Below are 72,089 nucleotides of genomic sequence, written 5' to 3' on the forward strand. Positions count from 1 at the left end.
AGCGCGCGAGTACGCGACGCGCTTCCATGAACTAAGCCTGCTTGTCCCTCATCTTGTTACCCCTTCCCGCCGAGCCATAGAGAAATTCCTTGGGGGTCTCCCCATGGAAATTCAAGATTCTGTATGGGCCAGAAATCCAGCAACCCTCTCTGACGCCATCGAGTTGGCCGCTGTGCTCAGCGACAACCATGTCAGAGCAGGAACCCTGTTCCTGCGGGGAACTGAGAAGACCAAACCCACCAAAACTGTCCCTGAACCCGCAGAAACCAAGCCAGAACCCTCAAACCGTAACAACCTCAAGCGCAGGCGCAAAGCCTATGCGCTTACCAACCCGCCCATTGTCCAGCAACCCACCTACCAACCTCCAGTTTACGCGCCTAACCCACTGTCAACCTACCCAACGCCTCCTGTAGTCCATAACTATGCCTTAACCAATCCGGCACTCCCTGCCCCGCCAACTAAGAAACCTTACACAGGAAACCACCCCTTTTGCCCAACTTGTAGACTCCACCACCCACCTCAAGTCCCATGTCGACTTTGTAACCGATGTGGCCGCGCTGGTCACCTTGCAGAAAACTGTAGAGTTCTTCCCGCCAATCCAATTGCGCCAACACCACCAGTCTACCCGCAGAACCCACAACCAACCTACCAAAACCCACGACCCAGATCGTGCTTTAACTGCGGTGATCCCAGTCATTTCCGGAACGCGTGCCCGAGACTACAAGTTCAGATTACGCAAGCGAATCCGGTGAACCAGATTTCGAATCAAGTGACGCGCGGCCGAGCTTTTAACATAACCGCGCACCAAGCGCAAGCGAATAATGACGTAGTTAATGGTACATTTTTGCTTAACGGATTTTATGCTTCTGTACTTTTTGATACTAGAGCCGATCGAAGTTTTATTTCTCGCGCGTTTGAGCAGAAGCTTGCGCGACCGCGCAGCGATTTAAAAGAAAATTTTTCAGTTGAATTGGCTAATGGTGAAACTGTTTTAATTAGCTCCGTGATTAAAAATTGCACGCTTAACCTTAACGAAAACGATTTTCTGATCGACCTCATCCCCATGCCTCTTGGAAGCTTTGATGTTATTATTGGTATGGACAGGCTCTCGAAGAATCGCGCCGAAGTTATTTGCGCCAAGAAGTTGATTCGCATTCCTCGAGAAAATGGTGATCTTCACATCTATGGCGAGAAACCCTCCAGTGGTCTTAAGCTTATGTCTTGCGCCGAAGCCCAAAGACTCATGCGGAAGAAGTGTATTGCATTCTTAGCCCATGTGGTTAAACCCGATGAAGGAAAGAAGAAGCTTCGCGATATCCCTGTTGTGCGTGATTTCCCTGAAGTTTTTCCTGATGATCTTCCTGGTATCCCTCCCGCTCGTGAAGTCGAGTTCCGTATTGATCTTGTCCATGTTGCTTCCCCCGTAGCTAAATCTCCTTACCGTCTTGCGCCCGCTGAGATGCAAGAATTGGCAAGTCAACTTCAAGAGTTGACCGCTAAAGGATTCATTCGCCCTAGCTCTTCGCCCTGGGGTGCTCCGGTGTTGTTCGTTAAAAAGAAAGATGGTACGTTTCGCATGTGTATCGATTACCGCGAGTTGAACAAACTCACCATTAAGAACCGGTATCCCTTACCGCGTATTGACGACCTCTTTGATCAACTCCAAGGTGCCTCTTGTTTCTCCAAGATTGATCTCCGCTCTGGCTATCACCAGTTGCGCATCCGCGATGAAGATGTTCCGAAGACTGCTTTTCGAACTCGTTATGGCCACTTTGAATTCTTGGTCATGTCCTTCGGTTTAACCAACGCACCCGCCGTTTTCATGGATCTAATGAATCGGGTGTGTAGGCCCTTCTTGGATAAATTCGTGATTGTGTTTATCGATGACGTTCTGATTTATTCTAAGACCAAGGCCGAGCATGAGCAACATCTTCGGTTGGTGTTGCAAAAGCTTAGAGCCGAGCAGCTCTTTGCCAAGCTCTCCAAGTGTGAATTTTGGTCGGATGAAGTACAGTTTCTTGGCCATGTTGTAAACAAGATGGGTATTCATGTCGACCCATCCAAGATAGAAGCAATCAAGAACTGGATTACGCCATCCACTCCTACCGAGATCCGTTCCTTTCTGGGCTTAGCTGGTTACTACCGGCGATTTATTTCGAACTTCTCAAAGATCGCTTTGCCTTTAACAGCTCTAACGCACAAAGGTAAACCGTATATTTGGGGCTCGAAGCAAGAAGAAGCCTTTCTGACGCTCAAGCGTTTGTTGTGTGAAGCTCCTGTTCTTGCGCTACCTGAGGGTAATGAAGATTTTGTCGTGTATTGCGATGCATCCAACCAAGGTCTCGGTTGTGTTCTTATGCAACGAGGCAAGGTTATCGCTTACGCATCAAGGCAACTCAAGGTTCATGAAAAGAATTATACAACTCACGACCTCGAACTAGGCGCAGTTGTATTCGCCTTGAAGATCTGGAGACACTACCTTTATGGTACTAAGTGTATCCTCTACACCGACCATAAAAGCCTTCAGCATATCTTTGATCAAAAGGAACTCAACATGAGGCAACGCCGATGGAACGAACTCATCAGCGATTATGATTGTGAGATCCGGTATCATCCTGGTAAGGCTAATGTGGTAGCTGATGCGCTCAGCCGAAAACCCAGCCAGCTTAACTGTATTTTGCCGCGCACGCTGCTTCACTTTGCGCCGATTCAGAGCAATCTTGAATCACGCATTCGTGACGCGCAGCGCGCATCCATCAGTAATGATAACCTTCGCGCCGAGTTAGCGTGTGGCGCGGAAGCGCATTTTGTCCCTAATCTGAGTGGAATTCTCTGCTATCTCAATCGCATCTGGATTCCCTTTGATGAGAATCTTCGCGCTGATATCCTGTGTGAAGCGCACAAATCTCGGTATTCCGTTCATCCTGGTGCTGACAAAATGTACAAAGATTTGCGCATTACTTATTGGTGGCCCGGTATGAAAAAGGATATTGCTGTGTTCGTAGCTAAATGCCTGACTTGTTCTAAGGTAAAAGCTGAACATCAACACCCATCTGGTTTGCTCGAACAACCAGAAATTCCTACGTGGAAATGGGAAGGTATAGCGATGGACTTTATTACCAAGTTACCTTTGACAGCAAGCAAACATGATAGCATTTGGGTAATAGTGGATCGTTTGACTAAGTCTGCTCACTTTCTGCCCATTCGTGAAAACTACCGTGTTGAGCAACTCGCGCAGCTTTATGTCAAGGAAATTGTCTGCCGCCATGGTACTCCTTTGAGCATCATATCCGATCGCGATGGCCGTTTTATATCTCGCTTTTGGAAATCTCTCCATTCTGCGCTAGGAACTCGCTTGGACATGAGTACGGCATATCATCCTCAGACTGACGGACAGTCTGAGCGAACTATTCAAACTCTTGAGGATATGCTCCGATCTTGTGTTCTTGATTTTGGAGGTAATTGGGATTCACACCTGCCTTTGATCGAGTTCTCTTATAATAACAGCTATCATTCCAGTATTGGTATGGCCCCATTTGAAGCACTTTACGGTCGTAAGTGCCGCTCCCCGATTTGTTGGAGCGAAGTGGGTGAGGCTCAAATCACAGGACCCGAACTTGTTCAAGAGACAACCGATAAAATCGCCAAGATCCGTGATCATCTGCTGACTGCCAGAAGCCGACAGAAGAGTTACGCAGATCGTAGGCGAAAGCCTCTCGAATTTCAAGTTGGTGATCTTGTTCTCCTCAAAGTGTCGCCCTGGAAGGGTGTTGTCCGCTTTGGGAAGAAAGGTAAGCTTGCACCTCGATATGTTGGACCATTTAAGATTCTCGCGCGTGTGGGAAAAGTTGCCTACAGACTTGACCTGCCGCCCGCGCTCAGTAATGTGCATCCAACGTTCCATGTATCCAATCTCAAGAAGTGTTTAGCCGACGAGAACCTTCACATTCCACTTGATGAAGTTCAAATTGATGAATCTATGCATTTCGTTGAGAAGCCTGTTGAGATTATGGATCGCGAGGTAAAGCAAACCAAGCGCAGTCGTATCCCTATCGTGAAAATTCGCTGGGAGTCCAAGCGCGGAGCCGAGTTTACATGGGAAAGGGAAGATCAAATGAAGATCAAGTACCCGCACCTGTTCTCTGCGCAACCTACTTCGAGATAAATTTCGGGACGAAATTTCTTAAAGTAGGGGAGACTGTGACATCTGCCCGGATCCGACCCGACCCAGGTACCCGTTTCTCCGATCCGATCTCTTTCTTTTATGATTTAATATTTATTTATACTTATACTTTATTTTTAATAATAATAATATATTTTCCTTCCCGCCTCTTCCTCTCTTTTCCTCTCCGCCGTCCCGTCCCTCTTCTTCTCTCTTTCCGCCTTCTTTTCCCTCTTATTGCCGTCCCGCCTCTTTCTCTCTCTTGTCGTCGTTCCGCCCTTACGCCTTGAACCTCCTTTTCTCTTAACTCTTTGCTTGTCCTTTGGTTCTTCCCGCCTAAGGATGTCTGCGCAGCTCCACGCGCCAGACTCCTTACAAGGAAGCCTGCGCGAAGACCAGTTGTTCCTGCGATACGCGAGGCGAACTGTTCTCGCAGCGCGCTAAGAATTGTAGTTCTTCCCGCAGCGCGCTAAAAACGGTAGTTCTTCCCGCGACGCGCTAAGAATTGTAGTTCTTCCCGCAGCGCGCTAAGAACGGTAGTTCTTCCCGCGACGCGCTAAGAATTGTAGTTCTTCTCGCAGCGCACTAAGAATGGTAGTTCTTCCCGCGACGCGCTAAGGATTCTAGTTCTTCCCGCGGCGCGCTGTGGACTGTTCTGTCTGCCTTCGCCCTCGCGCGTGCGCTCGAGCCTTCTCGCGCTAAACCCTTTGAGTTTTCTTCTGTTTAATCTAGCCGTTTACTTTTGTGTTGTCTTATCTCCTGTGTTGTTGACCTGACCTATCTTATGTCTAAAAAGTTACTTTCGGCGCAGCATGCGCACCAACCCCATTGGTTGACAGAAAAAGTGACTGACATTATCTTTTGAGATCTGCTTTTTCCATGCTTGACCAGTACCTTTATCTGACCCGCCCATGCTTTTACTGTTCCCTGTCAGCTTTTCCCTTGTCCCCTGCAGCTGCCATATCTTTTGATATCTTTTGCTTTTGGAATCTTTTGCTTTTTGGAGATCTTTTCCCCTTTTCTAGGGATTGTGTTCCCTAGGGTTTCCCTATAAATAATAATGTTATTTTCTTAACACATCACACTTAATTTAACCTCCTCCTTGCTCTCTCTGCCGCCTCCCTCTCTGCCTCCGTCTTCCTCCCTGTTCTGCCCTGCTTTTCCGGTAATATATATTATATATAATAATTTACTTATTAATTATGCTAACTTATAATCAAGACTTAAAACCAATCATTAAAACAATAATCTTATTTATAGGTTAACTTGTGCTTGTTTAAAGTTGGTTCTTGCTTTATCTTACACCGCATCGTTTATCAAGTGAGTAATCTCGTACCTAATCCCTTTTTATTTTAATGTTTTGGGATGTTCATGTGTTCGTAGAAACTTAGAGTCTTAAACTTGTTTATGAACTTTAGTCGCACAATATCCCATGTGTTGAGGACGTAGACTTGGCTGTTTATTTGTATGTGTGGATCATTAACCGTCTTGTCGGTCTATTCCGCAGTTCTCATGGTACCATTAGATGAACACGGGAGAACAATCGTTTATGATTTTCTCTTTTGTTTACACTTGCACAGTCTTTCTTGTTTGTGAGCTCAATTGTGAGCACTGGCAGTCTATGAATCTTAGAGTTGGTCCCGATCGGATTACACCCTTGTTGAAAACCAGACATACACATGTTGCGCGCAGATTTATTGTTATCTATGTATTGTATTAAACTTGATTTCTCACCAACACGCAAGTGTTTGACGTTTTATTTTAACACATGTTCAGGTTTGCTGTAGCTACATTTGGAGCTTGTGGACACGTAGGACGTTTTTACTTTTGGACCTAGATTTAAAATGTATCAAGACAAGTTATTATTGCTCGAATATTTTGTCTTATAATATATTGATTTATGTTATCTTGTGTTTACGTTGCGCGTGCGCGAATGAATATATTTATTAAATATTGACACCCAATAGTGTCACGAGTAATGAAACAATATGTGGCGCCCCGATGTATAATCCGCCTTTGGTCGGGGTGTTACAACCGGGTTCATTAAGGGTTTGGCAAAGAAGAGAGCTACTAATGCTGTTGATTTGATGCGTCTTCTCCCAAAACTTGGCGACCCGCAGAGTGAGTTACTTTTGCTTCGATCATGTATGAGTATTGCTAAACTTTTCTTCGGTTTGAGAACATGCCAACCTGTACACATGATGGAGGCAGCGGTGTTTTTTGACAAGAGATTGCGTGAGGCGATCGAGGACATTGTAGTTTGTGGAGGTCCTTTCTTTGGAGACCTCCAATGGCGACTTGCTTCCTTACCCATTAAGAATGGGGGTTTGGGGTTGTATTCGGCAGTAGAGGCTTCCTCTTATGCGTTTGTGGCCTCGAGAGCCCAATCGTGGGTGCTTCAGGATCACATTTTGCGAGACAGTGGTATATGTGGGATGGATTCTGATTATTCTTGTGCTCTGGCTTGTCTTCGTGATATGATTCCAAGCTTCGATTTTAGCAGTTTCTCTAACAAAGAGACCGCCCCCTCTAAAGCCCAGCATGCATTGGCGAGCACTCTTTTTAGTAAAATTGTTCACGATATGGAGTCACACTTTAACATGACAAGCAGACAAAAAGCCATTTTTGAGTGTCTACAAGCACCACATGCTCAAGATTTTCTTCTTGCTATCCCTATAGATGGGTTAGGCCAGCATATGTCTCCAGTGGAGTATCGTAGTATCCTTAAGTATCGCCTTATGATTCCTCTATTTCCGGTTGATGAGATATGTCCTGTTTGTCGTAAAGCGTGTTTAGACTCATATGGGGAGCACGCGGTGCACTGTAAAGAGCTCCCGGGGTTCAAGTACCGACACGATCTGGTTAGGGATGTGCTCTTTGATATATTCGGGCGAGCTGGAATTTCTGTTAAGAAAGAAGCACCTGTGAATTTCCTGACTGACTCGTCGGAGGGAAGATCATCTCTTCGACCGACTGACATTTTGGTGTTTGGATGGATAGGAGGGAAACACGTGTGTGTGGATTTAACAGGGGTTTCTCCTTTGGTGGGCTTAGGGAGTAGTGGTTTCGCGGTCGGTCAAGCCGCATTAAAAGCTGCTTTAGGTAAGGTGGCAAAACATGAAAAGGCGTGTCTTGACAACCAACATGTATTTATTCATTTTGCTTTTGACACTTTTGGTTTCCTCACGCCTGAAGCTGTGGAGCTACTTACCCGTGTTCAGCGGGTCATGCATAGTAATGTTATGACTCCAAGATCAGCAAATATAGTTTTTAAAAGATTGGGTTTTGCGATTCAAAAAGGGGTAGCGGCGCAACTTGTTGCCCGCTTGCCTTCTGTTTCGATGTAATCCAATAAACAATTTATAATAATCATTGAGTGTTTATATTGTTATTGGGTCTGGATCAAATATTTAGGTTACAATATCTATGTAATTTATAAAAGTATGCATATTTTCATTTATCTTTGATTTACATGGAAACTTGGCAGCTCTGGGCAAACTACTGATTCAATATAATGTGGGTACAAGACCTTGTAAGGTCTAGCGTACCTATGACCTAGGGTGCCAATGCCATTTTCTCCTTGCCAACTCCCACGCGTCTAGTCATTTTATCTAAAACCTCTAGTGATGACAGATGATGTTAGTATGTTACCTTAGGTGAGGATTACCTTAGTTGCGGGCACACAACACCTTTTGTGAGGACAAGGGATGCTATCCTAGCCTCTTAGGTGAGGATAGGCAATGTTACCCTTAGTGTGGTTAACCTTGATAAACTTAAGTGGTTTTATTTTATCTCATATAAGCTTTAGGTAAAACTACCCATGGTGAGGTACTTCGGTAAGGTAACCTTAGGTGAGGTAAACTTAAGCAGCTGGCTAAGCTTTGTGTATGATAGTAAAGGTACGCCAAAAAGTTTAAATTACAAAAATTGGTTGTTTTACGTATTGATAAATATTAAAATTTGATGCATTAGTATAAGAAATATAAGTTACTACTATAAATATTTTTTTAATACGTTCGGATAAAATAATTGCATTGATGATAACAGCGACTTCATTTTTATAAAACAAAATAATAATAATAATAATAATAATAAGCCTTGATTTTTTTTATAACAACTAGTATTTGTTATATGATGTACACAACAATTATTTTTTTAATTTTGATAGTGGCACTTCACTCACACTAATAATTTAATAATAAAAGAAAACAATAAAATAGTGGGCGTTAGCATGTGATTATCACGTGACCGTGGAAATAGACATTTCAATTTTCCCATTTTACATATACAAACAAAGAAAGATATTTTTTTAATAAAAGTATTTGCACATAATGTAGCAAGTATTAGGAATTCTTAATAAACACCAGTAAATAATATCTTGTTTTACCTGATATAAATATACGTATATATAAAATATGCGTGTATTTTTTATAAGTACTTGTATTTGTATTCTTTTAATCGGTTTATTAGAATCAGTCCCAACTCAAACTGAACTTTATGAATCGTAATCTGAATTATCAATTTAATTCGAATAACCCCAAATTAAATCAAGAGAAAACCCTAATTTAACCATGGTAGAGTTAAATTCAAGAGGAAGATGGTTCCCTCTCTTAACTTTAGTAAAAATATGAACACTTTTATTCTTTTCCAAATAATGCCATGTGTATATGTAATTGTTATCAGCCCCTTTAAAAATAAGTTGTTGAATTATATCAATGTTAACTCCTTCATAAATACACTTGTTAGTTGTCACATTCTTAAGAAAACTGATAACACCAATACTAGTATGACTTGGTACATGAAAGATGCCTCATACCTCAGAAAAGTGTGTTTAATTTAATACAAATCAACTTTAGCCTATCCTTTTTTAATTCTACTTCTGTAATATTTTATAATCATTTCAATCTAAAGAGGGATCATGCCAAATTTTGAAAGAAAGTCAGAAAAGAGATGAGATTTGGGAAAATAATGAAGGTGAAGTCTAAATTTTTTGTAATCTTGGAGCAAAAGTTCAGATTTTTTTTAAACTTTTTTTTTTCAAAAACCGTATTTAGAGACTGTTTTTTATGTTTCCTACCTTTCAAGTCCATATTTTCAAATTCTTAAAAAAATATATTTTTGACAATTATACTCCTGAACCACCACCACCTTGAACCATCACCATCACCATCACCGACGCCGTTGGCCCCACCCCATCACCACCACCGTCACTACCACCATAGCCGCCTCCACCGCCGCTGCACCCATCACCGCCGTCGCCCCCACCCCAGCACCACCACCGCCACACCTCCTTTATCAAAACTCCGATAAAGATGAGGTTCACTGGTTATACATGAGCCGTTACGGCAGTGAACCACTGCCGTAACCATACCTCCTTTATCGAAACTCCGGAAAAGTCATGGGAGGTTCACTGGTTATACTCCGGAAAACAATAACCGTTCGCCACCATCATCTTTACCGGAGAGCCGTTACGACAGTGAAAACAATAAGGTTGAATGCTCGGAAGTTGAGAACGGTTGTGAGCTTACGGCGGGGGTGAGGAGGATGAGGACGGAGAAAGAAAGGAGGTGTGGTGACACCATTGTTTTTCGATGAGTGATGGGTGGTGACGGATGGTGGTGGCGGACGGTGGGTGGGTGGTGGTGGTGGTGGTTTAAGGTGGTGATGGTGGTTCAAATGTATAATTGTCAAAAATATATTTTTTCAAGAATTTGAAAATATGGACTTGAAAGATACATAAAAAAACAGTCTCTCAAGACGGCTTTTGGAAAAAAATTTTTTGAAACAATATGAACTTTTGTTCTAAGATTACACAAAATTTGGACTTTATCTTCATTATTTTCCCAAATCTCGTCTCCTACCTGACTTTCTTTCAAAATTTGGCATGCTCCTTCTTTATTTTTATCTTTTCCCAACACTTCTTGACAGTTCAAATTCTAAAAAAACTTAAAGAAAAAATAACTATTTTGAAAATTCTCTCTTAAAAAAGTGCAATTTTTGGAAATTTTCCTAAAAAAATAAATAAGTGTTTGTTTGGAATAATATTTATGAATAAATGGGACCTGTTGTCATGTAAAAGGTAAAGTAAAGACAAAAGCATCAAGAGCAATCATTTCAAAGAAAGCCATACTAACATCATAGGGACACCTTTTATTTATGTAATTTATTTTTTCATTTTTTACAATATATGTCTCTCTCTCTCCCTCATCTCTCAATACAACAGATGATATTGGAATTGGTAAAAAGAAAACGAAAAAAATAAATAACAAAAAAAAATGTAACAAAGGAAAAACCAAAATCATCACCTACTTCTAAGTTCTAACACTACATCATACAACCAAACAAAATCCCAAAAATTTTTTATTTAACCTTAAGAGTTGAAAACCCCACTCTGGTCTTGGTCAAACCAATTTTGAGGGACAAAATAGTCATTTCATTTCATGTTCATCAATCCATCCAAAAACATTTCTTGGCACCGGCATTCCTCACTACAAAATGCTTTCTCACCCCTGCAAACATGCAATAATGTTTTATTCACATAACATAAACATAAATAAGCTTAAATATCAAGAATCCATAAAGATCAAAATTTTATTATGGGGTGCTTAGGATATTTTTTTTAACTCCTTACGACTTATAACTTTATGAAAAGTTAAAAAAAGATGTTTGAGATTACCTATTATATAAAACGATAAGATGATAAATTAGAAAATTGTAATTTATTAAAGAGGTAAAAATATAAGGAATCCGAAACACCCCGTAATCAAAAATAAAAATTAAAATCATGGTATTATTAAGTTATTAACCTGTACATAAAAATATCATCTCCATCGCCAAGACTCTTCTTACAAGTCTGACAAATGCTCACAAAACTATCCAAACCTGGTGACCCGACCCGAATACCACAGCAGCTATTCACAACACAATTATCATAAATATGGGTCGTCTTCGGGTTAGGCCCATGAGAGATCACACGAGTATACTCTTCAGAGCTCTCCATCTCCTTCAAAGACAACGGCCCAGTAAACAATCCGGGCGACCCGAACCCGGTCGGAGTCGGGTTACCCGAAAACTGAGAATTCTGGGTCTTGATCCCAAAATCCCCGTTTTCAAACGGGTCAGATGGGATTTGGATCTTTAACCGTGACCCGAATAATATCTTCCGGGTTGGAGTACTTGGCTTATTACAAATATTGCCATTAGGGTTTTCTTGAACAAGAATCAATGCAATCCCTGAAGAGTCAAGATAACCCGGGTTGCGTTGACTTTGGTCAACGGCCTTCATGGGTTTTTCCGGGTTTCGGGTAAATCGAAATGGGTTGGCGCCAAAACTGCTGATTTGTTTGTGGGTGTCGAGAATTGAAGTGGGTGAGAGGTTAAAGAATCTTGGAGAGCCAAGAAATGATGAAATGGATCGGGTCGGGTTGGATGTCGTCCGGGTTGAAGGTTGGTGTTGGTGATCTGGCATGATTGGTGATTGCTTGGTTACAGCTCTTGATCTGTTCCTCAGCATCTTAAGTTCAGATCTATGTTGACGATATTATTTTTGAGTCGACGAGTGATGAAAAAAAAGTTTAAAATGAGTTTGATAAAAAAAAAATCAAGAAAAACAAGAAGTTATTCGGATTAAAACCCAAGTGTTGGTAACGAAATTAATATTAGATTTTCTAAGGTTCAATCTTCCCATTTGATTTGTGCTAGCATGAAACTAAGGAAAAAAAGAAAAAAGAGGGTTTTTTTTTCATTTGGTTGTGATGTTTGGGTGCTTTTAAAAACAGGATAAGCAAGAGAGAGAGAGAGAGAGAGAGAGGAAAATTATTTTTTAATTAATTTTTAATATTTATGATCAATGAATGCTATTAAAATGTGTACTGGTTTTTAAATTTAATCTAAATCCTTTTCAGGGTAAAACGACAAACAACTTCATAGAGGGGACTGTGTACTTGCAAAAACTAACTTTTATTGTTGTAAATAAAGTTGATTAAATCATAAGAGGATTCTTATTCAACTCCTTATTCTATATGAGTGGTGTTTTTATAATTTTTAAAATGATTTACGGTATTGTGAGTGAATAGTTTTTATATTTCAGAAAAGTATTGATTTTTCTGTATATTTGAGAAGTTACTGTTCACCCCCAATAATTTTTTAATATATTTTGAAAGTGGTTATGAGTGAATGAAAGAGAAAAAGTAATGATAAAAGATATAAAAAGTATTATTTAATTGAAATAGAGAGAGAGAAAATGTAGTGAGTTTTAGTGTAATTTTTGGTTTAGGGATAGAAGATGGGATAGGAATGCTCTAAGTTATTTATATCTTTTACTATGAAAAAAAAGAGACATTTTCTTAAAGGTCAACTAATCATTCAAATGAGTTCGTGGCTAAATTATTATACTAAGATATACTCATTTTTTTATATAGGAAAAACTCTCACCTAAAGTTAACCCTGTGAATATTCGTCCGATGGCACGATAGTGTTGTGAGATAAACTTCGTTTAGTTCAACGGTTAAACTAGTCAACGTCGCATTCTCGCCTAGTCTTCCATCATCATCTGGTGCCGTCAAAACTAAATGATGGGGCAAAAATCAACTATGTATCACATGAAACACCAAGCCTCTTTCTTACCACTCCACCACCAGCTTATTGACGAAAAAAATGTTGGATAATTGAGATAAATGGACTTATTTTAGGTTTACAAGTTTAATCTGGGTTGGTAAATGAAGCTCGAGTACAAGCTTGTTTATTAAACAAGCTTTAACTTGGTTTAACTTCGCTTAAACTTGAATTGAGTTAAAGTTTAAAGGAGTCATGTAACTTACGAATAGATCTACTTATTTACGGTGTAACTAGAAGTTAATTACATTTGAGTAAATTGCATGAATCGTTATCTAGTAAGTTGAAATTTCAATGACTATATAAACAAACTATACAGACGAGCAATTTATTCTTTAAAATAAGTAATTATGTTTCTAGTTTCTACTATTGAATAAGAATTTTATTTTCGTAGGCATGAACGAGGAGTGTATATTTATTTACACCCCAAAAATCAATCTTAATACTTTAGAACCGAAATAATAATACTGATCTAATGGAGAAAACGTATTATGGTCCCAAGTGGCAATTATAAATCAACTAAATTTGCAAAAGTCCAAGTATTGATGACATGCCACATTTCGCCTCATGCCATGTGTACCAATTAATTTTTTGATCTTAAATAAGTGTTTTTGGGCTGTAAGTAAATAATTAATACGTAATAATTATGTTTCAAATAGTTACTAATAATTATTTATTTGAATTTATTAGCAAAATACAATGTGGGTGAAAGTTAGTCTCAAAACATAGGATTAGGATGAGGGGTGTGGGGCTTCAACGGGGGCGCTAGAGCCCCTTCGCTCGCGCCCCCAGGCGCTAATACCACACCACCGGGGCGCTAGCGGGGCACGAGCACGAAAAATCATGCAGGCGTGAGTGGAATAGCGACAGAAGAGAGAGTAAAGTGGCATAGGGGAGTGTGCAAAGAGCCGTTGGACATATACAAAGAGCCGTTGGGCTCTTATTTAATTAAAAAAAAACGTTTTTTCATCTATAAAATACCCCATTTCACCCATATCAATCACCACAACTTCAAAATAAAACCCAAAATCAACCCATATTCCCAGCTTTTTTTTTAAAAAATGGCTGGAAATTGGTACCCAAACCTAGATTCAGATTATATTGACGACGATTTATGGTCGTCACCGCACCAACCGATGTTTTATTCGGAGCCGCAAGAATCATCCGGCTTTCAACCATCCAACACACAACCATCTCCTAACTTTGTTGTTCCGGAGACACAAGAATCACACGGTGAAGCTACGGGACCAAAAAGACGCGTCCACCGGAAAAAACAACTTGCAACGGACGGGTCGGGACCGGCTTCGACTCCGAGGACGAAACGGAAAACCACTCCGTGGTCATCGGATGAGAAGGAAGCCTTGTGTCGGGCTTGGATAGTCATTTCTGAGGATTGGCGTTGCGGTAATTGTTTTAACGTTTTTAAAAATGATTTTTAATAAAAAAGTTAAATAAAAAAGTTAAATGGAAATCTAATTTATTTATTCATTTTGCAGCCGACTACCAAAAGAGCAAGATTTTTTGGACAAAGGTTAGGGAGACGTTCTATACGCTCGTTGGGAGTACAGAGCGGAACGCCGATATGATTTCGGGTCGGTGGTCCGAAATCAGAAAATTTGTCGGCTTGTTTACTAATCTTTTCAACAGGAACAGCGGTCGTATGAGACCAAGTGGCAGTGATGATTTGGCGGTTTACAATTTCACGGTCGAAGAGTGGAAGCAGGAGTGTTTGCGGAGCTATGGGACGGTGAAGACGTGGGACGATTTAAAGTTGTGGGAGAGGTTGAAAAGGTGTTCCAAGTGGGTTGAGCTGGTGGCGCCGGACGTTGATGCGGAAGTACGGCCGAAACGGACTAAAACTAGTTCGTCTGGAGCGTATAGCACTTCAATCGGGTCGGATTGCCGCGTTGGATTCGACCTAAACATTGCGGAGGAGGAAACGTCTTCACCGCCGAGGAGGCGGCCATTGGGAAGGGACGCCAATGGGAAAAAACCGGCTGAGGGGGAAGCCGTAAACATCGCCAATCTTGTTGAATCCCTCAATAAATTCAACAAAACCATGGAGGTGGTCTCTAATGACAAAAAGGAAAAAAGTCGAATGAGAGATTTGGACTTCCTTACTAGAGACTTCAGTAACCTAAATCCGGTCGATCAAATGCTAATGGAAAAGCAAAAGGAACGTATCCGAAAGAGGTTGATCGAAGAAGACCAAGCCGAAGAATAAGAATAATGTTTTTTTTAGTACTTTAATTTTTATTTTATTTTTAGATATTAATGTGTTTTTTTTATTAATGTGTGTTTTTTTTAATAATTTATGAGTTTTTTTTAATATTACGTTGTTTGAATATATTTATAAAAAAATAAAAAAAAAATTCGCTGGAGCCCCTCCACACCAGGGCCTGGGGCTCTAACGGGGGCTCCAACACCCCCCTTATCCAGTTTCTCTCTCTGCCACACGTCATAATACTATTGGCTGGAGCCCCCACTAAAGCCCCCATTAGAGCCCCCCACACCCCTCAGCCTTAGAGTGAGCATGCAAGTGCAATAATCGAATCCATTCAATATGGTGTAGTGGTATGGAGTTTGGGTTTCTTAATGGAGACTCAAGTTCAATTCCCACTTATAACACTTTGCGGGATATGGGTGGCTCAATGAAGGAAGACTGAGATCTTTGTGATTTTCAGTTTGATCCTGAGCGCATCCGGGTTTTACCACAAGTGGGCCTTCGGGCGGTGGGTTTTCTCCGGAACTGGAGATAACTTGGAGGCCTTTTAGGGCTCTGTACGGCTGGGTTGGGCCAGCTGGCGTTGGCCTTTTGCCATTAGGTCACCCCGTACGGAGTACCTAGGCATTCTATGTTTGTTGGCCGTTCAAAAAAAAAACGTGCAATAATCGAAAATAAATTCTTTTATTATGAATAGAAGTGCGAACAAGCCAAGACAAACTTTGTTCGGATCGTTTAATTTAATAGAGCTCGAGTTTGGCTCACCTTGTTTTTAGCTTTCTATCTAAACCTCTAACTCAACTCGTGACTTGTTTTAAGTTGAGATATTGATATGTGTTTTATTGTTAATTGAAATTAAACTATATCTAGTAGCTATAAAAGCCGAAGGTTAGCCAATTAATAATTGTATCACTTTTTTAAAAATTATTTGGAAGTACCACTAATACTCGAGTAAGCATTTACAAGATGGAATGTCAACCGTCTATATTGATTTTGACGCTCCATACTTAAGTCATTCACAAACGCCTTCATCGAGAAACCCACCAGCCACCACTATAGAAACTCACTCAAGTTAGATTTAAACCTTAAAGAACCCAAACCTTAAACTATAAGCTATAACCCCATGTTGTTAGGCTGAGGGGTGTGGGGGGCTCTAACGGGGCGCGAGTGGGGGCTCCAGCCAATAATATTGTGACGTGTGGCAGAGAGAGAAACTGGATAAGATGGGTGATGGAGCCCCCGCTGGAGCCCCTGGCCCTGGTGTGGAGGGGCTCCAGCGGATTTTTATTTTTTATTTTTTTATAAATATATTCAAAAAACGTATTATTAAAAAAACTCATAAATTATTAAAAAAAACACACATTAAAAAAAAACACATTAATATATAAAAATAAAAAAAAAATTAAAGTACTAAAAAAACATTATTCTTATTCTTCGGCTTGATTTTGGGGTTTTTTTTGAAGTTGTGGTAATTGTTTTATTTGATTTTGGGTGTGGTAATTGTTTTAGGTGATATTGGGTTTATATATAGGAAGAATAATTTTTTTTTATTAAATTAAAGAGCCCAACGGCTCATTTGTGTACTCCCAACGGCTATGTCACGTCTCCCAATGCTCCTTTACGCCACCTTTCTCCCGCGACCCACCTTGCGCCTGCTTTGAATTCCGTGCTCGCGCCCCTCTCGCGCCCCGGTGGTGTGGTGCTCGCGCCCCCAGGGGCTCTCGCGCCCCCGCTGAAGCCCCACACCCCTCAACCTAAGGCTAATAGAAGACCTTGTTGTGGCAAAGTTGGACAATCTATCTTTTGTAGGTTCTTGTCAAGGAAATTACAATAAGATGTTTCTAAAGAATAAGTTGAAGACTTTATCATTTAAAGAGCTTGGTTGGAATCATTTAACATAATTGTTATATTATTTCATTATTTATTTTACTTTATATTGCGGTATGCGTACTACTTACTTTTTCATGTTAATAGAGAGAGTATCGTTATTATTTGTATTAATTTTAATATAAAAAGTGTCTCGTATTCCTACATCTAACATATCTACTCTTTTGTAGTCTGTAATCCAGATCACCTAAAGTATTGTATGTTTACTTTTGTTTTTTATTTCAGCCAGACGAATCAGTTCCTCCATAGTTTCAAACCTGTCATCCATCTCGTTTAGGTTAATTTGAGAATGTGCATTTGAAGCAACGGTTTAAGAAAAAATATAATCGTTGGACGATGATATTTTTGTTCGTTTAGGCGAATTCCCCATTAACGAAATGCACCCTCATTTTATACTTTTCTTAAAATCTCGTAAGGTTTTTCCATGGCAAACCCCATACACATGCTTTTGTATATTTGACATATTTATATGGAAACATCATCGTAGTAACTTAAACACGCTTCTATAAAAATATCATATAAGACCATTAGTAGTAAAGCGTTTTAAGCTCCAAAACTCCCCCCACCCCCCAAGTAGTTGTTGAGCAAAGTTTTAGTTGTAGATTTGCATACACCACGATGGATTGTAAGAGAGAAGAAAAAAATTAGTATGTTTGGATGAGAGTTTGAAGTTTTTTAGCACGACACCTGAAGAGGTAGGTCCCAGCAGAGCCCAGTTGGACCCGCAAGACTCACCTCAAAGAGGGACGTCTGCGCAGTTGAAACCGTAAGACTCACCTTCAACAGGGACGTCTGCGCAAAGGCTAAACTCGCAAGACTCACCTTGAAGAGAGACGTCTGCGCAGAAACCAACTGGATCCGCAGGACCCACCATGCTCAGAGACGTGACGTCCTTACGCGCAGTACGCAAGCTGTTCCCGCAGGAAAAGCCTCCCAATGGTCGACGTACTCCGCCTGTTCCCGCAGTAACGGATACTAGCCATCAGGGAAGGCTACCCGCGCAGCAAGGCTACACGCACAAGGCACTTAACTCTTAAATAATTCAGTAATGTCACCTGAAGGAGTGAGCAAGCCGGGAGCACTCCCGCCCAAAGCCGGGAATACTCCCGCCCAAATGAGCCAGTCCGTACGCTACTGGAGGACCTTTTGTACTGTACCTGACGAGGTATGGACAAAAGGTCTGACCAAAGCAGCGACAGCTCACTGTGACAAAGGAATAGTACACAGCCGGCCTGGTCACTATCAGCCGCTGCCTACTCACAAACCCCTGTCACTATTAGCCGCTGCCTACTCACCAACCTGTCGTAGCACGTGCATAGCCTGCAGTTGGTGAAAAAGAATAGTACACAGACGGCCTGGTCACTATCAGCCGCTGCCTACCCACCAACTACTAGCATGGCATGTGCGTAGCCCACAGTTGGCAGAACAGGAATACTATTCAGCCGGCTGTACCTTCTTGGAAACCTACATTCTGCTATAAATACTCCAACACATTGGAATGGTATGGAGACATTACATTATCTTACATTATCTGATATCTCATTATCTTATCTTGTCTAGCAATCTCTTAATATACACTTATATTCAAGAGCAATCTAGTCTGATTCTCACGCCGGAGGGTGGTCACAAGGAGGTACCCCCCCTTCTCAGTGACGAGCTCACGGTGTCTGTTTTGCTGGTCATCAGAAGAACCATCTTTGCCGGACCTAACCCCTCGTGGGAAACATCTATTTAACCCCCAGATTGTCCGTAATCTGCCCGGGGTCAATTAGTGTTTCTTCATTGGCGCCATCCGTGCATAAAAGCTAGAACTAATTCTCTCAGTTTTTTCAAAACCTCCGAAAAGATGGTTAACGTTACTCCGGTCCCCAGGCCAGGGAATAACCAAGAAACCCCGGTAACCACAACCCCAGCTACTGGGGGAACACCGGCGAATACACACATTTTACGAACACTACCCCGGTTACCCAAGCCGGGGCAAGTGCAGTAAATTTTACGAACACTACCCCGGTTACCTGAGCCGGGGCAAGTGCAGTAAACAATCCTCCCCTGGGATTCATTGATACCCAGGTGGAAAGACAACAGACGAGGCGCCCCCGCCAAACACTTGAACAAGTTAAAGCGTGGGCGGAAAAACGTCAAAGGGTATTCCAAGCTGAGTTGGACGAACGCTTACGTTCACTCCAACAGGCTGACGAATTCGGAAGCACTCGACAACAGCTCAACATGAGCAATGAGTGCAAGTACTTGGACGATGATTCGGAGGAATCCGACACCGACGTAAACCCTCGCCATAAGGCGAAAGGGAAGCGTAAGGAAACGGACTTCCAACCAAGAAGGAATTTTGGAGAAACCTTCAAACCAAAAAACGCGGGTGGAAACCCACGTGACTTCTCTAAAACCTTCAGACCAACCGCTGCAAATGCGGGAACCTCCAAGTTTGCAAGGGACATTGCGGAAGCAATCGCCCCAAGAAGTGCCAAACAGATGTCCAACATCGGCACCTATGATGGTATATCAGACCCAGACGATCATTTGAACAGATTCATAGCGGGGGCAACCGTCAGCAACTGGACGGAACCCACGTGGTGTTATATGTTTCAGATGACGTTGGTTTTAGCAGCCAGAACGTGGTTCGACCGTCTACCGGTCCACCACATCTACGATTGGGCAGACTTCCAAGAAGTTCAGCCAACACTTCAGTCAACAAAGAAAGTACACTGAAGAGCAATGGACAATCCTCAACTGCATCCGAGAGGAAGATGAGTCTTTACTAGACTTCATCACGCGCTTCAATTCAAAGAAGCTAAGTCTGGGCAATATTAGCGAAGATCTTGTTCGCGCTGCTTTCATCCAGGGCGCGAAAGACCCAGAGCTCATCCGCACCTTAACGGGTAAAGATGGCACGCCATCCACATGGGATGCCATCATGACAGCAGCTAAACGCTTCGCGGAAACGGAAAAGCAACGGGGTAGAGATCTTCCCCAAAGCACAAACCTCTACACCCAGAAAACAAGAGAAAATAACGTCCTTACCGCCCGACTAAACAAAAAGAGGAAGCTAGGTATTTGGCAGTCAAGGGTAAACTTCGACACCTCATCCGGCTCGCACCCTCGGTTAGGCGGAAAGGACAACAGGCAGTCGTCGAACCGGAACCCCCGGTGGACGCCGCTCACCAAAAGCGTCACCGAGATTTTCGACACCGAGAGGCTCCCATGGCCAAAGGCTCCAATAATCCGAGAGCGTCACAACGCTGATCAGAGCAAATTCTGTGACTTCCATAGGACAAAAGGCCACAACACCGACGAATGCATAGACTTGAAAGACATCATCGAGACATTCGTCAGAGATGGAGAACTCGCACACCTCGTGGCGTAAAGGATGCTGAGCAGGCCAACGCGTGTAGAACCCCAGTTGGGAAAAACACGAAACTACAGCTACAATGTTGGAGACTACATACTGCGTAAACAACGAGATTCCGAACCAAGTGCATATCGGCTCGATGGCACTCCCATCCAAACAACATGGAAGGGAGCTCAATTACACAGTGCATGTAGATCAATTCCAAACTTGTAAAAGAAAAGGCCCAGAGCCACTTCTAATGGAAATGATTCTCCTTATCACATTGACGCTGATAATCTTACATTTATACTTATGAACTTTCCACACTAATATGCCGGTCTTCACCGCATACATAAGTAGGGAAGTAAGTCGTTGCGTGTGGAAGGCGGCAAAACCCGCATAAACACAAAAAATGGCCAACCTTCACGCAGGTCAGTTATAGGTAAGTTGGGTCATCCCACTAAATGAAAGTGCCGGTCCTACCCGCACAAATCATGATAGAGGAAACCGAACTAACCTATTGACAACCGCGCGTCGAACGGTTAATTTATTCAAAACACTGATATGCCGGTATTCACCGCATAAATAAGTGTGAAAAGAAGTCGTTGCGTGTGGAAGGCGGTAAAACCCGCATTAACACAAAAAACGGCAAGAATTTCTAAGGAAAAGATGAGGAAAACCTTCACGCAGGTCAGTCATAGGTAAAGTTTGGTCATCCTACTAAATGCAAGTGACGGTCTTACCCGCACAATCATGATAGAGGAAATTGAACATTAACCTATTGACAACCGCGCGTCGAAAGGTTAACTTATTCAGAACACTTAGAAAATATCTTAAGGAAAAAATGAGGAAAACCTCCACGCAGGTCAGATATAGGTAAAGTTTAGCCATCCTACTAAGTGAAAGTGACGGTCTTACCCGCACAATCACGAAAGAGGAAGCAAAACTTTAACCTATTATCTGCCACGTTGAAAGATTAACTTATCCAAAGTACTTAAGAAATTGCTAAGTTAAACTAAAGTATGCACAAGCGAATCATATATTGTTTATGCGGCAAAACAAGTGCCAAATTAAACTATAATATGCATGAGCAAGTCGTATAACGTTTATAAAGCAAGAGTGACGGTCCTACCCGCACAAAAGATTTATATTCCATAAAAATTCAACTGTTACAAGAATGGCCGGGTATCTACCCGCCTACAAGAATATAAATCTATACAAAGACGTAAATCTATCCTAACAGTGGGAAAGGATTTAAAAGATCAAGCTTCAGGGCCACTCCCTCCAAACCCACTTGTACCCGCACCATCAGTTGGCTGTGGCGGTTCAAGGAAGGTCTTGAGAATGGTTAGCCCATCATCAGCAGCAGCAACTTCGTTCACCTTCTCCACCACCGGGTGCGGGAAGGCGGCATACTGGTTCACTGCTTGGTCATATACAGCTTCAGTATCCACATCATATAAAGGGAAGTTGGAAGGCGGGATGCCCTTCTCAACGAACCCTAGACCAAGCAGGAAGCCAGCCTTTTCCCCATCCTCATGAGAAGCGTTGAGGGCTGCGCTCATGGCATCGTCATATGATGTGTCCGTGAAGACCCGATGCACAACCTACAAAACAAAAATACAAGTATCAAAACCTTTTCTAAGTACAAAGAAAAGCGTAAAGATATTATAAAGCTATGCATACCTGCGACAACGCTTCTCGTAGAAGCCATTCCTTGGCAACAAGAGCCTTCTGGAGGGCAGCTTGAGCTTCATTACGGGCGCGTTCGGCTTCGTTCTTTGTAAGGTTGGCAAGCAACACATCTTTGGCTGCAGCCTCTTCGACGCCCTTTAGCTTACGCTCAGTGTGGTCAAGCACCCCCTCTGGTCCAAGATCTCTTGGAGCTTCTTGGCATCTTCTATGGCCAAGGCATCATGAGCCTGCTGGAGCCTCTCTAATCTGGCTTTGAGCTCCTCATTCTCAGTGCGTAGAGGCTCAGCAACAGCTTCAGCCTTGGTGGCCCTCTCAGTTGCGTTCCGTGCAGTTTCCTTAGCCAACCTAAGCTGTTCATTAACAGCTTGGGTAGCCTTGGAACGGGCCTCGAGACGGGCCTGAACTTCAAACTCGAGGGCCTTGAAGGCCTTCTCCTTCTCCGCAGCAACGGCGGAGAGTCTCCTGTTCTCCTCCCGGATAGCCCGTGCCTGAGCTACTTCTTGGATACGAGCCGCCTTTAACTTGTCGTTTTCACGACAAAGCAGCTCGACACGCGGCTGCATCCGGGCAAGGAGAATTCGAAGCTCGTTTGTCAGCCTACCCTCCTGGTAGCTTGACATAGCTTCTCCCAGTGCACCACTGGGGGCCGCGTGACGCGCCCACTCGACGCAGTCCACAGCCGTCCGAAGGGTTGTTCCCCGGCGGATGTTCCACCGTGGAACATACACCTCATTCGAATCCGACACTGCAAAAACAAAAAAGCAGTTAGGAAAAGATGATATAAAAAAATATATATATATATAAAAAGGCCAAAATAACCCTACGCACCTGTAGGGTCGACAACAGGCCGGTAGCCGCCGAACCCATCACCTGAACCTAACGGATATCCATCCAAGAGGTCAGGCAGATGGGAAGGAGGCAGAGATTGGCTAGAAGCCCCAAACATACCTGCTGAAACGGCCGGGGGCGAGGTAGTCGCCGGTGCCGGAGGCACGGTTGAAGCCGCCGCGGTAGAGACCACCGGTGGTGAACTCATTGGAGGTGAACTCACAACCGTGGCCGCCGCTGCGGAGGAAACCGCAGAAAAACTCACCGCCTGCTCAGTGAAGGACGCAGTGAATATGGCACTGACAGCCGGCGGAGACGTCACAATTGGAACAGTTGCCTCAATCGGATGAGCAACTGAACCAATGCTGCAAACAGGCGCAGCAGCCTGGATCATCGCCTCGGGTAGGTTGACCAAACCTACCGTCATGGGTCCAGAGCTGCTCCTCCCCGCATCACCTTGGAATGCGGTAGCATCCACGCCTGCATGAAGACAAGATATTAAAAACAATGGCGGAAAGAAATTGCGGGTAAGATTAATTTATACTTACGAGTTCTCTTCAACTTGAAGGTTCTGACCGGCTGGGACGAACCCGACGGAGCCGGCCTCTTCACGCCGGTCACCGTCGTAGAACTTGGTCGCGCGGCAGTGGCAGCTGTCTCAACCTCCGAGACTGTTGTCTCACCACCACCAGGGTTCCCCGCCACCTCCTCGCTTTCGGTCTCTGAGTCAGACCGATTCACCGGATCGGCAGTAGTGGCAACCTTCGCCTTGCCCTTCGCGCCAGCAGCCTTCTTCTTCCTCACCAAGAAAGGACCATCTGCGGATTCCTCATCAGAAGATGACAAGATTAGAGGAACTCCAGCAGAGGTTTGAGCATGGAGAGGGCGGGGGTTAAAAAGTTCCTTACCTGGCCGCGTGGCACTCAAAATCTCGTGGCCTGGCGGGTAGACCTCCACAAACCGATCCGCCGTTTGCTCCAAGATGGGCAACTCGTTCTCATCAAGAGCACGGGTACCCATCCGAGCGGGACCATCAGCTTCCCGCGGATGCAGGAGCGATTGCAGGTCGTTTCCCTCTGAAAATAAAAAGAAAAACAGTTTAGCGGAAAAACCCTAAATCAGCAAGAAGATATGAACCATACCGTAAGGGACAGAGTTCAAACCGTATTCGAGGACAATAGGAATCTGTGGCGCCTCCGCCCCAGCATCTTTCCACACCCGGCTCATCCCGAGCATCACCATCCCGGACTCCGCAAAGCGGTAAACCGGAGACTGGACCCGGGAAATCTTGGAGAACCATTCCGCCTCCTCATAGTTGAAGGCGTGAAGGTTCGGGAGAGCTCTCCCGTTCTTGAACGTCATCGCTATGGGGACGACGCGAGCGGAGATATAGAAGAACTCCCGCTTCCAAGACCGAAGACTGCGCTCGGTAGCGCAGATCTTCAAACCCTTGATCCGAGTGACCAAGGTATACCACCCCTGGATGCACCTCCAGGAATAGAAGGTCATCAGGCGGTCGACATGGGGCTCCACGCCCAGAATGAGGCACACCCATTCAAAATGGCGAATCTTGGCGATCGCCATTGGGTGTACCTCCGTCAAATGTACACCGTGTCTCTCCAAAACACGGTACACAAACTTCGTCAATGGGAACCTGAGATTCCCATAGATGAAGAATGCAGCATACACCCCTATTTTGCCTTTGGGGCATCGTACACCGTCTGGTGAGGCTCAGGAAACTCAGGCTCGAAAGGCTCGAGCATGAACTTCCTGACGATGTACTGATACTGGTCGACGGGAAGAGCACACTGGCACTCGCCAGCAGTACTCTTATCGTCCCTATCAGAAGTGGACGTCGGGTTCTCGGAATACACGTCCGACTCTTCAGCAGTAACTTCAAGATCATGAGAAGACATGTTTTGAATGTAAAGAACGATTTCAGGAGAATGCTCGACAGAAAAGTTAGAGTATTCGCCGGAAATCGTTTAGAAGAAGAAGAGAGGTGAAACTGTGAGTTGAGATGCAACCTCTCCTCCCTTTATATACTTATCGCAATGAATGCGATGAATTTAATGCGGAAGAGAGAGGAAAACGCAGGTGCAATGAAACTATGACACGTGGAATATGCAAGCTGGCAACAACTGTTGACAGGACGCGTGCCGTAAACTTCGCGGCCACGCGCCCGAAAACTCGCGCCCACGCGCCTGAAAAAGCGTCTGGAATGACCATATACTGTCACGTCGCCATAACTTCCTGCACGTCCTGAAACTGTCAGAAGAAACCGTCGGACGACGTCTCAACAGTCTGGACTGTTCTTATCCTTTCACCAACTCTTCAAATTTCAAAATGATTCAAAAAAGATTCAAAAGTAAGCGTGACTATACCCCTTACCTTGGCAACCAAGTAACTATAAGACAGGTGCGAGTACAGTGTTATGGCAAAACCCTTCACATACTTAGCACCTGCAGGGAATTGAAGCCAAGAATACCTCGGCAACCAAGTAACTATAAGACGGGTGCGGGTACAGTGTCAAGGCAAAACCCTTCACATACTTAGCACCCGCAGGGAATTGAAGCCATAAATACCTTGGAAGTAAAGTAACTATAAGACGAGTGCGGGTACAGTGTCAAAGCGAAACCCTTCACATACCTAGCACTCCGCAGGGAATTGAAACCAAGAAGGATCTTCTGGGCCATGCTTGCGGAAACGGGAATAACATCCCCGCATAGCGGGAACGTCGAGAACTAGATTGTTGGAAGCTCCAAGATGGAATTGGTTGTTTTAACATAATTGATCACTATGTTCAAAACTACCAAAATCTCATGGAGAATCTACACAAGTGGAACTAACGCTCCTGACTTGCGAGGAGGTTACAGACCTACCCACATCATACCCAAAGATCAAGCAGAAAAGTCGGGAATTTCTGCATGACATTAGGACTTCCGCGGGAAGAATCCCCATGGAAAACCTTAAAACTAAACCCTTTTCAAAACCCTTTGCTTAAGTCCAAAAGTTCACCTCACTTATTAACAATTCATGAGAAGAACATTGGACTGAGGGGACTTGAAGAGGTAGGTCCCAGCTGTGACAACTGCCCAAATCCGACCCGACCCAGGTACCCGTTTTCGGATCCGATTTTAAGATTTAAAATTTGATTATAATTTTATAAATTTATCAAATATATATATATATTTACTAATAATAATAATGATAATAATAATAATTCCCTTCCGCCGTCCCGCCCCTTTTTCTCTTAACTCTTTGCTTGTCCTTTGGTTCTTCCCGCCTAAGGATGTCTGCGCAGCTCCACGCGCCAGACTCCTTACAAGGAAGCCTGCGTGAAGACCAGCTGTTCCTGCGTTACGCGAGATGAACTGTTCCCGCGGCGCGCCAAGGATTGTAGTTCTTCCCGCGGCGCGCAAAGGATTGTAGTTCTTCCCGCGGCGCGCTAAGGATTGTAGTTCTTCCCGCGGCGCGCTAAGGATTGTAGTTCTTCCCGCGGCGCACTAAGGATCGTTCTGTCTGCCTTCGCCCTCGCGCACTCAAGCCTTCTCGCGCTAGACACTTAAGTCTTTTCTCCAGTTTAAGCCAGCCTGTATGCTTTTGAAATATCTTATCTTCTGTGCTATACCTGCCAAGGTATGGGCACAGTAGGCCAGATCTGACATCTGTCCGAAAAGTCACTTTCGGCGCAGCTTGCTTACCAACCCTCTTGGTTGTTAGAAAAAGTAACTGGCATAATCTTTTAAAATCTTCTTTTCCATGTCTTGAACAGTACTTTGACTGACCCCTCCCATGCTATGAACAGTAACCTGTCAGCCTTCCCCATCCCCTGCAGCTGCCACCATATCTTTTGCTTTGATTTGATAAGATCTTTTTCCCCAATTCAAGGGATGTGTTCCCTAGGGTTTTCCTATAAATAAAACTAATTTCTTGGATAATTAAACACTACACTCAAACACTTAAACACTCCCCAAAATCTTTCTCCCTTACTCTCAGCCGAAGATCCTCAGCGACGCCTCCACTCCCCTCTTTGCAATCCGTCTTCTCTTCTTTTCTGCCCAGAAATCTCGGTAAATATATAATTTGTTAAGTGACTTGCATATATTCAAGACATAAAAACCAATCGTTAAACCAATAACCTCTTATTTATAGGTTAACTTTCGCTTGTTTAAAAGTTGGTTCTTACGTTATCTTTCAACGCACCTTTTACAAGTGAGTAATCTCGTACCTAATCCCCTTTTATTTTTAACGTTTTGGGATGTTCATGTGTTCGTACAACTTGAGTCTTAAACTTGTTTATGAAATTATGTGCGCAAAACCCATGTGTTATGGACGTTTACTAGTGTTGTATATTTGTATGTGTTGATCATTAACCGCTTTGATCGGCCTATTCCGAAGTTTTCATGGATCCATTAGATAAACACGGGAGACCTATTGTTACGATTTTTCTTGGTTTGTTTGCACATACACGAATGATTATTTGTTTTTGCTCGATTTGGAGCACGCTATGAACTATGAGCTATGATCTATTTAGGCTTGATCACAATCTGTTTACACACTATGTTGAACACCAGTTATACACATGTTGCGCGCAGTGCTTTGTTATTATCTATTTATATCTATTAAACTTGATTTCTCACCGACACGCAAGTGTTGACGTTTTATTTTAACACATTGTTCAGGTTTGCTGTAGCTGCTTTTGGAAACTCGAGGACACGTAGGATGTTTTCTTTTACTTTGGACCTAGTTAAAATATAACAAGACAAATTTATGTATTTGAATATTATGAGTTATGATATGTGATTTATGTTACTTTATGGTGTGTTATGCGCATGCGCAATGAAATGTATTTATTAAATATTGACACCCAAATAGTGTCACGAGTAATGAAACAATTCGTAGCGCCCCGATGTATAATCCGCCATCGGTCGGGGTGTTACACCAGCAGAGCCCAGTTGGACCCGCAAGACTCACCTCAAAGAGGGACGTCTGCGTAGTTGAAACCGCAAGACTCACCTTCAATAGGGACGTCTGCACAAAGGCTAAACTCGCAAGACTCACCTTGAAGAGAGACGTCTGCGCAGAAACCAACTGGATCCGCAGGACCCACCATGCTCAGAGACGTGACGTCCTTACGCGCAGTACGCAAGCTGTTCCCGCAGGAAAAGCCTCCGAATGGTCGACGTACTCCGCCTGTTCCCGCAGTAACGGATACTAGCCATCAGGGAAGGCTACCCGCGCAGCAAGGCTACACGCACAAGGCACTTAACTCTTAAATAATTCAGTAATGTCACCTGAAGGAGTGAGCAAGCCGGGAGCACTCCCGCCCAAAGCCGGGAATACTCCCGCCCAAATGAGCCAGTCCGTACGCTACTGGAGGACCTTTTGTACTGTACCTGACGAGGTATGGACAAAAGGTCTGACCAAAGCAGCGACAACTCACTGTGACAAAGGAATAGTACACAGCCGGCCTGGTCACTATCAGCCGCTGCCTACTCACCAACCCCTGTCACTATTAGCCGCTGCCTACTCACCAACCTATCGTAGCACGTGCATAGCCTGCAGTTGGTGAAAAAGAATAGTACACAACCGGCCTGGTCACTATCAGCCGCTGCCTACCCACCAACTACCAGCATGGCATGTGCGTAGCCCACAGTTGGCAGAACAGGAATACTATTCAGCCGGCTGTACCTTCTTGGAAACCTACCTTCGGCTATAAATACTCCAACACCTTGGAATGGTATGGAGACATTACATTATCTTACATTATCTGATATTTCATTATCTTATCTTCTCTAGCAATCTCTTAATATACACTTATATTCAAGAGCAATCTAGTTTGATTCTCACGCCGGAGGGTGGTCACAAGGAGGTACCCCCCCCCCTTCTCAGTGACGAGCTCACGGTGTCTGTTTTGCAGGTCATCAGAAGAACCATCTTTGCCGGACCTAACCCCTCGTGGGAAACATCTATTTAACCCCCAGATTGTCCGTAATCTGCCCGGGGTCAATTAGTGTTTCTTCAACACCACTTTTTACAAATCTCTTCATTGCTGACTTAAACATCATGTATCACAAACACCTCTACTACAATGTTGTAACTGTTACGATAATAGTTAACAAAAGTTTTTTTTTTGAGGTGTAACACTCTGGCACACATCTTCCTCACCTACTTTCCTATTCTTTTTTGGCAAAATGTCTTGGCATTTAATCCTATACACAAGAAATGTACAAAATTTTGTACTTTAGTTTTGTATTTCAACTTCATATAATGTGGGACCATGTTGAATTTTTATTTAAAAAAATCTTACAAGGGTCACATATAAAATCTAGGTAAATTTCAAATGTTATGGTGCTTGGTCATGCCCTCATGAGTGAAATTTGAAGGGTGTATTGAAGAAACACTAGGTGAACCCACAGGCAGATTATAGATAATCTGGGGGTTAAGTAATGTTTCCCACGAATGAGTTCCAGCAGAGAAGGTTGTTCTTCAGGGGACCTGCAAAACAGACACCGTAAGCTCGTCACTGAGAAGGGGGGGGTTCCTCCTTGTGACCACCCTCCGGCGTGAGAATCAGAATATATTGCTCTGAATATAAGTGTATATTAAGAGATTGCTAGATAAGATTGAGATAACAGATCATATCCTTACCATTCCAAGGTGTTGGAGTATTTATAGCCGAAGGTAGGTTTCCAAGCAGGTACAGCCGGCTGAATAGTATTCCTGTTCTACCAACAGTGGATCACGCACAAGCCATGCTGGTTGGTGGATAGGTTACGGCCAACAGTAATAAGGTCGGCTGTATACTGTTCCTTTTACTGCCGGCTACGCACTGTTCCACCAACTGTAGGCTGCGCACGTCCCATCGTAAGGGTTGGTGAGTAGGCAGCGGCTAATAGTGACAAACAGTACTAGAGGGTGCTCCTCCTCGTATTGTTGTCGGTGAGCCGTCACCCTGTGATTAGTTCATGGGCTGCTCTGGTCAAACTGTCTGTTCCGCCCATACCTTAGTAGGTATAGTACGAAAGACCTTCCAGAAGCATACGGACTGGCTCATTTAGGCGGGAGTGTTCCCGCCTTGCTCATTCCTTCATGTGACTACTGAAGTAACGAATGCCTTGTGCGTGTAGCCTTGCTGTTAGTGCGGGTAGCCTTCCCTGATGGCTTGTATCCGCAGCTGCGGGAACAGGCGGGGTACTTCACCATTGGGAGGCTTTCCCTGCGGGTACAGCTGGCGTACTGCGCGTAAGGTTCTTTGAGCATGGTGTGTCCTGCTGGAGCAGTTGGTCATTGCGCAGACGTCCCTGTTCAAGGTGAGTCTTGCGGGTCCAACTGGGCTCTGCTGGGACCTACCTCTTCAAGTCCCCCCAGTCCAATGTTCTTCTCATGAATGTTTAATAAAGTGAGGTGAACTTTTGGACTTAGCAAGGGGTTTTGAAAAGGGTATAGTTTTTCGGTTTTCCGTGGTGATTCATCCCGCGGTTTTCCTGTTGTCACGCAGAAATTCCCGACTTTTCTGCTTGATCTTTGGGTGTGAAGCGGGTAGGTTTGTAACCTCCTCGCGCGTCAGGAGCGTTGAGTCCCAATTGTGTGGATTCTCCATGGGGTTTTGGTGGTTTTCGACATAGTGATCATTTATGCTGAAACCACCAATTCCAACTTGGAGTTTCAAACAATATAGTTCTCGACGTTCCCGTCGTGCGGGAATGTTATTCACGTTTCCGCAAGCATGGCCCAGAAGATCCTTCTTGGTTTGAATTCCCTACAGAGTGCTAAGTACGTGAAGGGTTTTGCCTTGACACTGTACCCGCACTCGTCTTACGGTTACTTTACTTCCAAGGTATTCTTGGCTTCAATTCCCTGCGGGTGCTAGGTATGTGAAGGGTTTTGCCTTAACACTGTACCCGCGTCCGTCTTACGGTTACTTGGTTGCCAAGGTAAGGGGTATTTTCCCGCTCACTTGAATCTTTTTGAATTTTGAATTTAGAAATTCGAAGAGTTGGTGGAGAGATAGGAACAGTCCAAACATCTGAAACGTCGTGCGACGGTTTCTTCTGACTGTGTCAGGACGTGCAGGAAGTTATGGTGACGTGACAGTACATGGTCATTCCAGACGCTTTTTCAGGCGCGTGGGCGCGATTTTTCGGGCACGTGGCCGCGAAATTAATGGTATGCGTCCTGTCAACAGCTGTTGCCAGCTTGCTTTTTGCCACGTGTCGTGGTTTCATTGCACCTTCGTTTTCTCTCTCTTCCGCATTAATTTCATCGCATTAATTGCGATTAGTATATAAAGGGGGAGAGGGTTATTTGTAATCCACACTTTCACTCTTTTCTTCATCTTCTTTGCGATTTCCGGCGAATACTTATCCTTTTCAGGCAAGCATTCTCCCGAAATCGTTTTCTTCTTTTACAAGATGTCTCGTGATATCGATTCTACAGCTGACGACAGGAGTACTGCTGGCGAGTGCTAGTGTGCTCTGCCTGGCGATCTGTACCGGTATGTTGTCAGGAAGTTCATGCTCAAGTCTCTCGAGCCTGAGTTTCCTGAACCCCATCAGACCGTGTACGATGCCCCCCGAGGCAAGATCGGGGTTTATGCAGCATTCTTTGTCTATGGGAATCTTAGGTTCCCATTGACAAAGTTTGTTTACCGTGTCCTTGAGAGGCATGGTGTTCATTTGACCGAGTTGCACCCCATGGCGATCGCCAAGATTCGCCATTTTGAGTGGGTGTGCCGGATACTGGGCGTTGAGCCCTATGTTGACCGCCTGATGACCTTCTACACTTGGAGGTGCATCCAGGGGTGGTACACGTTGACAACCCGGATTAAGGGTTTAAAGATCTGTGCGACCGAGCGCAGTCTTCGCGCGTGGAAGAGGGAGTTTTTCTTCATATCCGCCCGCGCCATCCCCATTGCCATGAAATTCAAGAACGGGCAGGCACTTCCCAGCCTTCACGCCTCCAGCTACCAGGAGGCGGAATGGTTTGCCAAGATATCTCGGGTCCAATCTCCGGTTTACCGGTTTGCGGAGTCCGGGATGGTGATGCTGGGGATGAGCCGGGTGTGGAAGGAGGCTGATGCGCGCAAGATTCCGATCGTCCTCGAATACGGTTCGAACTCTGTTCCTTACGGTATGCCTTTTTCCCTTTTGTTGATTTTGAATTTCGTCTAACTTTTTCTTGTTTATTTCAGAGGGGAACGACTTGAAGTCGCTCCTGAACCCGCGGGAGGCTGATGGTCCCGCACGGATGGGTACTCGCGCTCTAGATGAGAACGAGTTGCCCATCCTAGATCAAACGGCGGATCGGTTCGTGGAGGTCTATCCGCTAGGCCATGAGATCCTTAGCGCCCGTCGGCCAGGTAAGGCGCTCTTCGCCCCTCGACCCCTCAATGCTGAAACCTCTGCTGGAATTCCTCTAATCGTATGTTCTGATGAGGAATCCGCAGATGGTCCTCCGTTGGTGCGGAAGAAGAAGGCTGCCGGCGGGAAGGGGAAGGAGAAGGCCTCCACTGCCGATCCAGCGCCTCGGTCTGATTCGGAGACCGAGAGCGAAGAGGTGGCGGGGAATCCCGGTGGTGGTAAGACCACAGCTCCGGAGGTTGCGACTGTCACCTCCGGAGAGCCAAAGAAGACGACGGTGACCGGCGCAAAGAGGCCGCCTCCATCGGGTCCGTCCCCGCCTCTCCGTACCTTTAGGCTCAAGAAAACCCGTAAGTACAACTTTCCTTTAGCTTTTATCTTCATAGCTTAATCTGTTTTAACACTTTTCTTCTTTACGCAGGCGTGGATGTTGGCGCATTCCAGGGTGAAGCGCCTAGTAGTACCTCTCCGCCAATGACGGTAGGCCTGGTCAGCCTACATGAGGCGTCGACCCAGGCGCCTGCGCCTGCTTCCGCTGGATCAGTTGCTCACTCCTTTGAGCCGACTGTTCCAGCCGAGATGACGTCACCGCCGGCTGTGAGTGCGATTTTTACAGCATCCTTCACAGAGCCGGCGGTTACTATTGCTGCGGATTCTGCGGCAGCGACCGCGGTGGCGACCACGGCGGCTGCAACCATGCCCCCGCCATCGGCAACGACGGCCGGTCCATCAGGTACGCATGGGGCTTCCCGCCAATCTTTGCTACCTTCCCATCTGCCTGACCTCTTGGATGAATTTCCTTTGGGTTCAGGTGATGGGTTCGGCGGCTATCGGCCTGTTATTGACCCTACAGGTGCGTAGGGTTCTTCTGGCCCATTTTATGCATATATATTTTATCATCTTTTCCTAACTGCTTTGTGTTTTTTGCAGTGTCGGATTCCAATGAAGTGTATGTTCCACGATGGAACATTCGCCGAGGAACAACCCTTCGCACCCTTGTGGAGTGCGTGGAATGGGCTCGTCACGCTGCTCCTAGTGGTGCGTTGGGGGAAGCCATGGCTAGCTACCAGGAGGGTAGACTAACCAATGAGCTTCGGGTTCTCCTGGCCCGGATGCAGCCGCGCGTCGAGCTGCTTTGTCGTGAAAACGACAAGTTAAAAGCAGCTCACCTCAAGGAAGTAGCTCAGGCGCGGGATGTCCGGGAGGAGAACCAAAAACTTGCCGCAGTGGCTGCGGAGAAGGAGAAGGCCTTCAAGGCCCTCGAGGTTGATGTTCAGGCTCGACTCGAGGCCCGTTCCAAGGCGGCCCAAGCTGTTAATGAACAGCTTCGGGTGGCTAAGGAAACTGCGAGGAACGCAACCGAGAGGGCCGCCAAGGCTGAAGCTGTTGCTGAGCCTCTGCGCATGGAGAATGAAGAACTTAAAGCCAAATTAGAGGCTCTCCAGCAGGCTCATGATGCCTTGGCGATGGAAGACGCCAAAAAGCTCCAGGAGATCTTGGACCAGAGGGGGGTGCTTGACCATACTGAGCGGAAGCTAAAGGGCGTCGAAGAGGCTACGGCTAAAGAAGTGTTGCTTGCCAACCTTAACAAGAGTGAAGCCGAACGCGCCCGTAACGAAGCTCAAGCTGCCCTCCAAGAAGCTCTGGCTGCCAAGGAATGGCTTCTTCGAGAAGCGTTGTCTCAGGTAAACTTTCATGTCTTTACGCTCTTCTTTGTAAATAGAAAGGGTGTTGACACTTGTATATTTTCTTATGTAGGTTGTGCATCGGGTCTTCTCAGAGACATCTTACGACGATGCTATGAGCGCAGCCCTCAACGCTTCTCACGAGGATGGGGAACGGGTCGGCTTCCTGCTTGGTCTAGGGTTCGTTGAGAAAGGCGTCCCGCCTTCCAACTTCCCTTTGTATAATGTGGATACTGAAGCTATTTACGACCAAGCAGTGAATCAGTATGCTGCCTTCCCGCATCCGGTGGTGGAGAAGGTGAATGAAGTTGCTGCTGCTGATGATGGGCTAGCTATCCTTAAGGCTTTCATTGAACAGCCACGCTCTACTGACGGCGCTGGTCCAAGTGGAAGTGGCCCTGAAGCCTGATCCTGAAGATCCCTTCCCGCTGCTAGGATAGATTTAGTTTGTATAGATTTACTTTCTTGTAGGCGGGTAGTTACCCGGCCATTCTTGTAACGAATATTTATGAAATGTAAATCTTTGTGCGGCTAAGACCGCTTCTTTCATTGGATTCCTTGCTTTATAAACGTTATATGACTCACATACTTTAGTTTAAATTAGCAATTTTCCAAGTGTTTAGAATAAGTTAACCTTTGGACGTGGTAGATAGGTGTGAAGTTTTGCTTCCTCTTCCGTGATTGTGCGGGTAGGACCGTCACTTGCACGTAGTAGGATGGCTAAACTTTACCATCTGACCTGCGTGTAGGTTTTCCTCATCTTTGAGGATAAGTTAACCTTTGAACGTGGTAGATAATAGGTGTGAAGTTTTGCTTCCTCTTTCGTGATTGTGCGGGTAGGACCGTCACTTGCACTTAGTAGGATGGCTAAACTTCACCCATATCTGACCTGCGTGTAGGTTTTCCTTATCCTTTTTTAGGATAACCTTTGAACGTGGTAGATGATAGGTTGAAGTTTTGCTTCCTTGTTCGTGATTGTGCGGGTAAGACCGTCACTTGCACTTACAAGGATGGCTAAACTTTACTTACATCTGACCTGCGTGTAGGTTTTCCTTATTTTTATCGTTGTGTTTATGCGGGTTTTGCCGCCTTCCACACGTAACGACTTACTTCTTCCCCATTTATGCGGTGAATACCGGCACCAGTGTGGGAAGTTCATAAGTATAAAGGTAAAGTTAACATATTATGAAAGGAGAATCATTTCCATTAGAAGTGGCTCTAGGCCTTTTCTTTACAAGTTTTGGAATTGATCTACATATAACATTTGCGTAATTGAGCTCCATTCCACGTTCTTGGGATGGGAGTGCTATCGAGCCTTTCGAGCCGGTATGCGCCTTTTCCCAGGACCTCTTTGATAATGTATGGCCCTTCCCAGACCGGGGCCAGCTTTCCTGGGCGTTCTTGGTTCGAAGCCTCGTTGTTACGCAGTATGTAGTCTCCTACATTGAAGTTGCAGAGTTTTACCCGCGTGTTGTAGTACTTTTGCATTTGTCGCTTGTAGTTCTCTTCACGCACTGCGGCTAAGTCTCTGCGTTCCTCGGTCAGCATAAGATCCAACCATCTTTCCGCATCATTGTCTTCTGGCTGAATCAAGATCCTTGGTGAGGGTAAACCAATTTCGACCGGGACCATGGCTTCCGTGCCATAAGTGAGGCTGAACGGGGTTTCTCCCGTACTGGCCTTCTTCAGCGTTCTGTTTACCCAAAGGACGTGCGGAAGCTCGTCCACCCAGCCGGATCTGTGTTCCAAGAGTCTTTTCTTGATGCCTTCGACGATGCTCTTGTTTGCTCTTTCCACTTCACCATTACCTTGCGGGTGTGCCACTGAAGTAAAGGTGTGGGTGATTTGAAGTTCTTTCAGCCACTGTTGTAGCTTCTTGTCAGCAAAGTTGGTGCCGTTATCGCTCACCAAATTCTGTGGAAGTCCAAAACGACAAATAATAAATTCCCAAATAAATTTTTTGATATGTTTTGCGGTTGTTTGGGCTAAAGGTTTTGCTTCTATCCACTTGGTGAAGTAGTCGATGGCTACCACTAGGAACTGAACATTTCCTGCTGCTGTAGGAAATGGGCCTGTCACATCGATGGCCCACTTCTGAAATGGCCATGAAAAAGTGACTGGAACAAGTTCATTCTTCGGGCGGTGCGTGTTGGGTGCGTAAAGCTGGCAAGACCTGCATTTTCTGATGTATGCCAGTGCATCCGTATGCATCCCCGGCCAAAAGTATCCCGCGTTGTTTAGCTTGGCTACAACAGCGCGGGGACCTGCGTGTACTCCACAGATGCCTTCGTGTACTTCCCTTAGGAGGTAGTCAGCATCTTGGTTGCCCACGCATCTTAAGAGTGGGCCAAGAAAGTTACGTCTGTAAAGGATGTCATCTATCAGTTGATAATTCAATGCTTTACAGCGTAGTTTTCTTGCCTGTGTTTTGGATTCCGGTAGTGTACCTGCCGCAAGGTATTTTATTATTGGTGTCATCCACGTTTCCGTGCTGGTTTGGATGACACAAATTTCCTTATGCGGGACCGATGGTGTCTCGAGGAGTTCAATGCGGATATCCTTTCCTAAGTGGGTAAATGTGACACCCGGTAATCTCCCAACCCTATAAACTAAGTAATCAACCTAATAATTAGGTGATTGTGAATATTATGCGCGCTAAATTAGAATCAGCGCGGGCACGTTATGTGCGCCCTGCGCGAGCGCGCTATATTAGAGTCAGCGCGGGCACGTTATGTGCGCCCTGCGCGAGCGCGCTATATTAGAATCAGCGCGGGCAATTGTTATGTACGCCCTGCGCGAGCGCGCGATGTAAGAACCAGCGTGGGCATATGTTATGTGCGCCATGCGCGAATGTTTTGGCTTTATGTTTTCATGTAACTTAACTTTATGTTGTCTGATGGGTTGACCGTCCCGCATGATGCTAAGGCGGGTGCACCCTAAATCGTTTATGCGCGTGCGGAAGGAGAACTAACCTCCCCGCATGGCGGTAACATTGAGAGTTAGTTTGTCTGAAGCTCCAAGATGGAATTGACTTCAACATAACTGATCACTATGTTGAAATACCAAGACCACCTGGAGAATCTACAAATGAAACTCAATGTCCCTGACTGCGAGAAGGTTACGTACCTACCCGCAGCAAAGAAATGTCCTTCACGTAGAAAGCTATGCGCACAAAGCTATACGCACAGAACACTTAGCCTAATCTCCAGATATAAGGGGACTATTCCCGCCCAAAAAGGAAACAGTTGCGTGTTTCAGAGATTTCTATTTTTTAACTGTACACTGACAAAAGCACCTGAAAAAGCATACTGTAACATGAAAAGTCAACTGTCAGCCACCCTACTCTCACCAACCACAGACCTGCATGTCCTGTCCAAATCAAATCAAAATCTTTTATCCACTCCTCCACTTTTAAATAAATAATAATAATTTCCATACTTTATCATCATTACACCTAGATATGAAAAGATTACAATCCCCTAAAGCAAGGGATTGTGTTCCCTAAATCTTGCCTATAAATATGTAACCCAAATTATCACCCAAACACACTTCAAACTTCTCTCTTAAAACTGCAAATTGCACTAATCATCGTCCAAGCATCCGTTTGATTTTCAATTCCGTTCCTGTTACTAGGTAAGCCGAGATTATAACCCTGAGATCTACTTTCCGACCCTTATATTCTCCTATTTCTTGATCTTAATATATATATACTTGTTATTTACTCGTATTCTAGACCTTCAATTCCGAGGCCAACACCAAGAAAACCAGAATCTCGATTAATCCCTTAACAAGAACCACAGGTGAGTCTCACAGCCCCTATTTTCACTGTTTTCACTGTTTTTAAACTGTTTTCGGGGCGAGGGACACGTACTGAAATAATGTTTTATCATGGTATACTTACAAGCTATGCAAGCGATTATGTGTTTAAATTATGTTTCATGATGAGCAATGCAAGCGGTTATCTATGTTTATCTTGGTTTTCGATATGAGTGCGCAAGATACGAGTAAGTGATCACTTTACCATTGGAACTCTAAGGATAGGGACTGCTGGTTTGATCAACCCACTCGTAGGGGTCGCACCTCTTTGCATGGACGAGTGCCTAGTATGGTCATGGGGCAGTACTATGGGATTGAGCCCGCTCGTAGGGGTCGCACCTCTTTGCATGGACGAGCGCCTTGTTTTCCGGCACAACGTCCGCGCGTAACCCGCGGGACGGTATTATTCGCTCGTAGTGGCAGCGCCACTTACATAGACGAGCACGGTTTTCAGAAATGTCCGCGCGTAACCCGCGGGACGGTATTATTCGCTCGTAGTGGCAGCGCCACTTACATAGACGAGTACGGTTCTCAGAAAGGTTCGCGCGTAACCCGCGGGACGGATTCATCAAAGGAAACGTTATCAGAACTATGTTTTACTAAGCATGTGTTTCAAAGATGCTATCAGAATTATGTTTTAGAATGATTTTTATCAAGACTATGATGCAACACGATTTATCAAGTTACTAAAACTTGTGAACTCACTCAGTTTATACTGATTCAAATGTTTTACGTGTCTTTCAGGAGATAACTAGGTAGCGCATGGAGTCACACTTAGAGCACCTCACGCTGAACATCTAAAACTAGCTTTTTGGAAGATTTTAGTTCTATCCCTTCGATGCGCGCGGTTGTTCCCGGCACGCAAAGGGGATATGGCGTGGAAATCTTCAACAGTTTTTATACTTGGATGTTTTTTTTATGTAATCTTTAAACAATGTAATGTATTTGTATTAAACATTTCATGCGCAATGAAAATCTTACTTTGAATGTTTGCAATGGCCCGTGCTTAATTATCAATCCCCACTCGCGCGCGCCCGGCTGTTTCCGCCGTTCAGGGCCGGGTGTGACAGATTGGTATCAGAGCACTGGTTATAGCGAACTAGGAAAAGAAGTTTTAACCTAGACTATAACCGTCGGGGAATCGCATGAAGTATTTTTCAAAGAAAATATTTTCAAAAGAAACCACACACACACTTAGGAACACGGGTCACACAATGTCTAGTGAACATTAAGGATAAAAACACTATGTGCTCATGGTACATGCGCTAAGTTTGTTATATTTTCTTTTTAAGAACAAGAATGCCTCCAACCAGAGCCAAGGGAATTACCATGACACCCGAGGAACTCGCAGAAATAATCGCGCAGGCGATCGCGACACATGAGGCCATCAAGGCCGAATCTAGTCAGGGTCGTCAGAACGAGACCCCAGAACCCGAATCAGGAGCCTTGGACAAAGGGTGCTCCTATAAGACATTTATGGCCTGTAGGCCTTGGCCATTCAAGGGTACCGAAGGGGCCATTGGGCTCTACAACTAGATCGACAAGATGGAGACAGTTCTCTCTATTAGTGGATGTAGTGAAAACCAAAAGGTCCTTTATGCGACCTGCATGTTCCAAGAAGCAGCTTCGTCTTGGTGGAAGCTTCAAGTGAAGACTTTGGGGCGAGAAGTTGCTCTTCACAAGACCTGGGAGGAACTGAAGGAAATGTTGATGGGAAAGTTCTGCTCTCGCGCAGAAATTCAGAGTCTGCAACAGGAATTCTGGAACCACACCATGGTAGGAACTGATATCGACGCCTACAACAACCGTTTCAACGAGCTTTGCCAGTTGGTGCCAGATATGGCAAACACGGAGGAGAAGAAGATCGAGAGGTATATCTTTGGGTTACCTCCTGTTGTTAGGGTTCCGCTCAACGCCGCAGCGCCCCCAACCTTTGATGAGGCGGTAGCGCGGGCCATCACCCTTACAAGGGATACGGTCCGTGCGGGTATGTTGACTACGCGCGGAAACGAGCAGCGAACCTCTGACTCCAAGAGGAAATGGAACTCTCACCACCGAGGGTCCGACTCCAAGCAGCCACCGTTCAAGAAGCAAGAGAGTGCAAGGGTTTAAGCGATTCAAGCCGCGGAGCCACCGCGGAAAGGGTACAGCGGGCCTCGCCCATGGTGCAGCAGATGCAAGTATCACCACGAGGGTGAATGCGCAAGAATCGAATGCGCCAAATGTGGCAGACCAGGGCACAAGACGATGAATTGCCGTATCAGAGAAGCTGGAGCGAGCGACAACTGCTACGCATGCGGGAAGCCAGGGCATTTTAGTCGGGATTGCCCGCAAAAGGGAAACCAAGCTCGCGGGAGAGCTTTAGTGATCGGCGCAGGTGAAGCAAAAGAAGAGCCGAATGTGGTAACCGGTACGTTTTTACTTAACGGCCATTTTGCATCTGTCTTATTTGATACTGGCGCTGACCTAAGTTTTATATCCGCCGAGTTTAAAAACTCCCTAGGCCTAGCGAGCAGTAGGCTAGACACGCCTTATACTATAGAACTAGCCAATGGTAGGCAGTTATGCGCGAACGAAAGAACTGAACAATGTGTAATAGTCATGGGAGGTCACGGGTTCAATATTAACTTGTTGCCAATAGACTTGGGAAGTTTTGACATTGTGGTAGGTATGGATTGGTTAGTCGAGAACCACGCGGAGGTTATTTGCCATGAGAAGCAGGTTCGGATCCCACTGTTGAACGGAGAAACCTTGGTGATTCAAGGGGAAAGAAAGGGAGTTGCGACGAAACTGATTTCGTGCCTAAAGGCGCACAAGTGCCTAAGGAAAGGGTGCTACGCCTTCCTGGCGCATGTAGTAGAGAAGGAAGGAGATGAGCGAAGAATTGAAGACTTACCAGTAGTGCGCGAATTTCCAGAAGTTTTTCCTGAAGATTTGCCCGGATTACCGCCGCCGCGACAAGTCGAATTTCGTATTGATTTAGTCCCAGGAGCTGCGCCAGTAGCTCGAGCGCCTTATCGATTAGCTCCATCTGAGATGCAAGAGCTATCCAAACAGCTACAGGAACTATTGGATAAGGGTTTCATACGCCCAAGCTTCTCACCTTGGGGAGCTCCAGTACTGTTTGTAAAGAAGAAGGATGGTTCCTTCCGGATGTGTATTGACTACAGAGAACTGAACAAGCTGACAGTCAAGAATCGGTACCCCTTACCGAGGATTGACGACTTATTTGACCAGTTGCAGGGATCCAGTTATTATTCGAAGATAGATCTACGGTCAGGATACCACCAACTTAGGGTCCATGAGGAAGATGCGCCGAAGACAGCCTTCCGAACTAGATACGGCCATTATGAGTTCTTAGTGATGCCTTTCGGGCTAACTAATGCGCCGGCTGTATTCATGGATCTGATGAACCGTGTGTGCAAACCATACTTGGATAAATTTGTAATTGTGTTTATAAATGACATTCTGATTTACTCTCGGACCAAGGCCGAGCATGAGCGACACCTGAGATTGATTTTGGAATTGTTGAGGAAGGAAAAGTTGTATGCGAAGTTTTCCAAGTGTGAGTTTTGGCTTAGAGAAGTTCACTTTCTCGGTCACGTTGTAAACGAGAAAGGAATACACGTTGATCCTTCCAAAGTCAAGGCCATCGAAAACTGGGAAGCGCCAAAAACCCCAACTGAGGTGAGGCAATTCCTAGGACTAGCTGGCTACTATCGACGCTTCATTGAGAACTTCTCCAAGATAGCTCTACCTCTGACCGCGCTAACTCAGAAAGACAAGAAGTTTGTTTGGGGCGAAAATCAGGAAGCGGCATTTCAAATGTTAAAACAGAAGTTATGTAGTGCGCCAATTTTGTCTCTGCCCGAGGGGACGGATGACATCGTCGTTTACTGCGACGCTTCACATCAGGGACTCGGATGTGTCCTTATGCAGCGAGACAAAGTCATAGCGTATGCCTCGCGCCAACTCAAGGCCAATGAAAAGAACTACACAACGCATGATCTGGAACTTGGGGCGGTTGTCTTCGCGTTAAAGATTTGGCGCCATTACCTCTATGGTACAAAGTGTATAATCTTTACGGATCACAAGAGCCTTCAACATATATTTGATCAAAAGGATTTAAACATGAGGCAACGAAGATGGGTGGAGTTGTTGAATGATTATGATTGTGAAATTAAGTACCACCCTGGAAAGGCGAACGTGGTAGCAGACGCGCTAAGTAGGAAGGAGCGAATAAAAACGCTACGAGTCAAGGCTCTAAGGTTGACCATTCGCGCAGATCTCTCTACCCGCATCAGAGACGCTCAGCAAAAAGCCTTGAAACCAGAGTTTGTTAAAAACGAATCCCTTGGGGGTATGATTAAGAATTTGGAGATCAAGGAAAACGACACTCGATATTTTGCTAACCGCATATGGGTCCCTCTCAAGGGAGGATTGCGCGAGCAAGTATTAAACGAAGCTCACAAAACGCGATATTCTGTACATCCTGGCGCAGACAAGATGTACCAAGATGTTAAAGCGCTGTATTGGTGGCCCAATCTGAAAGGCGCCATCGCGACGTATGTCAGTAAGTGCCTGACGTGTTCGAAGGTAAAGGCTGAATACCAGAAGCCGTCGGGGTTACTTCAGCAGCCAGAAATTCCCATGTGGAAGTGGGAACAAATCTCTATGGACTTCATCACCAAACTGCCAAGGACACCTGGGGGTTACGACACGATCTGGGTTATTATAGATCGGCTAACTAAGTCAGCGCACTTCCTGCCGATCAAGGAAACCGATAAGATGGAAAAGTTAGCCCGACTGTATATTCGAGAAGTAGTTTCAAAACATGGAGTCCAGTGTCCATCATTTCTGATAGAGATAGTCGGTTCACCTCAAGGTTTTGGAGATCGTTACAAGGGGCTTTAGGTACTCGTCTTGACATGAGTACGGCATATCATCCCCAAACGGATGGACAAAGCGAGCGAACAATCCAGACATTGGAAGATATGCTGCGCGCGTGCGCAATCGATTTCGGAGGTAGCTGGGATACTCATCTCCCATTGGTTGAATTTTCTTACAACAACAGTTATCACACAAGCCTCAAGGCTGCGCCGTTTGAAGCTTTGTATGGGCGCAAGTGTAGATCCCCACTGTGCTGGGCTGAAGTGGGTGACAAGCAAATGACTGGTCCAGAATTGATCCAAGAAACAACAGACAAGATTTTTCAGATACGGGATCGCCTTAAGACAGCGCGCGACAGACAGAAGAGCTACGCAGATGTGCGAAGGAAACCGTTGGAGTTTCAAGTAGGGGATAGAGTACTTTTGAAAGTCTCTCCATGGAAAGGAGTCCCCCGTTTCGGCAAGCGAGGAAAGTTAAATCCGCGCTATATTGGACCATTTGAGATTCTGGGAAGGATCGGTCCGGTTGCTTATAAACTCCGTTTACCCGCCGAACTTAGTGGAGTTCATGATACGTTCCATGTGTCCAACCTCAAGAAGTGCTTATCCGACGAAACGTTAATTTTACCGTTGGACGAGATTCACATCGACAAACAACTACACTTCGTAGAAGAGCCTATAGCAGTAACCGATTGGAAAGGACAAAAGTTACGCAGAAGCAGAATCAAGTTAGTAAAGGTTCAATGGAACTCGAGGCGTGGGCCTGAATTCACTTGGGAAAGAGAAGACCAGATGCGCATGAAATACCCACACCTCTTTCAGAGCATGGCTTCTGCCAGCAACGTCTCCTAAATTTCGGGACGAAATTCTTCTAACAGGGGGAGAATGTGACACCCGGTAATCTCCCAACCCTATAAACTAAGTAATCAACCTAATAATTAGGTGATTGTGAATATTATGCGCGCTAAATTAGAATCAGCGCGGGCACGTTATGTGCGCCCTGCGCGAGCGCGCTATATTAGAGTCAGCGCGGGCACGTTATGTGCGCCCTGCGCGAGCGCGCTATATTAGAATCAGCGCGGGCAATTGTTATGTACGCCCTGCGCGAGCGCGCGATGTAAGAACCAGCGTGGGCATATGTTATGTGCGCCATGCGCGAATGTTTTGGCTTTATGTTTTCATGTAACTTAACTTTATGTTGTCTGATGGGTTGACCGTCCCGCATGATGCTAAGGCGGGTGCACCCTAAATCATTTATGCGCGTGCGGAAGGAGAACTAACCTCCCCGCATGGCGGTAACATTGAGAGTTAGTTTGTCTGAAGCTCCAAGATGGAATTGACTTCAACATAACTGATCACTATGTTGAAATACCAAGACCACCTGGAGAATCTACAAATGAAACTCAATGTCCCTGACTGCGAGAAGGTTACGTACCTACCCGCAGCAAAGAAATGTCCCTCACGCAGAAAGCTATGCGCACAAAGCTATACGCACAGAACACTTAGCCTAATCTCCAGATATAAGGGGACTATTCCCGCCCAAAAAGGAAACAGTTGCGTGTTTCAGAGATTTCTACTTTTTAACTGTACACTGACAAAAGCACCTAAAAAAGCATACTGTAACATGAAAAGTCAACTGTCAGCCACCCTACTCTCACCAACCACAGACCTGCATGTCCTGTCCAAATCAAATCAAAATCTTTTATCCACTCCTCCACTTTTAAATAAATAATAATAATTTCCATACTTTATCATCATTACACCTAGATATGAAAAGATTACAATCCCCTAAAGCAAGGGATTGTGTTCCCTAAATCTTGCCTATAAATATGCAACCCAAATTATCACCCAAACACACTTCAAACTTCTCTCTTAAAACTGCAAATTGCACTAATCATCGTCCAAGCATCCGTTTGATTTTCAATTCCGTTCCTGTTACTAGGTAAGCCGAGATTATAACCCTGAGATCTACTTTCCGACCCTTATATTCTCCTATTTCTTGATCTTAATATATATATACTTGTTATTTACTCGTATTCTAGACCTTCAATTCCGAGGCCAACACCAAGAAAACCCGAATCTCGATTAATCCCTTAACAAGAACCACAGGTGAGTCTCACAGCCCCTATTTTCACTGTTTTCACTGTTTTTAAACTGTTTTCGGGGCGAGGGACACGTACTGAAATAATGTTTTATCATGGTATACTTACAAGCTATGCAAGCGATTATGTGTTTAAATTATGTTTCATGATGAGCAATGCAAGCGGTTATCTATGTTTATCTTGGTTTTCGATATTAGTGCGCAAGATACGAGTAAGTGATCACTTTACCATTGGAACTCTAAGGATAGGGACTGCTGGTTTGATCAACCCACTCGTAGGGGTCGCACCTCTTTGCATGGACGAGTGCCTAGTATGGTCATGGGGCAGTACTATGGGATTGAGCCCGCTCGTAGGGGTCGCACCTCTTTGCATGGACGAGCGCCTTGTTTTCCGGCACAACGTCCGCGCGTAACCCGCGGGACGGTATTATTCGCTCGTAGTGGCAGCGCCACTTACATAGACGAGCACGGTTTTCAGAAATGTCCGCGCGTAACCCGCGGGACGGTATTATTCGCTCGTAGTGGCAGCGCCACTTACATAGACGAGTACGGTTCTCAGAAAGGTTCGCGCGTAACCCGCGGGACGGATTCATCAAAGGAAACGTTATCAGAACTATGTTTTACTAAGCATGTGTTTCAAAGATGCTATCAGAATTATGTTTTAGAATGATTTTTATCAAGACTATGATGCAACACGATTTATCAAGTTACTAAAACTTGTGAACTCACTCAGTTTATACTGATTCAAATGTTTTACGTGTCTTTCAGGAGATAACTAGGTAGCGCATGGAGTCACACTTAGAGCACCTCACGCTGAACATCTAAAACTAGTTTTTTGGAAGATTTTAGTTCTATCCCTTCGATGCGCGCGGTTGTTCCCGCCACGCAAAGGGGATATGGCGTGGAAATCTTCAACAGTTTTTATACTTGGATGTTTTTTTTATGTAATCTTTAAACAATGTAATGTATTTGTATTAAACATTTCTTGCGCAATGAAAATCTTACTTTGAATGTTTGCAATGGCCCGTGCTTAATTATCAATCCCCACTCGCGCGCGCCCGGCTGTTTCCGCCGTTCAGGGCCGGGTGTGACAGTAAAGGCTAATGATGCAAGCTTGCTTAACGCATCCGCAGATTTGTTTTCACTTCGCTTGACGTGTATGACTTTGCAGTCATTGAAATCGCGCATAAGGGATTTTGCTTGTGCGAGGTACATGGCCATTGTGTCGTTCACGGCCGTGTACGTCCCGTTGATTTGATTGGCTACTAACATGGAATCCACGTGGGCTTCCAAGTTTTTCACTCCCATCTTACGCGCAATTCTCAGCCCAGCCAGGAATGCCTCATACTCGGCTTCGTTATTCGTACTTGGAAAATCCAGTCGAATAGCGTAAGTGTATTCTTGGCCCGCTGGGTTGGTTAGCTTTAGCCCTGCGCCTGAACCCTCGTTATTGGCTGCCCCGTCAGTGTAGAGTCGCCAGACATCATTGATGTCTTGTGCTGGAGAGGGTTGAGCCTCTTCCTGGCACTCTTTTTCCCGTGATGCAGGCACTTCTGTAATAAAGTCGGCCAGAACCTGGCCTTTTATGGCTGGTCTTGGCTTATACTTTATCGCGTACTCTCCCAACTCAATTGCCCATTTGGCTAGGCGTCCCGATAACTCGGGTTTGCCTAGAACGTTTGCAAGTTTGAAGTTGGAGAGAATGGTGATTGGGTAACCCTGGAAATATCGTCTTAACCTGCGTGAAGCGTGTATAAGTGCTAAGACTAATTTTTCGAGGGTAGAGTACCGGGTTTCTACGTCTGTTAGGATACGGCTGACATAATAGATTGGCATCTGGATGCCTTTTCGCTCTACTAGCAGGACTGCCCCGGTTGCTCTATCAGTTGCGGAAAGGTATAGGATTAACTCCTCTCCCGCTTCTGGTGCTGTGAGTGTTGGGAGTTCGATCAAGCGTGACCGAATCTCCTGAAAAGCTGCTTCCGCTTCTGGTGTCCAGCGGAAGTGCGTTTTCTTCAAACAGTTTCTCAACGTTGACACGAAGAGAAACGACTTATCCGCGTGGTTTGCCAAAAAGCGATTAAGTGCCACTAGTCGTCCATTCAGTGCCTGAGCCTGTTTGATGGTAGTAGGTGATTCCATCTTGATAATGGCTTCGACCTTTTCAGGGTTCGCTCTGAAGCCATCTTTAGTGACGATGACCCCCAAGAACTTCCCTTCTTCCATTCCAAAGGCACACTTGCTCGGGTTGAGCTTCATGTTTATCTTCCTGAGCGTGTTGAAAGTTTCTTCGATGTCTTTCAACATCGCTTCTGGGTCAGGGCTTTTGATGACCAAGTCATCCATGTAGACTTCCAAGTTCCTCCCAATTTGGGAATGAAACTCTTTGTCCATCAGGCGTTGGTATGTGGACCCGGCATTCTTAAGTCCGAATGGCATCATTTGATAACAAAATGTGCCATCGGGCGTCCGAAAAGCGGTTTTGTCCTGATCATCAACGGCCATGTGGATTTGATGGTACCCCTTATACGCGTCCAGGAAGCATTTAAGGCGGAATGGTGCCAACGAATCCACCTTAAGATCAATTTCAGGTAACGGATAACAATCTTTGGGGCATGCTTTGTTCAAATCTTTGAAATCTATGCACATGCGCCATTGTTTGTCATTCTTCGGTACCATAACGGGATTTGCAACCCAAGTTTGATATCTACTAACGCGTAAGATGCCTGCGTCAAGAAGTTCCTTGACTTGGGTTCTACACGCGTTAGTTTGTTCTGGCCCCATTACTCTGCGCTTTTGTACGATCGGTGTGACAGCCGGATCGCATTTAAGCTTATGCTCTGCCTTACTCCGGGGTACACCAGTCATGTCAGCTGGTGTCCACGCGAAGATGTCGGCGTTCCTTTGTAATAAGCGCTTAAGTAAGGTGCGTGTGGGATCAACAATTGTTGGGCCAATGGTTACGGCCTGGTCAGGGTACTTGCCATTGAAGGCCCATCTTTCTGGTTCGGTGATGGTTGGTTTAGCCATCTTTGGTTTGGGTTTAGATGAGACAGATGCGATGCATACCTGGGGAATGCCGGTGATCATCGCTACACCCTCAGCTGTTGGCCATCCCATCATGCCGTGGACTGAGGATACCACAGCGTTGAATCTTGCCATCCCGTCTCTCCCGAAGAGAATGTCGTACGTGTGGTGTGGCTTCCTCATTACAACAAAGTCCACATCTTCTGTGCGGGAGTGTTTTCCATCTGTAAGAGTGACGGGGAAAGATAGGATACCCAGGGAGGTGCTTGTGCTGCCATCAAACCCTTCCATCGAGGCGCAGATCGTTTCCAGGCGCTCCTTGTCTTCGTCATCTAGCTTGTCGAAGAACTGCCTGTACATCACCGTTGACGAGGCGCCGTTGTCAGCAAGAGTGCGAGAAGTGATGTAGTGCCCCAGCTGGCTTTTTATGACGATAGGGCCTTCTTTGCTGGGTCCTCCTGGCACTCGCGGGAAGCGCACCTCAGCTTCCTTCCACGCGCAAGGTTCTGGCGTTCGCCTTTTTCTTCCTCTGATGTTGCCATGAACCATGTTGATGCTGATGTCAACGGGCTTTCGTCCGTTGCCCAGATACCGGTTGTCATTCCGTCCTCCCTTCTTGATTGATGCCACCAGGTGTGCCTATCTTCCATCCTTGACGAATGCTTCAACAATATCTTTCAAGGATGTACACTCTTCCGTACCATGACCTTTTGTCCCGTGGAAGTCACAGGATTTGCTCTGATCCGCATTAGGTCGGTGCCGGATCACTGGAGCTTTTGGCCACGGTAGCTTTTCAGTGGCAAATATCTCCGTGACGCTTTTGGTGAGTGGCGTCCACCGGTGCTTTTGGCTTGAAGGGTGTGTGTGATTTCTTCCGCCAACAAGAGGGCGAGAGCTGGATGAGGTGTCAAAGTTTACCCTTGACTGCCAGATACCTAGCTTCCTCTTTTTGTTCTGCCGGGCGATCCGAACATTGTTCTCTCTTGTCCTCTGCGTGTAGAGGTGTGTACTCTGGGGGAGGTCCCTTCCCAGTTGTATGATCGTTAACTATTTGACCGATTAAAGGTTGTAATAATAGAAGTATCTAATATCGTCACTTTTTTTAGTCGAGCTGACCCGTATTATCGCTGTGTATTTATAAACACCACAAGTTATGTTATAAACACTGTTTTGAAACCCGGTCGGACCGGTCCGACCGGAACCCGGTCTCTATACCGGGCGGGGGTCAGTGTATTTTGGATGTTTCTAAACACCCGGCCGGGTTTTACGGGTGGCGGTCTGCCCGGACCGGTCGACCCGACGGGTGGACCGGTAAAACCCATTTTTTATTAAATCCAAAACTAAATGTGCATGCCGGGATTCGAACTTGGGTCATTTCAGATATAGAAGCTTTAATAATTACCCCATAAGCCAACCAACCAAGCTTCATTGATGTCTCTATTGATCAAACATAAGTCAAATATATTTAAAAAACAATGTATAAAACATAAATAAACATTAAAGTTTGTTATTATTATTATTGTTTATATGTATATGAATTATATATATATGTAAATATATATTTAAATTATTTATGACGTCATCCGGGTCAAACATCAGTCCGCCCACCCGAGTCGGTCCGACCTTTGACCCGGTAAGCGTCCGGGTCGATGTCCAGGCCGGGTCTGAAAACATTGGTTATAAATTAACATTTGACAAACTAACATCAATGGTTTAGTAATAACCAATTCAACGCAAATCACAATCGTATATATTTAAGGACTTTTTATAACAATGATCACTTATGAATATGTTTAAAAATGGTGTAACTATTTATCTTATGTGATGATTTACTCCCATTTATATCATCCTACTAATATATTAAAGTAAGATAATTCTCTCCACATGTCTTTATTCTAGTCTATCCACATAGGATTTCATATAATCACATTTCTATATCAATAATTTCCACATATTTATAATTATTTTTAATCCACTAAATTAAAATCAGCATTCTAATTTATTTCAACTAATTCTACAATTAAATATATTTATTCAAATTAATGCAATTAACTCCATGATTAAGTCTATTTATTCTAATTAATAACCACATTGTCAAATGTATGTATTTCTTTTTAAGTTCCTGTTTCATTTAAATCTATTTATTCAAATTAATGCAATTAACTCCATGATTAAGTCTATTTATTCCTATTAATAATCATCATGTCAGTGATTTAATTTACTCTTGAGGAAAGAATAAGAGCCGGTGAATGGTGATCAACCGAATGTTCCTTAAGTTTTATTTATTTATTTATTAAGAAATGACATGAAAAATGCTATAAAAATATAGATATCTCTGAAAATTATTTATAAAAAACAATCTAAAAGAAAAAAGAAAAAAAAAACATTATTTAGAACAATTAGGAACATTTAAAAAAATAAATAAAGCTGTTTACAAAGAGATTTTCGAAAACTTAATGTGATACAGTTTAAAGCTGGTATGTATTTGTAAACTTAGTTTTTAATTAATATTACAAAATTTTTTACTAATATGTGTTTTTTATTTTTTCAGGTCTAGTGGTTTATTTATGTTATATTATTTCTTATTCATTATACTGTTTATTTATAAAGTATTTTTTGTTATGTTATAGACATACTTTAACATCTTTTGTAACATCTAAGGGTAAAAAACTTATGTCAAATATTTGTGTTGATTGAATACGTAGTTTAAATTTTATATTGTTTGTTGATATGTTTTTCACCCGTGTGTAACACGGGTTGTTATCCTAGTACATCAATATATTGAAACCGATCAATAGATTAAATAAGCTTCTCATTCAAGGACCCCATATGGACAATTTTCTTGCGTATTTACAGCTTGTTTTCAATGTTCCTCCATGACCCCCTTGACAAAAAATCAATATTTTTTTTATTATATTAGATCTTTTTCATAATTATTACTATTTATGTCAAGCAAGATACATTGATATATATGTCACAAGGAAAGAGCCCCGGGGCTAATGATAAATTTGTGGTCTTCTAAACCAAAACTACTTATATAGTTATATGAATGTCATGTTGAAGGGCAACCTATTGTGAAGAGGTATAGCAGTTGGGGTGTAACCGTTGTAATTACATTAGTAGGAAAGTATCTATAGGAACTGAAACTCCATAAATAGAACTAGATTCTTATCGAAGACCAAGATGCTACCACGTTTTAGTTGATATCTAAATTCATTTGTTACCAATATATAAAGTTGCTACCACAAAACTAAGTCACTACTGATCTTTAATTTGCTACCGAACTTCGGTAACCAAGTTGCTACCGATCAATAGACATTCGCTACCATTTTTCCAATAACTTTCAACGATCTTATACAATTTTAGTTACCCATGTCAATCCAATGCATTTTTTATGAACAGCCATCAACAAGGCAAAATAATAAAAATAAAATCACACTGACTTAGTAATGCAGCCCTAGCCAGGAGCGTTGTCTCTTAGATCAACAAGGGCCACTCCCTTGACCCCGCATGGTCACTAATAACCGAGTCACAACAATAACGACAAATAATATTATTAACCTAGTTGAGTCTTCAACATCTTTATTGATGTTTTTTCTTTTTAATATCCAAGATAACATTAGAAAAATATGTTTTAAGTGTTTCATGTTGATGGTTTGACTAAACTTAGGGTTGGCAACATTTAGTGTTCTATTACGTAACCATGTTATGAAAATTTTAGCCCACTTTTTTAACAAGACCAAAACCTATAAATTCGTTCAACTAATAAATTTTAGCATGCAATCAACGTCACTTTTTAACGTAAAGGTAATTATATGGAAACAAACTACTATATACATTATTCACATAACCTATTTGAGACATTGACAGGTGATTAGCTAAGACTGTAAGTAAATCGAATGTAATAATTTGGTGTGGAGTTCGTTTGTGTTTGTCTTGTTAATAAATTATTAGCGTACATGAATAAGGAATCTCGTTCAATTAACTAAATGAATAGACATGAACATATGCTATGCTTGTTCAGTTGTGTTCGTGAATGTTTGATAATGTGTTCGTTTACGTCCATTTATGTTTGCTAATGTTTGTTTGTTTATTTGACTCATCAAAGGTTTTTAATGTTCTTTAATAACCATTATAATCTTATCATATAGATTTAAAAAAATGTTATTAACTATAAAGCAAAAATATATATGAGTATTGTGTGACCGATTTATATATATAATTAACATATAGATATAAATGTTAAAAAACATCAACACAAATTTGGTAGCCGGGCTGAATCATTGACACTCATCATTTTCGGTTAGCCAAATCAAATAAAACATTGTTTATGTTCATTTATGTTTATGTACCGTTCATTAACAAGTTCATTTCCTTAACACATGAACATGAAAAAAGAAGCATGTTCAATTTGATGTTCATGAATCGTTCTTTTATCTGATAACAACTTAACGAACGATCACTAACAAAAACAAAATGTAACTCAGATGAAGCACAGATGTACCATTTTTTATGTATGATAATAATAAGATTTAACTCAAATATAACAAATATTATCCACAAAAGAATAGCATATACAAAAGTAGTAAAGTTAATAGCTAGGGCCTAGGGGCCTTCCTATGCCCAAGTCAATTATTGTGACTACGATTTGCATCAGAACTTGTTTAATTTGAACGATTTATATTTAATTTGACATCATTTTCTCAATATTAAACTCTAAATGTTTGCATCAAGTACACATTTCCATATGAATAAATCCCACACGTAAAAAATAGCATTACAGGACAAAAAGACCAGGTCAATTTGAAGTTAATATAATTATCATTAAGGTTTAGGTAAGGTTGGGTTTGCATGCTATAAAAAACTTTATTTCTTTTCTTATAAAAGTTTATAATATGTATAATTTTATAAACATTATACTATAGAGTCCTGGTTTATTTAAAAATTGATATGAGTAGGTCGTATATTAATTTACATTGTTCGATCTTTTTCTGAGTGAGACTACTTTAATATAACATCAGACATATCAATTTATCTTTATTTTATAAGTAAACGAGTTAAAAGTATCATCATCGGTCAATCATCCTTGTCTCAGTTGAAGAATGCTAGCTGGTAAGCGCAAGACAATGTGGATGTATCAATGTTCGAACCACACACGTGGAAAGAATTTGTGGGAACTTTTTGCTAGTCCTAGTGGGATTCCAACAAGCGTATGACACTAATAGGGAATAACAATACTGTTCTATGATTCGAACTCGAACAATGTTGGTTGTATACGGATGATAAGTCTTTCAAAGTCCACTGACAGCCAGTTATAGTAAAGCTGTGAAAATGTATCATTAACGGTCCCTTGTATTAAAAGCAACCCACCACATTGAGGATCTCATGACTTATCCTTTCTCTAAATACATCTTAAAATATTTGCATACACGTTCTTGAAACATCTTAAGGAATACGTACTTTTCAAATCATGTATAATAAAATTAAAAAATAATATACTTAGATGTCAAGTAATACGAAATACTTAAATCCAAGTTACTTGTATTAGTGTTTCACGTTATATCAAGGTAGGCCTTTGTAATTATCCTTTATTTTAAATGAGTTAAAAGGTTTTAAACATAATTAAATAACTATGTTTTTTTTTCTTTGCTTATTAACAATGTTAAAATGATCAGGTCGATTCAGATGATCGAACTAACTAAACTACTATGGCATTATGCATCAAAAAGACGCTTCTTTACAAAACTGAGAGCGGTTCTATGAATTGAGCAATCGGTAAAACAGGTAATGTGACCAGGTAATAAGAAGGTAACTGATCAATTTTATATTGTAACCCCGTTTCAACACATAAAAACTCTTCTAGGTGATAAACATTACTTGTTAGACAATTTAGGAGCCGTAATGTTAATATCAATATGTTTGGTTTCAAGTTCTCGGCTATTAACAAAATGCTCATTAATAATGACACGTAAAACATTATGTAAAAGAATCACCTAAATGAAAACACGTGAGTATTATATGTTTAAACCAGAAGTGATTAGATAGACATGCAGGTAACAAACAAAAAAGAAATGGTCACAATATAAACGAGCCTAGCCGTGTCGAGTCTTAGCTCAACTATGCCCGTTTGGATTTATAAAATCCAGAGGCTAGCTCGGCTCATTTCGAGCTCTTTTTTTTAAAGCTCAAGCTCCCCAAAGACTCGTTTTTGGAAGCTCACACTCAACTTGCTTATTAGTTACTAACTAGTTTATATATATGTCAATTATTATTATTATTATTATTATTATTATTATTATTATTATTATTAGAAAAACCTTAAAGGCGTATAAGCTCGGCTCGAGCTCGAGTGCAATACATTAAACGAGCCAAAGCTCTACTCAAACTTGGTTGTGCAGTGTGAAATTAATACTTATAAGTCCGAAAGAGTTAAAATTTAAAAATACTCAAGGCTTGTCGATAACTAAACGAGCTTTATTTGTGGCTCGGAATCGTCTCAGGCTCGATAAGGCTCATGTCATTTTGAGATTATTATCGATCCCATCTCGAATAGCTTGCGAGCGGCTCGGTTCGTTTACACCTCTAAGAATATAGCTTCAATTTAAGGGTCTGTATAATTTTCCTTTCTTTACAAAATAGTAATAAGACTTATGTTTTCCTCATTTACAAAAGTGCTAAGCAAAAGTGTAAAGTAAAATTTTTGAACTTTAATTGCATCACAAATTGAAATCATAATGAGTGGGGCTATAAACATTATGGTATTATATGCAATCATGGCCCATGATATATAAGTCCAAAATGCGAGTTTAACTTCGATCTCAAGACCTAATCCCATCACTCTCCGGTACGAATTGTCTTGCTTGAAAAATCTCAAATTGTATGTATTATGGAAAGCTATATGCGTGCGTCACGTTAAAAACATGTTTTAGTACTTAAAAATATCGTGTAACATGAGTTAGAAACACCCACCCTAACATTAGCGACAACGTTGGCCCAATGTTGGTGAGACTGGTAGCCTTAATTAACATTCATATGCACCGTATGACCAGTGTTGTTCGACATCATTGACGAGACGCACATTAGTGGCTAGTTCGAGTTTTAAAATGTCGAAACAAAGAGTAGATGCAATAGTTGGTTGTTCACACTTCATACTCTTTAGTTGATGTTTAGATGCGATATTGAATGTTCATGTTTAAAGGATATTATATGATTAAGGCATTAAAATAATGTGGTTATTTGTATTTTTTTTGAAATAGTACCATCAATTTATGTAATTATGTTTGTTTGTTTTTATGCTTATACTTGGATTCGAGTAGTACTAAATAGAGGTGCACACAGAAACGGTTAACCGGTTCGTACCCGAAAGTCTAACCGGTTACTAACCAGTCCAATCATAACCGGTTAGTAACCGATCCTAACCGTCGGTTAGTAACCGGTTTATATTATTGATTTTAAAACCGGTTACAAACCGGCTAACCGAACGGGTTAACCGATTGTTTTATTATTATTTTATTAAAAACCGGTTTTTAACCGGTTAGTACCCGACCGGGTAACCGATTTATTTTATTTTATCAAAACCGGTTAGTACCCGACCCGATTAACCTTTCTAACCGGTTATTTTCAGCAAAAAAAAAAAAAGGATTAGAAAACTAGCCGGCTATTAGTTAACCGATCTGTGCACTTCTAGAGTCTAGACTACTAAATGTGTTAAAGTGAATAGGTAATGATGGCTTCATAGGACTAAGCCCAACCCGTTTGAGATTTATTGTACTAAGTTACAAAACCCCATTTTAGCCTCAATTTATATCACGCTATGTACTTGTAATCGTTATTATTCAACAAAGAATACCTAATTAGTAACTGTTATCCATGGATGTAGGTTAGTTTAGACCGAACTAGAGGTGCACAAAAAACCCGAACCCGAAACCGGACCCGAAAAAATACCAGAAACCGGTTTTGTTTATACCTGGGATTTTAATACCTGAACCCGACCCTACCTGTAGGGTAGGGATAAAGTATGCATTTCAGTATCAAAACCCGTACACTGAACCGGACCCGATTTATACCTGGAAACCGGAACCGGTTCCATACCCGGAACCGGGTTTTTCCAATACCCGAAACCGGGTTTTTCAAATACCCGATCTATGTCCGAAAACCTACCTGAAAAATACCCGAAAATACCCCTAAAAATTGTAACCCCTTAAAAAAATCCAATCTATACCCGAAAAAAACCCGAGAAAAGCCCCAGAAAAACCCAAAAATAGGGTTTTTCCAATACCCAAATATGGTATTCAAATGCCCGGTGTTAGCATACCCGGTTCCATACCCGACCCAAACTCAATGCATAGGGTATGGTTTTTAGAGAGAATACCCAGACCCGAATCGGGTATCGCCAATACCCGATTTTCCAATACCCGGTCATACCCGAACCCGGGTATTTAAAAAACCCGATTTGTGCACCTCTAGACCGAACCATGTTAAATCCTCCTATTCATTTTATTGCTTGTGTGCGCGTTGATCCTATGTAAAACCACCATATGGTCAATTGCACTACTTTAAAATTTATAAATACTCCAATTATATGAACCCTTTTAGTCTTGGGCATAAAACTCGGTTCTGGGACCCACCTGGCGTACCTGACCTGGAACAAGACCTGTCCAACCCAACCCAATGACCCATGGATACAAACCAGATTCCGGTTCCTCGGATAAACCACACCCAGACATGGAATCGACCCAGAATCACCGGAACCAATTCCGCCTCTACCTGGAAAAAAAAAAAGCTGCAATAAAAACCCGGTCAAACCAGACCATACCCGAAACCGGCTCCTACCCAACCCAATTATCGACTTTGTTGACCAAACCCAGAACCAGTTAAAAAAAAAAACCGGATTTGTGCACATCTAAACCCTTTACTTACCCATTTAAAACTGTTGCATAATTTGCTTTATTATGATTTATTGTTCGTCTGTTTGACATAATTAAATAGATTTTAATCAACGACAATTTACGGTATACAACCTTATACCCGTGACAAAACATGCTAAATTTAGTTTCACAGTCTCAAAACCTTAAAACACCACTATCTGATCACAAAACAAACCGAAAACAAATAAACCCGAAACACGAAAACACCTAAATTCTCAGCTCGGCACACCCGAGAATCGTCCCCCGACACCAGGTCATCGAGGCCGCTTTCTGCCAAACGGGTCTCTCGTTCCCAAGTGTCAAAACATCAACATCTGACATCTTTTTAATATCCCAGTTCCACCCTTCGGGCCCAATCACGCCTCCTATCACATATATATCATCCCGAAAACCCATCATAGCAAACCCAATTCGCCTCTTGAATTCTGACGCCGAAATCACCACTTTCCTCGAATCCTTATCTTGTTTGTAAATAAGCCCGTAACTCATCACGTATAATGACCCGTTAACCACCGTCATCGGGCCTTGAACCCAAGAATGCTCATAAACCCGCCACCCGTCTTTGGTCAACACCTGAACCGTGGTCAAACCCTTGTGCACCACGTGCATCTCACCCCCGATTACCAATCCGGTGGACCCCGAGTTATGCGTATGGTGAAGATTGGGTATCGAAACCCAAATGTCTTTCTCGGGGTCGTAAACTTCCGCCTTCGATATCGATTTCCGACACGTTGTAAACCCGCCTGCGACCAGTATCTTCCCGTTTAACACACAACACGCAAACATGGTCCGGGGAACAATCATGGCGGCCCGTTGGGCCCACTGTCGGGGCAACGGGTCGTATGCCCACACCTCGTTTGTTGCAAAGCTCCCGTCTTGGTCCCCGGTCAACGGGTCAACCGCATCACTACAGCCACCTAGAACAAACAACTTACCCGCGGTCGATACGACACCGAAATGGGCCAGATTTCTAACTTTCGAAGGAAGGATCGGGAGAGTGATCCAAAGGTCTCGGGTCGGGTCGTAAATCTGCCACACGTTTTCCGGGTCGAATGCGCATACACACAAAAGATTTTCACGCGCTTTTACTTCTTCACGAGCTTTATATAGCTCCGTGCTGTGAACTGCTTCCCGCCAAGAACGGGAAACTATTTCCAGTTTCGGAAAAAGGTAAAATGGGACCCGTGCGAGACATCGGACCGCAACAGCATCGGGCAGACCTTCAATGAGAACCATAATTATACAAAGTACAGCAACCTGTTAAGAACCAAAAAGACGAAAACACCCTTCATTTCCGACATAAGGAAACCTTCAGATGCAAGAACATGAACATGAACATGATAGTTCACAACACAAAAAGAACAATAAACTTGTTGTAATGTGAAACGATAGGGTGCTTGAGGCTGCTTATTAAACGGCTTATAACAAAACCAACGGCTTGGTTATATGTTTTTACAAGAACCATTACGGTTCGGTTATGGTTTTGCATGTAATAAAAACTTAAAAAACCGAACCAAACAAACCAAATGTATGGATTTTCATTTTTTACTTTTTATTTAAAGTAATTCATAAGAATTTAATAAATATATAACTCAAATATTTTAGTGCAAATGTATAATAACAATTGGTTTTTAATCAACAAAATGATTTAGGCCAAATTCATTATTTTGGCCAATTTTCCTTATTGTTCCAAAATTTTCAAGCTCAAACGACAAAACCGGAAAAACCGAACCCAAACCAAAACCGAACGGTTATCAAAATGTCATAAACCAAGTTTTGATTTTTGGTTCGGTTTTACCCCAAAACCGAACCAAACTGAACCCAAACCGAAACCGAATGATTTAGGCTGAAATTCATTATTTTGAGGCATATACCTTTTGGTCCTAAGTTTTCAAGCTCATATGGCAAAACTGAGAAAACCGAAACCGAACTGAACGGTTTTCAAAAATTCAAAAACTGAAGTTTCAGTGTTTTGTTCGGTTTTAACCCAAAACCAACCCACTGAACCGAAAACTGAAAGCGAACGGTTTTCAAAAATTTAAAAACCGAAGTTTCAGTTTTTGGTTCGGTTTTAGCCCAAAACCGAGCCAAACTGAACCCAAACTGAAACTGAATGATTTAGACCGAAATTCATTATTTTGGGGCATATACTTTTTGGTCTAAAATTCTCAAGCTCAAATGACAAAACTGGAAAAACCGAAACTGAACTGAACGGTTTTCAATAATTCACAAACCGAAGTTTCAGTTTTTGGTTCAGTTTAAGCCCAAAACCGAACCAAACTGAACCCTAACCAAAACCGAATGATTTAGGCCGAAAATCATTATTTTGGGCCATATATTTTTTGGTCCAAAATTTTCAAGCTCAAATGACAAAACTGTAAAAACCGAAACCGAACTGTTCAATTTTCAAAAATTCAAAAACGGAAGTTTAAGTTTTTGGTTCGGTTTTAGCCCAAAACCACCCAAACTGAACCGAAAACCGAAACTAAATGGTTTACAAAAATTTTATCAATTTTAGCCCAAAACCGAACCAAAAAACGGAAACTGAAGAGTTTTCAAAATTCAAAACCCAAAGTTTCAGTTTTTGATTCGATTTTAACCCAAACCGAACCGCACACACCCCTAACTGTTTCCAAACACAACAAGCAGATAACTAGTTCCATCAAACAATACCAATATGAGATCTAATTTAACAATTATAAATCATCTTAAACAAACAATTGAATCAATAACAACTCACAATAATCACAAATTATCTCCAACAATGCACAATATTTCTTTAATCATTACAAACACACACAAATCTATATATAATTTGTTTTGATTAAACAAAATAATAATTACCTTAAGAGATTTGATGATCAAGTGGTGGTGGGTGTGAAGACGATGGTGAATTTGATTTTGTCGGTTTTGGTTTTAATTTATTTATATATATTTTTTATAATAATAATAATAATAATAATAATAATAATAATAATAATAATAATAATAATAATAATTTAGATGAAGAGAGAAAGGGTAAGGGGTACGGAAACACGAAGTGCAGTGGATTGGATTCCAACATCTTATGTTATGTTGTTTAAGGAGAAAGAGATTGCGTGTGAATTGTGAAATTTGGGTTTTTACTTTTTATTAATATTATTAATATTGGCATGAAAGTTCCCAAAAGGATATTCCGTAAAGATGTGCTTTGGTTATTATTATTCGTGTGTAAAGTTTGGATTTTATATTCGATGCCTTCAATTGGAAGTAGTAGTAGTAGTCGTTAAGAGAATAATATGATGGCTATGGTTTTCTTAGTTTTGGTCGATAATAAATAATAATGTGTTGCTCGGTTGATATTTAGACCACTAGTAGTAGGATGGAGATAAAGTGTCACAACCAGTGTTGTAAAAATCTTGACTAAGTGCCAATTAATCACTAGTCCAAAATCAGTTAATATTGAAAAAAAATTTATACATAAAATTTGGACTATATAGGTATATTTGTAATTGACATATAAATTTCAATCTGATGAATCCCGACTGATCCTTGTTAATCCTGATTAATCGCTAGTCGCTACCAGGGCCGTCTCTAAGAGCACGATGGTCGTCGTGGGTCTTGTACGAGCTATAAAAATGGGCCTCAAAATTTATTAAAAGAAATTAAAAACTCATATAATATATGAAATATATTCAAAGAAATTAAAAACTTATGGGCCTCAAATCTCGATGGGCCTTGCACGATTATTCTAGCCCGCACATGCTCTAAGACGGCCCTGGTCGCTACCCTACTGCACGACTAGCGCTAAGCGATTTCTACACACCGGTCATAGCTCACAAGTGTCTTCATGCTGAGTAGCGCCAGTGTCCACTTGATCGGCCTTTTTGTGTTTTGCTCTTTATGGGCGACACACTGTATCCTCTCACGTCATCCACCTGAGCATGCCCGTCTAGAAGGGGTTTTCATATGTTCTTTCTATGTCTTCGTTGTTCGTTTCTCTCTTTTGCACCTCAGACCAAAGGGCTCCGCTGGAGGGATTACGGAGCGATGAATGGTCTTAGTACTAATTTAATAGCATGCGTTGTTATTTAATAGATGGTAACCAACCAATCATATATACGATACAAATGGTGGGCTTAAATTTTCTTACTTTACTGGTGTTAGCATGTTTTTTGATTTATAATTTCACTTAGCTAAAAGACTAACACAACTTTAAAATCATACAAATGGTGTTATTTTTTTAAAATAGAAATGTTAAAGTGAGACTATGTTATTTGATTTGTTGGTTAAATGATTTGTGACAAAGAAGACTTTTATGATTATTGATACTAGTTATTGCGCGTTTAACTTAATCATCACCCTAACTTTTGAAGTTCTAAATAAGAACCGGTTGTTTATATATTAGGGTTTCATATTATTAAAATTGTCACAACCTTCAATTTCTATTCTTAGTTAGAGTATTAGTTATCTTCAAAATATAAAGACTTTAAAGATCAAGTATTCACTATTCAAAGCATTAGAGCACGAACGTTTTTTTCTTCATTTTTATCTATATAATTTAACTTAAAACATTATGTTTCAATCCAAATAAACGCAGATGACTTCACGTCAACGTGACACAACTCCTTCTATTCAATTATATGAGTCCATGTTTTGTTTGGATGTGTGTTTGTATTAATCTGTTAGATACTTAGACCTAATAGGGGATTAGATTATAATGGAAAATTGTAACATCTTCTGTTATTTGTAGAACACAAAATAATAATCCTGAGGTTATTTGTGGGCCTGTGGCAAGATTTTGGAAAACATAAATTGGGTCTAATATTTTAGAATGGGTTAATTTGTTTTTTTTTTAACGACTAATTTGGATCACTCACGGACCATTGGAGTATTATCGTGCCACCAGTGGTACCACGCGATCATATCCACCACTAAGCCACCAATTCAGGAGGAAACTCAATATTTGAGAATAACCCCCTCTTGTGAGATTCGAACCCAGGACCTTATGGTCACCAAGCCTTATCTCACCACCAAGATACCATTGAACTAGAAGTCCTTTGGTTTTAGAATGGGTTAATACTCGATGGCATGGACCATTGGACCCTAATATTTAAATGGACTCTTTTATGCGATTTTTCAACCCAAACTGCTTGAAATTAGTAAAGTTTAGTTGTGGGAAATCTGATTACTAAAAAACGGTGAACTCGTAAGAAAAGAAAGTCATGGATCCGTCACTAATCTTAATCCTTGGATTCACGTATATGCAATATGATTATAACACTCAAGTATATATGCAGAGTCTATGTAACGATGGAGTATTGTAGTTATAGAATTTATAAGATACGCAAAGTCTAAATCTTAACGAGACTCGTAAAAGTTTTCTTACACAAATCAAAACAGAACATATACAACACAATGCAATACAATACGTCACAAATTTTAATAATAATCGTTACAACCACACATCACACCCATAGACAAAGTAGTAACTGTAGATAACATACTTAAAAGATAAGTTAAGCAACATGGTGAGAAACATATATTGTTGCTATGAAGATAAAAGCACAAGTGGCATAAAATGGTAGGTTTTGGATGGTTGCACCAGATGCGCCCGTACTTGGTTTAGTCTTCGACCCGCTTCCTGCAATATATGTAGAAACCATAAAAAAGGAGCTAGAGATTGTTTTCATTTGCTAAAATGGATAATAAATGATAGCTTCGTGTGTGTGTGTTTTTTTAAGGCGTTTTAAAAATATAAATAGTATGATAAATACTTGCATTTTATGAAAGTTGTTATACTATAGGCATATCGCGAACTCACGCAAAACCCTGAAAAAAGATTTTAAGAGACCGCTAAGGTGGCAAGCAAACTTGGCTCGAGTTTGTTGTTCAAACGAGAGAACTTCGTTCGAGATCAAAGCAGTTACTGTTAGCTTGAGTTTGCTGGTCAGAGTAGCAAACTCCACGTTTTGTCCTTATCCAAATTCGCTTGCAACATTAGCGAATTAAAAAATAATGTCGAACTTCTCTTGAGTTCGGTCATAGTTACAGCGATCTGCCTATTTGTACAACAACTTTAAAAAATTTGCATATAGATCACCTACAATTTCAAATTAAATACCTAAACGATATAAAAAGATTCGTAGCAGATATGGTTTATTGAATCATTCACCTGAAGGAGAATCTGCTGGGGTAGAGCCCGTGGGTCCATTAGCGCCCTCTAGTACAACCCTATGTAACATCGTTTTTTTTTTTTTGTTACATGTTTGTAACATTTAATACAAAACATCGAATCATCACAAAAAAAATGTTTTGCTATTTTTAACATTTTTTACTAATTTTTATATATGTTTTCAGGAGAGAGAAAAAGTTATATTTATATTTACATTTTTTATTCACTTTAATTATGGACCACAAGATTTAAACATTAATTAAAAACATGTGGTTGAGAATGAGTTTCTAAAGTTTTCACAACTTAAGTGGGTTTTCATTTTATACTTAGCCTATATATATATATATATATATATGGTCTTGACATACCAGTACATCGGCTAACCGGGGGAGTTTGTATATTGCAAGCACCGGGTAGAGCAAGTGCCAAAGTTTGATTAATGTTCAAACCCGTAGGTGCACCACTACCATCTCCGGTGAAGACACAAAGGCACCTCGGCTGGGATTGAATCACGTTGGCTAGCTGTGAGCAACAAGAAGTTGACGGAGTTGATGAGTTTCCAGATGGTGCATTCCTGTTGAGCCATGGCTACACCACATAACATGACCATGGCTAGACGAAATACCTCAAATTGGTTTGAAGCCATTTTTAATTAGTGAGGTTTTTAGCAAAACAGTTTAGGAAGTGGATTTATATGATAAAATTGGAATATGGAACATGTAATAATAATCTATGTTTATGTTTATGGGGATATTGGTGGCCTACTTTTGTTTATGTACATTAGTTAATATTTGAAGTTCATAAGTAATTTATTGTTTTGAATATTTTATCTAAATTAAAAACCTATAGTTATTTCGCAAAAGGAGGCTAACTGCAAATAGATAATATTTTTTAAGCAAAAAATCGCCACCGTTTTGTTTACCTGGATTCTAATATGCTAGGATAGAGTCGATAAATAAACCGGTTAACTGAACCTACTAGAAAATCAAACCGAAACTGAACCAGTTTGAAACTGATAAAAACTGGTTTGGAACCGATTGAAACCATAGGTTCGGAAGCGATTTGTAATTTTCTCCACCAAAACCGTTTTCAAACCGGTTAACCGAATTGAAGCCAGCCAAAACTGTTCGTTTGACCGGACCGAAACCAATCAAAACCCAAACCAAAACCGATCATAAACTGGTTTTGACTTTTGTTGACCAAATCGAACTGGTTTCAACCCAAACCAGTTTTGAGTTTTAAACCAGTTTGTGCACCTCTATGCATGGCCGTTGTAACGTCCATTTGACCGGTTAATGTTAACAAAATGTGCATTTAACGAATCAATTCTCAAAATGTTCACACTAAAATTCGTCGCCTAGATAACTTTTTAAGCATTACTCGACAAGATTTTAAAGAATCTGATTTTGCCACTTGTCCAAGCACCTTGTTAGAAACAAAAAATCTCATTGGAAGCCAAAATGGTCTTGCCATAAGCCAAAACAAATTGTTGGGGGCCAAAATAAATATCGTCGGAAGCAAAAATAATCTCAACGGACGCCTACATAATCATGCGGCTCCGACAATTAAAAATAAGAATAACTAGTGACAGGTTAGTTTAATTGACGCATGGCAGAATCTGGCTGATTAAAAATCCAGTCAAGTAATGATTAAAAAGTGATTGGGTTGATGAGTTTTAAGGTGGACATTATGAGAATTGGTTGGTCAAATACGAATTTTATTAACATTAATCAGTCAAATGAACATTTTGGCTATTTTCCATTTAAAAATATAAAATATAGCCTAATCTTCTATTTTCTATATTTTAGTATTTTTACTTTATTAGGAACCACCAAACGAATCCCTAATTAAAATTAAGGTGGCCATCCATTTATGTATGTCAGATTCTACAAACAAAACCTTAAATCATCCATCTTTTTAGGGCAACCACAAAATTCAAATAAACACTTTTATAAATGCTAACTCAAACCATCACATTGAATAACATTGTATCATATTGTGAAAATACGACAATTAATAATTCATTAGTTAGCGTAATGGCGTCTAAAAAAGTTGTCGCGGCGCTACTAGCGCTCATGGTCCTTTTGGTTGTAGTGCGTGCCACCGACAACGAAGATCAAGACCACCGGCCCGAACCAGAAGACTTTGCCGATTGTGAAAAGAAATGTGTAGATGAAGGCAATGCTAGTTCCTTTTGCACATTGAAGTGTGAGAAAGACTTTCACACGAAAGGAAAAACTGGTTCGTAATTTATTTAAAGTTATTTTAGAACGACACAAATATATTTATTTGATCCCACAAATGAACTGTGTTTGCACATGTCAGACAACGGTACTTCCTACCAGTTACACGGTGCCACATTGTAAAAGTTTGGTCGAACCAATCATTTTCTTAAAATCTTACCACAATTTGTTATCAAATATTGAATTTGGGAAGGACCGATGATACTTTTTGTGAGTCCCGAACAAATTTTAATGTGATTTGACCAAATTTTTTGTAGGTTATGAGTAAATTTTATGCGAGGACCAATGATATATTTGTGTGTCTCAACCAAATTCATGTGAATCTGGCGAAATTTTGCGGGACACAACCAAATTTTGTGATTCCCTACCAAATTTTTTGTGAGTCCTAGCGGTTTTATTCAAAATAATAAAAATAATTAAAAATATTTTTTAAGATGGTCATTCTCTTAATATATACTTCAATGAACATTTTGGGGATTTTCTCTTTGTAAAAACTATGAAAAATTGTTCGATTTCGTAGAATCTTCTTTATACTTTTTACATAAATTAATATCTTTTCGAGATCACGATAATACAATATCTTACATGTTTTTAAAATGTATTCTTCTTACATTTGACATTTATGTTGTTTAATGTTTGCAGCTAGACGTTTTGGTAGATAATATGTTTGACATTTATATTGTTTAATGTTTGCAGCTAGACGTTTTGGTAGATAATATGTTTGACACCTAAACATCATCAAGATTCTGAGTACGAATACATACATGTTAGTATACATTGAAGGAAGCTTTTTATGTTCATCTTTTTTTTTTCATTTATTTGATTATTTCTTATAATCATATATTTACAATATTTTATTTTTCACACGTCTTTATTTTAAAACATGTACTAGTAATGTATTGACATGTAATTATATGTTATCAAACTTCTTCATTTCCTCATTATTAAAATTCGATATCTCTAACAATACATTAAAAAGATTTAATTAATAATAAAACACATTAAGAATAATTAAATTAATAAAAGAAAACATCAAATTACTAGCTCTATTGCAAATTTGCAACCAATGTTGATGGAAAATTTAGGCGATGAAGGGTTTTATCTTAGTTGTTGTTGTTGTTATTATTATTATTATTATTATTATTATTATTATTAACAGACAACTTTATATAAAAGGCGATAAATGTCTAACGAAAACTTGATTATGTTATTTTTCGTAATTAATAATTGAATAGCAAAAAATATTAAATTTTTGAGTACCAATTCGGTTTATTTCCCCTTTTAAACAATTACAAAAGTTAAAGTTAAAACATTTAAAAATTTCACGTTCGTTGTGTTTTTTCTTTAGTAAACCCGAGTTGTGTATTTGATTGACACATTAACATAGGTGAGGTGGACACCCTATAAGTGTTTCAATAGAGTAGGTATATCATTGACTTATTGTTTTATAGTAATGAAACAAATCGTATTACTACAAAATTGATGTCTACTTAGAGACTTACATATCGAAAGAGTTTTGACTCGAAACACAAATGTGTGCTTGATCAACTTGTTTACGATGTAAACTAGCACTATTTCATGTAGGATGTATCACTAGTTCATATATGCATCATTTCACTTATGATTTATGAACTTGAGCTCAATAACATGTATAACATTGTTTCATATGTGAGCAAATGCTAATTTAACATATAAATTTAAATCACACGTGAATATGTATTAACTGTTTCATATGTGAGCAAATGCTAATTTAACGTATAAATTTAAATCACACGTGAATATGTATTAACGCAGATAAATTCAACATGATTGTTTAAAGGCAAGCTTCTTCTTGTTATGATTCGTTAATTAATGTGACATTATGGCCGGCTTTGGTGGGCGATGTGGGCGCTTGGCCAGAGCATGTTTTTTTTTTTTGGGCAAACCTTTATAAAAAAATTTCCAATGTTATATATATAGAATGCCCGAATGCTTATAATCTCAAATATTTTTATAATACCCAAACACCTTTTAGACCCACTTTTTTAAAATTGCCCAAAGACTTATAGACCCACTAAAAATTGAAAAAATGCCTATTATTTTAAATTAATCAATAAAAGTTAAATAAAAAAAAATGAAACAAGTAGGCGGGATAACAACCACGTCGACTTTGAATACCAACAGTCACGGTAGCATATGCAGAAAAGAATTTTTTGAAGTTGTAGTTATTGAAATCTTATTTACGATCAGCAATGCCCACGAAAGACTTAGCGGGTTGGCGATGATAACTATCGAGAACGGAATATTAGAGAGCATAAACTGCGAAGAGTTGATTCACTAATTTGCTATCAAGAATGTTATGAGAGCTTCACAAATACTCGGTTAGCTATTAGCCTATTTAATATGTCATAAACTCATTTCAATACCATAATTTTGCTAATTTTTATTTTATTGTCATAACTTTAATCGCCATTTAAAAAAATGTTCACATTATTTAGTACGTTAAGGCTTAAGGGGCATATTTTTTCCGTCTCGGTCTGGGCACTTGATATCTAAGAGCCGGTCATATTAAAGGGTTTGAAAACTAAGACTTAAAGCAATAAAACCTAACTTTAGGGTTGTTTCACTAAAAAAAAAGTAATGACATTTAGTAACTACTAAAGTATCGTACCAGTATATCAGACTCGAATACATAGTAGACAAGACAGATTTATCGATAGTGGTAACACTTTATTGATTTGTTGTGTGCAAACTCAATCCAATCAAATAAGTTTTATAGTATATGCACAATAGCAAATGTTTTCAAAATATTAAACAAGAATTAAGAAAGAATCATCTCAATTTCTATAACCAAATCAAGGTGATGCCTTCATGTAAACATGACCTTTGTCTTCAAAATCCCATCTTCAAAATCCCACCAAGAAAACACTAATCAGCAACTTATTTCAGCCTTCTATTTACACCTCGTGATTGTATGCTTTGCGGGTTTGATTTAAACATACAAATCCAGCATAATAACCCGACTAGCAACGGCTTTCTTGTTTATTTTCAAACAATTGCCCAATGATAAGTGAAGTCCAAAAGCCCTATATAATCAAGAAACATAAAGTGTTAAATCAAAATTTTAAATGAATTAGGGGGGCGTTTAGCCTATAAAAATTGCTTATCTGCTTATTGCATTAAAAAGCGCAATAAGCAGATAGCAGTTTTAATAAGCAATCCCAAACACCTCTCAAAAAATATAAAAAAAATGTGACAACGAAAAAAGTTAAAGGGTTGACCTTTTCTTGGAACGTTGGAAGAATGTGCACGCGGTGGGCCCGCTCACTGAATGAACTAGCAGTGACGCGCGGTCGCTTGTCAGTTAAAACTAAGACCTTTATATCTACATGAATATGAATATGGTAACAGTTCTTCCACCTCAATCCTAGATGAATAACTAGTGTTTCTCTTGAATCTTGTACGGTTAATAGATTCGACTTCTGCAAAAAACATGCTGTAAACGGGCCTATGATATGAAAATCTAGACTCCCCTCGAACATAAGACAATTGATGGAGCCCGTTACCATACCACAAGATACGATCGCACCTATAAATAATAAAATGCGTCAAGAATTTGAAAACGCAAAGAATGAACAAACGTTTAAAACCATTTCGGCTTGGGTTGATTTTGGGCTCAAACGTTTAAAACCATTTTGGTTTTACCATTTAGGCTTAAATCTTTTGGGCCGGAAAAAAAAGGCCCAAAAAAATTAATTTGGTATGAAGCCTTGACCCTAATTTTTTTTAATTAGTTGATTATTAAACATTTGGACCTAAACTTTTTCGGATACACCCTTTAGTAGTTTTTTTTAATAATTTATCTAACATTCAAAAATAAAAACAATAATCTATAAATTCAACTAAAAATGTAGAGTTTTTTTTTTTTTTTTAATTTTTTTTAAGGTTTGATTTAGCCTTTTCGGTTTTGGGTGCATGCAAAGCTGAACCGTAAATTCAGTTTTTGGAAGGAAAAAAAAACATAAAGAAAAAAACCATCGGTTTTGGGCTGGTTTCAATTATTTCAGTTACGGGGCCGGTTATGTTGGTTTCATGCACACCCTTAACCAAGTTAAAACAAACTATTGAAATATAGACAGGTCAAAGTTTGATACATAAAGTCCTTTTAATAATTTTATTGAAATGATATCTTTTGAGTAACGAGATTTTGAACACAAAATGTTTATAGAAAAAAATATTGAGGAAATTTTTTTTGGGTCAACCTGACCCGTTTTGACCCGTATCCAGCCCGACTAGAGGTGCACAAACCGGTTTTTTTAAAAAAACCGGTTCGGTTATTAACCGGACCGGTTTTTTTTGGCCCGGAAAAAAACCGGTTCGGTTAATAACCGGACCGGTTAATAACCGGTTTTTTGCTGTCAAAACCCTAACCGGTCTAACCGGTTAGGACTGGTTTAGAAACCGGTTAGAACCGGTTAATAAACCGGTTTTTTTATTAACCGGTTTTTTTATTAACCGGTTTTTTTTTTTTTTTTTTTTTTAAATTTCGCGGTTTCAAATACGAATATTTGTTTTTTATATTTTGTACTTAATGAAGACCATTATTTTTTCACAGTATAAACAAACCGGTAACTACAAGGCAAAACGGTAACTACAAGGCAAAACGGACTGACCGAAGCCATTCTTTGCTTTCGTTGTTAGGGTTCTTTGCTTGGAAGATGAGTATGAGTGTGTGTTGGTGAATGTGTTTTCAACAAACCAAAGATTAAAAACACATAACTTTCATTTATAGTTTTTACATTAAAAATACAAACATTAAATCGTTATCGCATATTCGTAACTCAAAAATACAAACATTAAATCATTAACACTGAAGAAATCTCTGCCAAGAACTGTTGTTCATGATTTAACTCAAAAATACAAACATTAAATCGTGAACTAGCAGATGCTCATGTTGTTCCCAATCGCAGTTTGTTCATGATCTGCCTCCATGTTTGCTGTTTCTTTAACTAAATTAGAAAAATCCAAATCAACAAGTAAATAAGAGCACATATTAGGAAAAAGAATGCTTAGACACGATTACATGAACAACTTGCTGTTTCTTACTCATGATTTGCCTCCATGTTTGCTGTTTCTTTAACTAATTTTCTTCGCTACCCGATCCCGAGCTATTTCTTAGGTAATCGTCGTACGCGGCTTCTTCATCGGTCATTGGTTGAGTGTGTCCTTCATTGACCTCGTCTTCATACAAGCCCGCTTCATACTCCATTTCCCCCTCGAGTGAGCGTTGATGTTGTGCCCTATCTAAAGAGTCCAAGTAATCCTTGTAGCAAATCGACATCTCTATAGCCGGTGCAGTGAGTCGAGTCCTCCTAATCGATATAACCCTGCCAGAAACAGAAAAAGCAGACTCCGAAGCTACCGTGGAAGCTTGGACCGTTAGTAAATCTTTGGCCATGGCGGCGAGGATCGGAAACTCATCCTCCTTACCTCTCCACCAAGCGAGCAAATCAAGACTTCTAAATTCATCCGGAGTCATGTGTTTCACAAAGTTGGTACCACCATACCTTCCAAGTTCACTGCTTGGGGTGTTTACCTTTTGACGTTTACCGGCGTCTTCCCAAATCATGTAGTACATCCTCATTTCAAGGTCGGTTTGGGATTGGGATTGGGCAACAGCTCTTAACGAGTCACGAATTTGGGAAGACGACCCGTATTTTGTAAGGTAGACATCATACATGTTTGACAAGGTGGTGTTGAAAGTGTAACACCCCGACCAAAGGCGGATTATACATCGGGGCGCCACATATTGTTTCATTACTCGTGACACTATTGGGTGTCAATATTTAATAAATACATTCATTTGCGCACGCGCAGGGTAAACACAAGATAACATAAATCATCATAAATCAATATATTATAAATCATAATATTCGAACAGCAATAACTTGTCTTGATACATTTTAATCTAGGTCCAAAATAAAGAAAACTTCCTATGTGTCCACAAGCTCCAAAACAGCTACTGCAACCCTGAACATGTGTTAAAATAAACGTCAAACACTTGCGTGTTGGTGAGAAATCAAGTTTAATACAATACATAGATAACGATAAAATCTGCGCGCAACATGTGTATGTCTGGTTTTCAACAAGGGTGTAATCTGATCGGGACCAACTCTAAGATTCATAAGACTGCCAGTGCTCACAATTGAGCTCACAAACAAGACTAACTGTGCATGTGTAAACAAAAGAGAAAATCATAAACGATAGTTCTCCCGTGTTCATCTAATGGTACCATGAAAACTGCGGAATAGACCGACAAGACGGTTAATGATCCACACATACAAATAAACAGCCAAGTCTACGTCCTCAACACATGGGGTACTGCGCGACTAAAGTTCATAAACAAGTTTAAGACTCTAAGTTTGTATGAACACATGAACACCCCAAAACATTAAAAGCAAAAAGGGATTAGGTACGAGATTACTCACATGATAAACGATGCGGTGTAAGATAAAGCAAGAACCAACTTTAAACAAGCACAAGTTAACCTATAAATAAAATTATTGTTTTAATGATTTGTTTCAAGTCTTGATTATAAGTTTGCATAATTAATAAGTAAATTATTATATATAATATATATTACCGGAAAAGCAGGGCAGAACAGGGAGGAAGACGGAGGCAGAGAGCAAGGAGCAAGAGAACAGGAGAGATTAAGTGTTTTGTGTGTGTAGTGTTATGAAAATATTATTATTATTTATAGGAAAACCCTAGGAGACATAATCCCTAGAAAAGGGGAAAGGATCTTTAACAGGATCAAGCAAAAGATATCAAAAAGCATAAGAATCCAAAAGCAAAAGATATCAAAAAGCATAAGAATCCAAAAGCAAAAGATATCAAAAAGCATAAGAATCCAAAAGCAAAAGATATCAAAAGATATGGCAGCTGCAAGGAGCAAGATAAAGCTGTCAGGGAACAGTAAAAAAAAGCATGGGCGGGTAGATAAAGGTACAGGTCAAGCATGGCAAAAGCAGATCTCAAAAGATTATCAGTCACTTTATCTGTCAACCAATGGGGTTGGTGCGCATGCTGCGCCGAAAGTAACTTTTCAGACATAAAGCAGATTAGGTCAACAGCTCAAAAGATAAGACAAC

At 41.5% G+C, this 72,089-nt stretch overlaps 1 protein-coding gene, 1 long non-coding RNA gene and 1 pseudogene across 2 annotated transcripts in view; all 3 read right to left on the reverse strand.

Moving 5' to 3' along the window:
* Window positions 1-10,266: 10,266 nt before the first annotated feature.
* On the reverse strand, window positions 10,267-11,692 carry LOC143599801 (FCS-Like Zinc finger 8-like). The gene is made up of 2 exons (XM_077077673.1): window positions 10,969-11,692; window positions 10,267-10,671 (listed from the first exon to the last, which is right to left on the reverse strand). The coding sequence occupies exons 1-2, from the start codon at window positions 11,673-11,675 to the stop codon at window positions 10,596-10,598; spliced, it is 783 nt and encodes a 260-aa protein (XP_076933788.1). The 5' UTR covers window positions 11,676-11,692; the 3' UTR covers window positions 10,267-10,595.
* A 44,944-nt stretch (window positions 11,693-56,636) lies between these two features.
* Window positions 56,637-57,803, reverse strand: LOC143599802 (F-box/kelch-repeat protein SKIP30 pseudogene; annotated as a pseudogene).
* Window positions 57,804-67,917: 10,114 nt separating this feature from the next.
* Window positions 67,918-72,089, reverse strand: part of LOC143599803 (uncharacterized) — a 14,536-nt gene continuing 10,364 nt past the window's right edge. The window contains exons 2-3 of the long non-coding RNA XR_013147355.1: window positions 68,220-68,527; window positions 67,918-68,024 (exon numbers count right to left, since the gene is read on the reverse strand). This is a non-coding gene — a long non-coding RNA (uncharacterized LOC143599803). The remainder of the gene's footprint in view (window positions 68,025-68,219; window positions 68,528-72,089) is intronic.

This window comes from Bidens hawaiensis, unplaced genomic scaffold, assembly GCF_021521415.1.
Source record: "Bidens hawaiensis isolate Kalapana, Puna unplaced genomic scaffold, B.hawaiensis_p1.1 tig00052906_1, whole genome shotgun sequence".
Lineage (NCBI taxonomy): Eukaryota > Viridiplantae > Streptophyta > Magnoliopsida > Asterales > Asteraceae > Bidens > Bidens hawaiensis.

What these genes read in the sequence shown, in the direction of transcription:
- LOC143599801 (XM_077077673.1), bottom strand. Translation starts at nt 11,675, where the DNA reads ATGCTGAGGAACAGATCAAGAGCTGTAACCAAGCAATCACCAATCATG. An exon ending in GATGATATTTTTATGTACAG is followed by an intron (nt 10,672 to 10,968) that starts GTTAATAACTTA and finishes GCATGTTTGCAG; the next exon opens with GGGTGAGAAAGCATTTTGTA.